This window comes from Mastacembelus armatus, chromosome 21 (assembly GCF_900324485.2).
Source record: "Mastacembelus armatus chromosome 21, fMasArm1.2, whole genome shotgun sequence".
NCBI lineage: Eukaryota > Metazoa > Chordata > Actinopteri > Synbranchiformes > Mastacembelidae > Mastacembelus > Mastacembelus armatus.
This window is the reverse complement of record NC_046653.1, coordinates 27,674,525-27,746,613: the sequence shown is the minus strand read 5'-3', so window position 1 is coordinate 27,746,613 and position 72,089 is coordinate 27,674,525. Positions and strand designations below refer to the sequence as shown.

Sequence of the window (72,089 nt, the reverse complement as noted above, 5' to 3'; positions counted from 1 at the left end):
ATTTCGTAGCTCATGGTTGAAATTGGATAACATGTTGGAGAGGGACGGTGTATAATTAGAACATGAAAGCTTGTTGAGAGCAGCAGTGAAGGAGGGGAGGTCAATGTTCTTTAAGTTATGGAAGGTGATGGTGCGGGAGAGGTGGGTTTTGAAGATAGGTAGTTTGGAGTTAAAGCAGACTAGTTTGTGGTCGGAGAAGGAAGTGTCGAGGGTAGAACATGACTGAGCTGTGACGCCAGAGCAGCAGACTAAGTCGAGGGTGTGGCCTAGAGAATGTGTTGGGGAGGTGATGTATTGTTGGAGCCCAAAGCTGTCCAGACAGGAAATGAAGTCTTTTGTTGTGGTGTTGTTAGGATTGTCGAAGTGGATGTTAAAATCACCAAGAAGAATTATGTTGGCTGACAGAGAGATGAGGTTAGCTAAGAGGTCAGACAGTTCATCCAGGAAGGTCGGGTTAGGTTTTGGTGGGCGGTAGATAGTGGCCAAGAAGGTTGGTGTGTGACTGTGAATACGTGCTATTAGAGCTTCAAAGGACTGAAAGGTGACAGTGGGGTGGATGGATATTTTGTATTTAAGGTTGAACAGTATGGCGAGGCCGCCACCGCGTCCTGAGAGGCGTGGATGGGTGAGATATGTGAAACCAGGAGGAATAGATTGATTAAGTTCAGTGAAGTCGTTGGGCTGCTGCCAGGTTTCAGTTAAACACAGGATGTCGAGATTGTGTTTTAGAATAATGTCAAAGATGAGGAATGCTTTTTGAGAGAGGGAGCGAACGTTAAGTAGCCCAAAATGAGTGTTATGGAAAGGTGTAGAGTCCATGTATCTGGGGATGTTAGCTGGAACAGAGTGGTTGATCAGGCGTATACCTGGTTTCCTCGGCTGAGGTCAGGAGGATGACCAGATGGAGGGGATTGGTAGTATGGAGTCAGATAGTCAGGCTTGTGGGACAGAATGGACAGGTTGTCCAGTGTTAGCGTGTGGGGTACAGTGAACTGCATGTTGAATGTTGGTGGAAAGTATATGGGAGCCCAGGCGGTTAGGATCCAGACCATCTCCTGCAAAGAAGGCAGGTCGGTTCCAGAAGAGGTTGAAGTTGTCGATGAATTGGAGATTGTAGGACAGGGAGACAGACTTGAGCCAGGTGTTGAGGATTCTACTGAAGCGGCCAGAGCCTCTTCCAAACGTGGGGATGGGACCAGACATGAAAATAGTCTTACCACAGTTGCTTAGGAGGTGGAGGAGAGAGAGAAAATCCTTTAGTTAGTTCAGACTGGTGGAGTGACGTGTCACAAGTTCCAATATGAACAATCATTCTAATGATGGAAGACGGAAGTGTTGGCAGTAATCCAGGAAGCATGGCCAAGATGTCTGAGGCCGTAGCTCCAGGGAAACAGTGAGTAGTGGCGTTGAAAAAGCGTACATTCCTTATAATTGAGTCTCCGATGATTAACGTGGTTGGGGGAAAAAGGGGGCGTGGAGAAGACGCCAGTAGTTGGCCGTTTGAGTCGTGTCGTCTTGCTGACTCACGGGGAGGCGGGGCGGTGACATCAGGTGCTGAGGTGGAAGATGGAGGCGGCAGTTCGGTTGGTCCGTAGCTAGGGAGCCCATGAGTGTGCCTGAGCACGGCCTCGCGAAGGATCCTACGGCGCACTGATGTAGTAGCTGAGCGGGAAGGAGACTGTTTTCCGCCGGAGCAACGGGCTCCGCGAGGAGCACTTGGACTAAGGCGGGGGCAGCGGGTGTCGTCAGAGGGGAGCGAGAGCAGGTGACGGCGCCGAACGACATTGGCGGGTGACGGGTGTTGTTGGGATACCAGAGCGGAACGATCCGGTACGTGATTGGCGGATGAGACAGTATGTAGGTCTGGAGTGGCAGAAGACAGAGGTGCAAATCGATTGGAAAGGTCTAGGGAGGGACGCGGAGACCCGTGGTGATATTTTTTCCGCCCACGAACCGCAACCTCGGTCCAGGAGGACCGAAGACATGGTGTAGAACAGGAGGAGGGTCGTGGACAGGTTGACGGGTCCCATGGGGCAGTGTCCTGGAGAGTGAAGGTAAGTGTGGAGATCTTCCTCGACTGCTCCAGGGCAATGTCCCTGAAGCTAGTCAGTATGGAGTCTTTCTGTTGGAGATCGTGAGAGAGGCGGCGTATTTCCTGCTTTAATTCGGTGATTTCATTGTTTGCTTGACGGAGTAGTAGATTGGCATTGTCCGAGTTGGTATTGTCAGGTAGTGTTGGCGTTGTTGTTGTTGTTCTTGGTGTTGGTGGCGTTGTAGGTGCCTCACTTATTGTGTCGGTCGCCATCTTGTCGGTGCTGCATGATCCATCATTTTAAATTCAAAAGTTATTAAAGAATGATCTGACAAAATAGGATTTGGGGGAAAACTATTAGATGTTCAATTTCGATGCCATAGGTCAGAACAAGATCAAGGGTGTGATTGAAACAGTGGGTGGGTTTATTAACATTTTGAATGAAACCAATTGAATCTAATATTGAATTAAATGCAGTGCTGAGACTGTTATTTTCAACATCTACATGAATGTTAAAATCTCCCACTTATAATGACTTTATCTGAACTAAGCACTAAATCAGACAGGAAGTCTGGGAATTCAGTTAAAAACTCTGAGTAAGGGACAGGTGGACAGTACACAATGACAATAAAATTGTTTTTTGCGTTTTCCAGTTTGGATTTGAGAGACTAAGAGTGAGACTCTCAAATGAATTGTAATCGTTCTGAAGATGAAAGTTTAATAATAAGTTTGAGTGGAAGATTACAGCTACTCCACCTCAACCTGTGCTTCGAAGGCCAGCGATCCGCCTACACCCCAGATGAATTACAAATCACAAATCTTGGTCGCACTGCAGGACCTGACCTGGTATGGTATGCTATATACCATGGATCTGTCTTTCTTTTGAATACTGTACTGGCACTTCAGCAGGTACCTGAAGCATGGGTGAGGCATTGATGTTTTGCTCTTCCTAGTACTTTTTCTGATGCTGCTGCTGCTTTACTCTTTTGGAGTATGCCTCTATGAAACTGACAATTTCAGATAGGAGCTGTTTGTTAGGGGTTGGCAATATGGATCTCAGTGACTCATGAGGAGCTGTGCAAGCGACTTGAAGTTATCAACCAGTTTGTTCCTATACTCTTAACAGGCTGAGACAGAGATTGATTTTGCTTGTTTGTTAGAGACAAATTTCTCTGGGATGCCATGTCTTGCAAAGATGACTTTGAGCTTGCTGATGACAGCGGCAGCCGTGGTGGTACTAAATTTGTCCAATTCAAAGAAACAACTTTGGTAGTCTACTGAAATCATGTATTCTTTGTGGTTCCAGGTAAAGTGGAGCATGTCTTTTCTGAGTGAGTTGGGTATGACTATTTTTTTCACCTTTGAGAATGATTCCGTTGGCCAATGAGTTTGTCTCAGAAGTTCACTGATGTCTGCGGGACATTTCTTCCTCTCTCCAGGCCATCCATCCAGAATCACCTGTCTAAGCTGGCTGTTTCAGTCGGTCTCGGCACGGACTTGCAGTTTTATGTCACTGACTGGTAAGCTTTTGTATACCATGTGAACCTGCATGTCCCTTCCTTCGCTGAGATTGTTGTACTCGGTCTCTATGGACTTTCTAGAGGGGGTGTCCCCTACTGCAATCTCCTTATCTGACCAGTGTGTGATGGTGATGTCATATTTCTGGAGTTGAAGAATCATTCTTTGAAGCCACGGTGGAGCTGCAGCTAGAGATTTTTCATTACTGATTTAAGCAGCTAGTGATTTGATTACACTATGACTTTACATACACATACTGGTGAAAGCACTTGCAGAGCTCCTTCTCTATTTGGGTGTAGATAATTGAGGCATTGCTAAGCAGCTTTCTGTCCTGAAAGCTGGACTGTTTGAGTAGCTGACGAAGTGGTGTATTAACGTCCGATAAGCAGGGTGCAAATTTGGACAGGTAATTTATCATTTCCAGGACTGTTTAGAGCTCAACTTTGCTCTTTGGTGGCTCCATGTTTTTGATCGCTGAGACTTTTTCAGGGTCTGGCTTAATTTCTTCAGTGGATAAGCAGTGACCAAAGTAGTAAACTTCAGTGGCATTCACAGTGCTTTTCTCAGGGCTGAGTTTCACACCTTTTTCTCAAGTACCTTTGCAGCATTGCATGCAAGTTGTCATCATGCTCCTTTTCGGTTCGTCCGTAAAACAGAATACCATTGACGATCGCGATTCATATGTCTCACTGATTTTGCGTTGAAATTCATCCTGAGCCGAAATGATACCAAATGGAAGACACCGATATCTGTAACGTCCAAATATGGTGTTAAATGTCGTCAGGTTGGATGATTTCTTTGTTAGTTTTTTTGCCCAGTACCCTGAACGGGCATCTAAAACATTTCGCACCCGTAAGCTTGGGCATTATGTCTTCTATTGCTGGTGAGGGGTAGCGTGGATGCTTGATCACTTTATTGAGGTCGTGTGGATCTAAGCATATTCTGAGTTTGTGGGTTCTCGGTTTTTCCACAACTACCAGTGCATTTACCCAATTCTGTAACCCTTGCTATGATTCCTTGTTTCTCCATATTTTGTAACTCTTCTTTTAGTCTGCCACATGGGGCCAGAGTTTCCCTCCTGTATCATGTACTTTTGACTTCTGATACCCGCCAACCTCTTGCCATAGTACCGTAAACTTGCATCACAAATATTGAGCGCTTACGTGAATATTATGCATGTTAAAGTTATATTATAGTTATTGTAACTATTGGTGATGCATGCTGTGCATATAAATCAGTGTATATTTATGTTTGGTGGTAATGTATGTCCTACAGGTGTAAAACTGATAGGTATTATATTTGTTACAGCACTACACCTACAATTCAGAAAGAAAACTGAGAAAGGAAACCATCTTGTTTGCATTGTAATTGATGGCCAGCAGTGGCCACAAACCACACATGTACTAAGCAACCTATACTACCCCAAAACACTAGCTGAAGAAAAGGCCCTTCTCCTTGGCTAGTTATCTTGTCCTTCAACACCACTTCTGATCTCTCTTTTGTCGTTCCTTTTTATTCATGACAAAGCATCAGCAGTTTCAATTTGCTTTGTTAAGTCGCCGTCAAATTCCAGCTGAATGTGACTTGGTGTATCTGGTTACCAGGTATCAGGTCTGACTAGCTCCATCACCACAATGGTCTGGTATAATGTCCATCACTGCTGATGCTGCACCAATCATTTGTCAGTATCACACTTCAGTCTTCTACCTCTCATTAACAAGAGGCACATCAACTCCCTGTCAACCTGAGGGGAGCAGCTGACTGTTTTTCAGCAGAGAACCATGGTATCAGAACCACATCACATGAAAAACGAAGGGATTCTGAGGGCCCCAATTTGGACACACTACTCTGCACAGTAACACCAGGAAAATCCATTTACCAATGTCAGTGGTTTAACTCAGATGGACTGTTAGACACAGCAGAGTCTGGTGGTACACAAGAGGAACAAACTTCTGGCCAATGAAGAGTTGTTTCAGAGAGCGAGGGAGTTGGTGTCCACCAGAGAGAAAGGCAGGAGAGGAGATAAAGGAGCTGTCAGACAGAGCTGTGGTCAGAAAGCTGTCTGAGCTCTGCAGCTTCTCCTCTGATGATGGAAGAAGCTGAACTCTGCTTCCCAGAGCTCCTCAACACCTCCTGCAGGAGGCCACCACTTCCTCAGTCGGAGGAGGTGTTGGTTTACAGCCTGATGTTCCTCTTCTCTCTGCTCACTGCCGTTCTCAACCTGCTGGTCATTATCTCCATCTCCCACTACAGGCACTGACAAACCTCTGCATTATTTCATGTTGTGATTGATCAGTCAGATCATGGGAAATGATGTTCAGGATTCATTTCAGAGCTTGTGTTGTGTGTGAGCTTTGGTAAAAAATACAGTTGGAAAAGACTTGTAGTAGCTGACAAAGACAAAAGTGATTTTCTAACCATCTGAGAACGAGCTCAGAGCTGTGTGAAACCTTGAAGTTACAAGTATGAATGATGTCCCTGTTTTTACAGCTGAAATCTGGACCAGTATTTGTTTGTGAAGCTTGGATGTGTAACTTCAGTGTCCACACAGTGTGGGAACTAGTTTTCTACTTTGAATCTGTACTTTGATATTCCATTTTTCTCACAGGTGTTTTTGTGGAACCTCCCATTTGTTTAGACACACAGTGTTTTTGTGGAACGACAAAGTGCAGACTTGAATGTCTCCTTTTTTCTCAGGTGAACAGAGGCTGCTCTAACCCACAGGCTTTGAAATAGTTTCTGAACATCATTTCCCAAACTCCCAGCCTGATCTGAGCACACAGCAGTGGCTTCAGTCTCCTTGTATTTTGATAGACTGAGGTTTTGAATGATTCTTCCTGCTCTTGTTGCACAGCAGCTACTGTTTTTGATGATACTGTTGATGATACACAGAGATGATGTCCTCTTGTTGCAGGCAGCTCCACTCCCCCACAAACCTCATCATTCTGTCTTTGGCCGTGTCAGACTTCATCATGGGTTTCCTGGTGATGCCGATTGAAATCCTCATGATGTGGACCTGCTGGGTCCTGGGAGACCTCATGTGCTCTCTGTACTTCTTGCTACCTGACTTTCTTATCTCTGCTTCTGTAGGAAACATTGTGATGATATCAATCGACCGTTATGTGGCAATTTGTGACCCCCTGCATTACCCGACCAGAATCACTGAAAGAACAATCACCATCGGTATTTGTGTGTGTTGGGTCTGTTCCCTTTTTTACACTATATTTACTTTATACGATTCCCTCACACAACCAGGCATTTATAATTCCTGCCATGGGGAGTGTGCGATTAAGCTTATTGCAGTTGTGGAACTTGTTTTGCGCTTCATTATTCCCATATCAGTCATCATAATTCTGTATATGAGAGTGTTTATAGTGGCGGTGTCTCAGGCTCGTGCCATGCGCTCTCACGTTGCAGCCAAACTCCAGCTTTCAGGAACTCGGATGATAAATAAGTCTGAGTTGAAAGCAGCCAGGACTCTGGGTATTGTTGTAGCTGTGTTTGTGCTCTGCTACTCTCCATTTTATTGTGTCTGTATGACAGGAAGCAACATCATGATCGGTTCTGCAATTGAGTCCTTTCTGAGCTTCCTAATATTCAGTAACTCTGGTCTGAACCCTCTGATCTATGCCCTGTTCTACCCCTGGTTTAGAAAAGCTATGAAACACATAGTCACTCTTCAGATACTGAAGCCTGGCTCCCGTGAGGCCAACATGCTGTAGACACTGTGATGTAATTAAAATGAGCCATTTTCCTTTTGGATAATTGAGGCTTTTTGTATCAGTAAGAAGTAGAATGTGTGTTTTCAGGAGAAAAGGAGTGTGAACAGCTGCTGCAGATTCATAACAAGATGTGATATATAATAATAATAATAACGATGTAATGACAACCTGGAACTAATAATACTGTCATATAAGTGTGATATTTTTTATGTGGTACTTTAACACACTAATGAGATTTTGTATTAGCTGGTTTATGGTTTCAAAATGTTTTGGCCTCATTTCAGCCTAATACCTTCACATCTGCGTAATAAACAAAAAACAGAGCTGGAAAATGTAAAACTAGTTGTTATTGCCTAATGTCATGGTAATGTCAGGTTAACCTGAACACCAAGAGCTATAATATGGAACATTATAATATTCAGAAAGGTTTGCTAGGACACTGCAATCACTTTAATACTGTAAGAGATCAGAGATCGAGGATTAAAGTGTGAGCTCAGGAAGTTTGTCCCAGCAGCTTCATACCTGAGAGCAGGCGGACAGGTCTGAGCACCTTCAACACATTATGCTCTCCAACTCTTGAATAAGGATGGGAATACACCTCCATACAAACCAAATTATACACCACACATTTTATGGGGACGTCACTGTGGTTAAAACCATTTGTATGGACGCAGTGAAGCTACTTCAGTGCAGTTGTCCAACTATAGCGCTTATTGCAGTGATTTTTAACCGTCTGCGTTTTTGCGTCCCCAGCAGTGTCCTCATAAGACACCTGCCCAGACGGCCCAGAATCAGGTCCCAGTCCATTCTGGGAGCTAGCAAGCAGTGCGGCTAAAAGGACACCCATTAACGCGCTGGTAAGACCTAATTGATTAACATTCATGGTTGTGTATGATCATCATTTGTTTATATCCATCCACTTTGTGGTCCTGTCCTCAGAGAAAATATTAGCTGTAGCACTGTGGGAAAACTTTCAGCAGTTAGATAATTAAATCAGATTTTATTAACAAACTAGCCCAAGAAAAAGCAGCCAGACAGCTAGCTTCCTTTTTATTTAGCTAAATTATTCATTATTTGCTTAACTAGCTAGGTAAATAAGAGTTTGTGCTGTTTAGCTAACTAGCTAAACACAAATCTGATCTATTTAGCTAGCTAGCTAACTGGTTTTAGTTTAGCTCAGTAATTAAGGAGAACAAACTTTTAGCTAGTAAGACGAAGCTAAAGAAAGAAAAACAGATGTTTATTTAGACTTCCAAAGAAAAACCATGCAGCTACCCATGGCCCTGTTGTTTATTTAGCCAGCTAATTACAGATGCAGTTTATTTAGCTCACTGGCCCGCTGTTCATTTCGCTGAGTAACTTTAAAAAGTTTATTCAGCTACTTAGCTGTTCGTTAGGTAGTTAGCTAAAGAAAAGGCCCACGAAGTGGGCGGAGCTTCTGGGCTGGCTGGCGCACTAGAGGCAGAGTGTTATAGCTCCAGAACGGTGCTAGCTGCAAAAGAGACTGTTGTGTGTCGGGACGCTGCATTTCCTGATTTGTTCCTGTGTTCCACATCTTTACTTGGTTCAGTACGGTGACATCTCAGTAAGTTTACACAGATGTTGTCTGTGCCAGCTGTGTGCAGCGTGAATGTTTATTGATCGTTTAAGCTGTATCGTGTTTCTAGGCTGGGTAGTTAGCTCATTGTGTTGTTATTATTGCTGTCAAAATTAACACGTTAACGCATGCGATTAATTTTTGTAAATTAACGTGTTAATTTTTTTTTACACAATTAACGCAGATTTATTGTTTGCACTTCCTGTGGCGCCTAACGTGAGTTAGATGTGCGCGCGCCCCCCTTGTTTAGCCACGACCGAGTTTCACTCAAGATGGAAACAACAAGTAAGGGAGTTTTAGTGGGGAAATTTCTGTTCAAAACGCTGCCTGATGGATCCACGGACAGAACTAAGGTAATATGTTCATTTTGTAAAGCCGAATTTAATTATCGTAGAAGTAATTCTTCTCTAACATATCATCTAAAAGCAAAACAGCCTCTGGATGCCACTGAACGCCTGCCTGGCCAACGTAAATTACAGGAGTGTGTTTTTCGTGGCCAAATATCTAAACCTGTCAGTGAAAAAGTGACAGAAGCTTTAGTTGTTTGGATAGCTAAAAACTGCCGCCCTGTCAATGCTGTCCAAGATGATGGACTGAGAGGTGTCATTCGGACTGCATCGGGAGACACCTCGTACAATAGGCCCTGGAGAGGAACAATGATGTGAAGATTACACTTGCTGTATGATGGTGAGTGGGCAGGAAGGATGAGAATGCTTGATGAAGCGACCCACATTGCGCTCACGGGCGCCCACTGGACCTCGGTCAATAATGACAACTACTTGGGGGTATTTGTAAGTATTGACTCTGTGTTTTTTCCCATTAATTTACATTTCGCATCTAAATATCCAATCGTGCGAACCCATGTACAATATTTTAAATTAATTGTGATTAATTAGCAGTTTAGATATTGTAATGACTGTGGGTTTTCGCTGGATCTACGCTAGGCTATCTAGTCACTGGCCTAGAGCTACACAGCTAGCAGGAAGCTAGCAGTTACCACCATTATTAATTTTGATGCCTAGAGAGAGAACACCCGTGCCCCATACACCACCTGGCCCCAAGTGTCTCTGAGCTGGAGTAGGTGCTTAGACAAACCAGCAGGAGGCAGCATTGGCTTCCAACAGCTGATTTATTTTACAGTGAACAGACATAAGTCTTCTACTCTACATGCATGCGTTGTCACCAAGCTCCTTCTCCCACACGTCACTCTTAAGTTATGGTGACAGCCACATTTTCAATAAACCCAACCTGAACACAAATCCAATTCCCACAACATACCCCAAGCTAACACAATAACACTGAACGTAACGGAACATAAACACTGTGTCATCCAACACTTAACAACTCCCATAATGCACCTGGCCGTCAACTCCGACTGCCGAGTCATTGCAGTATGTTTGATTAGCACCATAGTTATAATTTTAAATATTCCATGCTCTCTTGTTATTTACAGCATAAACTTGTCCTCTTTAAATGTATTTATTTAAAGGACTAGTTTTATTAAATTCACATCCAGAGATGCTTTGAGACCTAATATAGGCAGTGCTTACGTGCTGACTACATAAAAGTTCATCAGTGTTTCTCTGTTCTTGTATCCGCACGTCAACGCACAAGTCCCTTTTACTGTGAGCATTTGACCACCATATCCTGTTAGACTGTGCCTAGTTGGTGTGAGCCTATACTGAGCTTTTGGTCTATTGAATGTGTGTCATGGAGTGACATTAACCTTTGCTCCAGTGATTATGTTTTCCGCAGTTGCCACACTGTTTGCCTTTAGCAGGGCATTTCTCAGACGGACCATGAGCCTGGTTGCCACAGTAGCCACAACGTCATTGATGCTCTCATTCCCGTGGAGCTCTCATTCCACCCTTCCCTGCTTGTTTTTGCGACTCTTTCTGGGTGGTGACAGTGCCCTGCTTTATCACGGGGGTTGCACGCTCTGTTTGCGAACGTTTTCAGCTGCACTTGTGCAACTTCATGCGATCTGGCTATGTCTATGGCCTTGGCCAGCGCTAACTCAGAGCTGACGCTCAACAGCTTCTCCTGTACTCGCAAAGAGTGAATGCCAAACACAATGCAATCTCTAACCATTTCTCCACTGTCTGTGTAAGCACAGTCTTTCACTAATAGTCTTAGTTCGGTCACAAATAGTTCAAAACTTTTGTTGGCTCCTTGTACTCGCTCATGAAATTTATTTCTGGTGAAGATTATGGTAATTTTGGGCCTCACATATGCTTCCTACTTGTCATAGTATGTTTGCAGTACTTTTGCTTCATCCGTCATCAGCGCCCAGGTGTTGAAGATATCTCTTCCTTTTTCTCCTATCCACAGGGGCAGATAACTGCACTTTTTGTCGTCGCCCTTTTTCTTCGATGGACCCACGAACATGAGCTCAGCATGTTGTCTGAACTTACGCCATGCATCCGGTAAGTTAGACGATTCGCAATTCAGGTGCGGTGATGGTACTCCGGCAAATTCCACTATATTTACTTTTCTTCTGACCCCATGTCTTGTTATTTGTTTGTTGCTTGGATTGCACCAGTGAGTACAAAACAAACTTTCCAAAGAAACAAACTTTCGAGGTTTAATCCACTGCCTGCAGCTACATTACATGTGACCAATGACTTCTGATACCCGCCAACCTCTTGCCATAGTACCGTAAACTAGAGTCACAAATATTGAGCGCTTACGTGAATATTATGCATCTTAAAGTTATATTATAGTTATGGTAACTATTGGTGATGCATGCTGTGCATATAAATCAGTGTATATTTATGTTTGGTGGTAATGTATGTCCTACAGGTGTAAAACTGATTGGTATTATATTTGTTACAGCACTACACCTACAATTCAGAAAGAAAACTGAGAAAGGAAACCATCTTGTTTGCATTGTAATTGATGGCCAGCAGTGGCCACAAACCACACATGTACTAAGCAAAACTCCCAGGAAATGTGTTTGACTGTGCTCGAATATTGATGCAGCTCAGATCACTGTCGTTTTTATATCTGTGCACAGATACTGTGATTTCTTCTTATAGACGTTAACCAGCAGCCATTCCCAAACTGCTGCTGCTGAGACATTCCTGAGTTTATAACCAAGTCAATATACATCATGTTCACACAATCAGGTAAACTGACATGTAAAATAAATAACAGGGACAGTTTGAGGTGACTGAAGTTAGTCTTGTTGGCTTTACTCAGACTGAGCAGCTCCATCTCTGCTTAGTTAACCTCTGTGGACAGAGGTTTGGTAAAGCTGAGTATTGGGCTGCACACAGAACTAAAAGAAGAGGAAAACACATTTACCAATGTCAGTGGTTTAACTCAGATGGACTGTTAGACACAGCAGAGTCTGGTGGTACACAAGAGGAACAAACTTCTGGCCAATGAAGAGTTGTTTCAGAGAGCGAGGGAGTTGGTGTCCACCAGAGAGAAAGGCAGGAGAGGAGATAAAGGAGCTGTCAGACAGAGCTGTGATCAGAAAGCTGTCTGAGCTCTGCAGCTTCTCCTCTGATGATGGAAGAAGCTGAACTCTGCTTCCCAGAGCTCCTCAACACCTCCTGCAGGAGGCCACCACTTCCTCAGTCGGAGGAGGTGTTGGTTTACAGCCTGATGTTCCTCTTCTCTCTGCTCACTGCCGTTCTCAACCTGCTGGTCATTATCTCCATCTCCCACTACAGGCACTGACAAACCTCTGCATTATTTCATGTTGTGATTGATCAGTCAGATCATGGGAAATGATGTTCAGGATTCATTTCAGAGCTTGTGTTGTGTGTGAGCTTTGGTAAAAAATACAGTTGGAAAAGACTTGTAGTAGCTGAGAATGTCAACATTTCTCACAGTCTGTCAAATCTAATTTGTGCACAAATTGTGTTTGACATTCTCAGTTCTTTTTTAGAACTACAAATCTTTTCTCCACATCTGCAAACTTGGATTTCTCCTTGTTTCTCAGGTGAACAGAGGCTGCTCTAACCCACAGGCTTTGAAATAGTTTCTGAACATCATTTCCCAAACTCCCAGCCTGATCTGAGCACACAGCAGTGGCTTCAGTCTCCTTGTATTTTGATAGACTGAGGTTTTGAATGATTCTTCCTGCTCTTGTTGCACAGCAGCTGCTGTTTCTGATGATACTGTTGATGATACACAGAGATGATGTCCTCTTGTTGCAGGCAGCTCCACTCCCCCACAAACCTCATTGTTCTGTCTCTGGCCGTGTCAGACTTCATCATGGGTTTCCTGGTGATGCCGATTGAAATCCTCATGATGTGGACCTGCTGGGTCCTGGGAGACCTCATGTGCTCTCTGTACTTCTTGCTCCCTATGACAGTTATATCTGCTACTGTAGGAAACATCATACTCATATCAATCGACCGTTTTGTGGCGATTTGTGACCCCCTGCATTACCCGACCAGAATCACTGAAAGAACAATCACCATCGCTATTTGTCTGTGTTGGACTTGTTCCCTTTTCTACACTGTTTTTGTTTTATACGATAACCTGAAACAACCAGGCAGGTATAATTCCTGTCATGGGGAGTGTGTGATTAAGTTTGTTGCGGTTGTGGACCTTGTTTTTGCCTTTGTTATTCCCATATCAGTCATCATAATTCTGTATATGAGAGTGTTCATAGTGGCGGTGTCTCAGGCTCGTGCCATGCGCTCTCACGTTGCAGCCAAACTCCAGGTTTCAGGAACTCGGATGATAAATAAGTCTGAGTTGAAAGCAGCCAGGACTCTGGGTATTGTTGTAGCTGTGTTTGTGCTCTGCTACTCTCCATTTTTTTGTGTCTGTCTGTCAGGAAGCAGCATCATGATCGGTTCTGCAATTGAGGCTTTTCTGAGCTTTCTGACCTTTAGTAATTCTGGTCTGAACCCTCTGATCTATGCCCTGTTCTACCCCTGGTTTAGAAAAGCTATGAAACACATAGTCACTCTTCAGATACTGAAGCCTGGCTCCCGTGAGGCCAACATGCTGTAGACACTGTGATGTAATTAAAATGAGCCATTTTCCTTTTGGATAATTGAGGCTTTTTGTATCAGTAAGAAGTAGAATGTGTGTTTACAGGAGAAAAGGAGTGTGAACAGCTGCTGCAGATTCATAACAAGATGTGATATATAATAATAATAATAACAATGTAATGACAACCTGTTACTAATAATACTGTCATATAAGTGTGATATTTTTTATGTGTTACTTTAACACACTAATGAGACTTTGTAGTAGCTTGTTTATGGTTTCAAAATGTTTTGGCCTCTTTTCAGCCTAATACCTTCACATCTGAGTAATAAATAGAAAACAGCTGGAAAATGTAAAACTAGTTGTTTTGCCTAATGTCATGGTAATGTCAGGTTAACCTGAACACCAAGAGCTATAATATGGAACATTATAATATTCAGAAAGGTTTGCTAGGACACTGCAATCACTTTAATACTGTAAGAGATCAGAGATCGAGGATTAAAGTGTGAGCTCAGGAAGTTTGTCCCAGCAGCTTCATACTTGAGAGCAGGTGGACAGGTCTGAGCACCTTCAACACATTTTGCTCTCCAACTCTTGAATAAGGATGGGAATACACCTCCATACAAACCAAATTATACACCACACATTTTATGGGGACGTCACTGTGGTTAACCCTCTGGGGTCTGAGGGGGTTTTTGGGGCCTGGACAAATTCTGACATGTCCTGACATTTGTGCTTTTTTCAGTGTCTTTTAAACATATAAATGTTTAATTCTGATAACACTGTAATCAGCACAAAATTGGCTACAATAATATGTGAGCAGCAAGTTTATACATACTTTTGATTTAATCCGTATGAACGTAAGGAGAAGTCCGTTTTCTCCTGTCTCACCTCATTACAGGTAATGCGGTCCCGCCTTGTCCTCTGTCCACTGTTCACATGTAAATAATCTCAGGTGAATCAGGTAAATATGTGCACACCCTCGAGAAATGACACAAAACGTCAAACTTCATCATAGAATTTGCTCACTTTTTCTGCGCGTTTGGATGATGGCGCGTCACAGACGTGAAGAAGCGCTTCTTGTATTCCACACAGAGACAAATAGTTTAGCTTGTCCTCAGAGTAAAAACACTGATTTTAACTCAAATGAGGATCGTTTGGCTCCTCATTGTGTTGTATTGTACAGCACTAATCCGTCCCATCTACATTGACTGAAAGGCTCATTATGCGCGCCTTTGTCTGGACGTTCAGTGCGTCTTTTGTGTTCTCAGGTAAATCACATGACTATTCATCCTCAGACACACCCTCTTGCATATGGCCTTTCTGGACAAAAAGTGTCTTAGAAAATTTAAATCAGTGTATTGTTTACTGTGAATGTGTGAACAAGATGACATTCACAGCACTCTGAAGTAAACACTTTAGCCTGCAACATGCTGGTCTCCAAAGTCTTGTGAACCAATGTTCTGTTTGTGTTTTATGGTCTTATTTCAGTGAGTAAAAAATTGTAGTTTTTCACTAACCATGCATAAACACTTTTTTCTCAAAAACACAATCATGTATAAACATGCTGCTCACATGTTATTGTAGCCTTTTTTGTGCTGATTACAGTGTTATCAGACTTTAGACATTAATATGTTTAAAAGACACCGAAAAAAGCACAAATGTCAGGACATGTCAAAATTTGTCCAGGCCCCAAAAACCCCCTCAGACCCCAGAGGGTTAAAATCTGCCACTATAATGACTTTATCTGAACTAAGCACTAAATCAGACAGGAAGTCTGGAAATTCAGTTAAAAACTCTGAGTAAGGGACAGGTGGACAGTACACAATGACAAGTAGAACTGTTTTTTTGTGTTTTCCAGTTTGGATATGAGAGACTAAGAGTGAGACTCTCAAATGAATTGTAATTTTTCTGAGGATGAAAGTTTAATAATAAGTTTGAGTGGAAGATTGCAGCTATTCCACCTCGACCTGTGCTTCGAAGGCCAGAAATCCGCCTACACCCCAGATGAATTACAAATCACAAATCTTGGTCGCACTGCAGGACCTGACTTGGTATGGTATGCTATATACCATGGATCTGTCTGTCTTTTGAATACTGTACTGGCACTTCAGCAGGTACCTGAAGCATGGGTGAGGCATTGATGTTTTGCTCTTCCTAGTACTTTTTCTGATGCTGCTGCTGCTTTACTCTTTTGGAGTATGCCTCTATGAAACTGACAATTTCAGATAGGAGCTGTTTGTTAGGGGTTGGCAGTATCGATCTCAGTGACTCATGAGGAGCTGTGCAAGCGACACTTTCTGGGTGGTGACAGTGCACTGCTTGATCACAGGGGTTGCATACTCTGAATGTTTTCAGCTGCACTTGTGCAACTTCATGCGATCTGGCTATGTCTATAGCCTTGTCCAGGGTTAAGTCAGAGCTGACACTCAGCAGCTTCTCCTGTGTTCGTGGAGAGTGAATGCCAAACACGATGCAATTTCTAACCCTTTCCCCTGTCTGCATAGACTATCACAGATAGTCTTAGTTTGGTCACAAATTGCTCCTTGTAAAATGAATAACAGGGACAGTTTGAGGTGACTGAAGTTTGTCTTGTTGGCTTTACCCAGACTGAGCAGCTCCATCTCTGCTTAGTTAACCTCTGTGGACAGAGGTTTGGTAAAGCTGAGTATTGGGCTGCACACAGAACTAAAAGAAGAGGAAAACACATTTACCAATGTCAGTGGTTTAACTCAGATGGACTGTTAGACACTGCAGAGTCTGGTGGTACACAAGAGGAACAAACTTCTGGCCAATGAAGAGTTGTTTCAGAGAGCGAGGGAGTTGGTGTCCACCAGAGAGAAAGGCAGGAGAGGAGATAAAGGAGCTGTCAGACAGAGCTGTGGTCAGAAAGCTGTCTGAGCTCTGCAGCTTCTCCTCTGATGATGGAAGAAGCTGAACTCTGCTTCCCAGAGCTCCTCAACACCTCCTGCAGGAGGCCACCACTTCCTCAGTCGGAGGAGGTGTTTGTTTACAGCCTGATGTTCCTCTTCTCTCTGCTCACTGCCGTTCTCAACCTGCTGGTCATTATCTCCATCTCCCACTACAGGCACTGACAAACCTCTGCATTATTTCATGTTGTGATTGATCAGTCAGATCATGGGAAATGATGTTCAGGATTCATTTCAGAGCTTGTGTTGTGTGTGAGCTTTGGTAAAAAATACAGTTGGAAAAGACTTGTAGTAGCTGAGAATGTCAACATTTCTCACAGTCTGTCAAATCTAATTTGTGCACAAATTGTGTTTGACATTCTCAGTTCTTTTTTAGAACTACAAATCTTTTCTCCACATCTGCAAACTTGGATTTCTCCTTGTTTCTCAGGTGAACAGAGGCTGCTCTAACCCACAGGCTTTGAAATACTGAATTACTGTTGGTTATGTCCAAATGTTTATAGAAATATGTTGATGGTCCAGTTACACAAAGACAAAAGTGATTTTCTAACCATCTGAGAACGAGTTCAGAGCTGTGTGAAACCTTGAAGTTACAAGTATGAATGATGTCCCTGTTTTTACAGCTGAAATCTGGACCAGTATTTGTTTGTGAAGCTTGGATGTGTAACTTCAGTGTCCACACAGTGTGGGAAGTAGTTTTCTACTTTGAATCTGTACTTTGATATTCCATTTTTCTCACAGGTGTTTTTGTGGAACCTCCCATTTGTTTAGACACACAGTGTTTTTGTGGAACGACAAAGTGCAGACTTGAATGTCTCCTTGTTTCTCAGGTGAACAGAGGCTGCTCTAACCCACAGGCTTTGAAATAGTTTCTGAACATCATTTCCCAAACTCCCAGCCTGATCTGAGCACACAGCAGTGGCTTCAGTCTCCTTGTATTTTGATAGACAGGTTTTGAATGATTCTTCCTGCTCTTGTTGCACAGCAGCTGCTGTTTTTGATGATACTGTTGATGATACACAGAGATGATGTCCTCTTGTTGCAGGCAGCTCCACTCCCCCACAAACCTCATCGTTCTGTCTCTGGCCGTGTCAGACTTCGTCATGGGTTTGGTGATGCCAATGGAAATCGTAATGATGTGGACTTGCTGGGTCCTGGGAGACCTCATGTGCTCTCTGTACTTCTTGCTCCCTATGACAATTATATCTGCTACTGTTGGAAACATTGTGCTGATATCAATCGACCGTTATGTGGCAATTTGTGACCCCCTGCATTACCCGACCAGAATCACTGAAAGAACAATCACCATCGGTATTTGTCTGTGTTGGATCTGTTCAGTTTTCTACAGTGTTTTCTACCTATTTGATTCCCTCACACAACCGGGCAGATATATTTCTTGCCGTGGGGAGTGTGTGATTAACATCACAGCATCGGATATGGAACTTGTTTTCACCTTTGTTTTACCCATATCAGTCATCATAGTTCTGTATACGAGAGTGTTTATAGTGGCGGTGTCTCATGCTCGTGCCATGCGCTCTCACGTTGCAGCCAAACTCCAGGTTTCAGGAACTCGGATGATAAATAAGTCTGAGTTGAAAGCAGCCAGGACTCTGGGTATTGTTGTAGCTGTGTTTGTGCTCTGCTACTCTCCATATTTTTGTGTCTGTCTGTCAGGAAGCAGCATCATGATCGGTTCTGCAATTGAGGCCTTTCTGAGCTTCCTAATGTTTAGTAACTCTGGTCTGAACCCTCTGATCTATGCCCTGTTCTACCCCTGGTTTAGAAAAGCTATGAAACACATAGTCACTCTTCAGATACTGAAGCCTGGCTCCCGTGAGGCCAACATGCTGTAGACACTGTGATGTAATTAAAATGAGCCATTTTCCTTTTGGATAATTGAGGCTTTTTGTATCAGTAAGAAGTAGAATGTGTGTTTTCAGGAGAAAAAGAGTGTGAACAGCTGCTGCAGATTCATAACAAGATGTTTCATTGTTACACAATTCAAAGGCTTCAGGATCCACAGTAGAACGTACTCATTAATCTTTATGATGACAGAGCATCGATAACCAAGTCATCCAAAGTTTTCCTGCAGGTGAACTCCATGTGAGCTTTTTAATAAACGTCATAGTTACTTCATACATGAAGTGGTTCCAGTACCATCTGACCAACATCTGAAAGCAGAACATGTGAAGCAGCAGTTTTCATGAGTCCTGCATCAGTTAAGCATCACTTAACAATGTTTTGTACATTTATTATCAAATGTTTCACATTAAATCTCCAAGTCCAAATCCTGAAGCTGATTTCAGTGTAGTATTGACATTGGTATGTGTCAGTGGTATTTTAACATACTAATGAGACTTTGTAATCACAGGTTCATGGTTTCAAAATGTTTTGGCATATTATCAGTCATTAAAACCATTTGCTTAAAGACACTCTCCCATTAATTAACTCATCTTTATTAGACTTAGTAAATTTATCTCCAGTATCAGGCTACGTACCACAGGCCTTTAAGACTGCAGTAATCAAACCCTTACTCAAAAAGCCTAGTCTTGATCCAGTATTCTTGGCTAATTATAGACCAATATGCAACTTTCCATTTTGTCATGATCTTGGAGATGATCAGGAGCACAGTGTCATCCACAAAGACACACAATGTTTAAGAATCAGAGTTCTTTTCTTTATTTAACAAGGGTTAAGAAGTGGTTGACCAGTAGATGGCAATGATAGGCTGGAGAAAGAGGAACTGAGGTGGAGAGGATTGCAGCTGGGCCGAGTCACGGTAACGCCATGCCGTTCACAGGTGATGGTGCTGCTAGGACTGGGTTTGGTTCGCAGGGCAAAATCTGGCGGAATCAGAATATCCTAGGACGCAGGATCCGGCTAGGTCCACTTGGTGGAATCTTGGAGGAACGGGAGAAAGACAGGGTCAAACAAAAATATCCGAACCGCGGGGATTCAGAGACCGTCACTTGGGCTTTGGTGCAGAGTCCCCTTGTTGCCGGAGAATTCCCCAAAGTCTTTAAGAAAAGTTCAAAACTGCAAAACGCGGTCCACGAAAAAACACTCCCGAGCTTCCGGGAAAAACAAAGTCTCTGCCACCGACTTCTGTCAGGAACGTCACAAACAGAAAGAGGATAGTAACAGACAATCTGGCGAACTTCCTGAGCCGGCATGCTCTATTTATCTAGGAACAAATACATGACAGGTGAAGGCAATCAAAGAAATCAAAGTCAAAGCGCCTGATGTGAGGGAAGGTAAGATCCTGTTGGACCTTCAAAATAAGAGTTTTTTTGGATGCAGAGGGCTCAGGTCTTCACACATTTACTTCTAAAATCCTAGAAAAAGTTGTTGCTATCAGACCACTTACACAGGAATGAACTATTTGAAGATTTTCAATCGGGATTTAGAGCACATCATAGTACAGAAACAGCACTGTTTAAAGTTACCAATGATCTTCTCTTAGCCTCTGATAATGGACTTGTTTCTATACTTGTCCTCTTAGACCTTAGTGCTGCATTCGACACTATTGACCACATCTTATTACAGAGACTCGAGCATGTAACTGGTATCACAGGAACAGCATTAAAATGGTTCCAATCCTATTTATGGGACAGATTCCAGTTTGTTCATGTCCATGATGAACCTTCACCACGCACAAAAGTTAGTTATGGAGTTCCACAAGGCTCTGTGCTAGGACCGATTCTGTTCACCCTGTACATGCTTCCTTTAGGCTATGTCATTAGGAAGCACTCTATTAATTACCACTGCTATGCAGATGACACTCAGCTTTGAAAAACCTTGGAGTTATTTTTGACCAGGACATGTCCTTTAACTCACACATAAAACAAATCTCTAGAACTGCATTCTTTCACCTGCGCAACATTACCAAAATTAGGAACATCCTGTCTCAAAATGATGCATTTATTACCTCAAGGCTAGATTACTGTAACTCATTACTATCTGGATGTCCCAGTATCTCCATAAAAAGCCTCCAGTTAATCCAGAATGCTGCAGCCAGAGTCCTGACAGGAACTAGCAAGAGAGATCATATTTCTCCTATATTAGCTTCTCTTCACTGGCTCCCTGTAAAATACACAATAGAATTTAAAATCCTTCTCCTCACATACAAATCCCTTCATGATCAAGCTCTTTCATACCGTAAAGACCTCATAGTACCATATTATCGCAATAGAGCACTTCGCTCTCAGAGTGCAGGTCTACTTGCGGTTCCCAGAGTTTCCAAAAGCAGACTGGGAGGCAGAGTCTTTAGCTATCAAGCTCCTCTCCTGTGGAACCAGCTCCCAGTCTGGGTTCAGGAGGCAGACATTCTCTGTACTTTTAAGGCTAGACTTAAAACCTTCCTCTTTGACAAAGCATATAGTTAGGGCTGGCTTCAGGCAACCCTGAACCATCCCTTAGTTATGCTGCTATAGGCCTTGACTGCCCATCGGACTGGACCATCGGTGTACTGAGCTCTCTTCTCTTCCCCTCTCTTCCTCTCCTCCCCCTCACATGTATATTCCACCATTGAATGTCACTAACCTTGTGCTCCCTCTCTCCCCTAGTTTGTGCTCTCTCCCTCTCTCTCTCTCCCTCTCTCTCTGTTCTCTCTGTACCTTCTGCAGGTGTCCCTGGTCCTGGAGCTGTATATCGCTGATGTGCAGTTACTGGCCCCACCAACCTGCAGTGTCTATTTGTTGTTTATTGTTGCTGTTCTTTTCTCTCTGCTCTATCCACTCACCCCAACCGGTCGAGGCAGATGGCCGCCCAAACTGAGCCCGGTTCTGCTGGAGGTTTTTTCTCCCGTTAAAGGGAGTTTTTCCTCTCCACTGTCACCAAGTGCTGCTCATAAGGGATTTGTTGGGTTTTTGTTTTTGTAAAGAGCCTTGAGATGATTTGTATTGTGATTTGGCGCTATACAAATAAAACTGAATTGAATTGAATTGAATTTGTATGGACGTAGTGAAGCTATTTCAGTACTTTCATCCAACTTTAGCGCTTATTGTAGTAATGTTTAACCATCTTCGTTTCTGCGTGCCCAGCAGTGTTCTCATTAGGATGGCGACACTAGACGATTTTAAAACCTTCACTGATTTTAAAAACATGGGAGACCAGAGTTTGAACTGAGTTTTAACATTACAATACTTTGAATGCTCACACTTAAGGATTCAACAAGACCAGGAGACCACACACCTACCGTTTATAGTAATGATTTTCCATTGGCAATTCCACAGACATGACATCAAACTTGGATTTGACAAGCACGCCTTTTCCTTGGCGGTCCAATGCTGTAACGGTATGTCTTGCACAATACGTTAAAAAGACTCCCATGTTGTTGGGATAATTCTTAAAGTATGTCTTATCAATGCTTCTCTGGGCGCTGGTTTTATTTTGATTGGCTGTCATATTTGTGAGGCATAAAAGTACGCAACATCTGATTGATGTTTTCCCAGCTGCTGGCTTTCATCGGCTATTGTGAGTAGGAATCATAAATCAAACATGTTTGATAATTACGATCTAGTCTCCGACCTGTTCAGGAGCAGTAAAATAATTGTGCGGACATCACACACTTGATTGTTTAGGCAAATTATTTGTGACGACAAACCTTGAATCAGGTCAAGCCCCACGACCACTGGAGAGGGTAAATCGGGCATGAAATGATCTAATGTGTCCCCAGCCTAACCAGCCCAAGAAAAAAGCAGCCAGATAGCTAACTTCCTATTTGTTTATCTAAGTTATTGTTTTCTTAACTAGTAAGGTAAGATCAGCTAGCTAGCTAACCAAGAGGCGGAAAACTAGCCAAATAAAAATCTGATCATTTTAGCTAGCTAACTGATTTTAGTTTAGCATGGTAATGAAGCAGAACATACTTTTTTTCCCTAGTTAGAAGAGAACAACTAGAAGTTAAAAAAAACTATCAAAAAAATTTTTTTATTTAGCTATCCAAACAAAAATGTCTAGGTAGCCAAGGGCCTGCCATTTATTTACCCAGCTTAGTACAAATCCAATTTATCATTTATGTAAAAATTTATTGGAATCTTTGACAAGCAAAGATGATGCTGAGGCATTCTTTCTCGATTTGACAGTCATTTTTGTGAGAGTTCTTGATGCAAATGCAATAGGTTGGTCATCCTGCATAAAACAGCAAACCAGCCCAATATGGCTGGCATCGTTCTGGATTGTGACAGGCTTGATCACATCATAGTAGCGCAGTACTGGCATGGTCGTGGTCAGAAACTTAAGTTCCTGCATTGCTGCTTCATGTTTGGGTAACAAGTGCCAGGTGGTGTCTTTATCCAGCAAGCGTCGCAACGGCTCACAAAGATTTGACAGGCATGGCGTGAGTTTAGCCAGATAGTTGGCGAAGCTTATGAAACGTTGTACACCTTTGACATCTGTCAGATTTGGCATGTCAATTATGGCTTTCACTATCTGGATCGGACTTAGATGTGGTCATGAAACCGGACTTCTCAGCTTTACCTCCCAGCAGCGAGCAACCAGCACCGAGGTTGGTGTGGTGTCATGGTCGGACTCTGCTTCCTCATCAACCCCTTGTGTTCAATTCAGTTAACCCTGTTTCCCTTTGTATTATCTTTAGTGCGCACGATAACCTTGAAAAGTTACCTTCCAGTTGATTGTCCTTTTCCAGTTTAGTGTGTCACTACTGTCCATACTAATTCTGTCACAACCCACAGCTCATAATAGTGTTGTGGGTTGTGATACAGACTGACTGGTAAACTGGAAGCTGTGTTGTCTGACTGTGCTCCTTCATCACCATTATCCACAGAGGCGCCGGTGAGTATGGCAGCAACTTCCAGTAGCGCCATGCGTGTCTTTACTTTTTTTACTCTTTGCACTTTTTTTTTCTCTTAAGACTTTGTCATCACACTGTTTGTGGTGCAAGATTATTTTTATAACATATCTATCTATCTGTCTATCTATCTATCACAGTGGTCTGCTATAATGCCTATCACTGCTGATGCTGCACCAGTCAGTCTCATGCTACAGTTTCATCCTCTCTCATGAACATGAGGCTGAGATACTTGAATTCTTTTTCTTGGTACATCAACTTCCTGTCAACCTGAGGGGAGCAGCTGACTGTCAGCAGAGAACCATGGTATCAGAACCACATCACCTGAAAAAAAGAAGGGATTCTGAGGGCCCCAATTTGGACACACTCCTCAGCACAGTAACACATTGAGGTCCTGTCCATGACAATCAAAAACAGGACCAGAGACTAGGAGCGATCCTGCCAGAAGCAAAACCCACTGGGAATGTGTTTGACTGTGCTTGAATATTGATGCAGCTCAGATCACTGTCGTTTTTATATCTGTGCACAGATACTGTGATTTCATCTTATAGACATGTTAACCAGCAGCCATTCCCAAACTGCTGCTGCTGAGACATTCCTGAGTTTATAACCAAGTCAATATACATCATGTTCACACAATCAGGTAAACTGACATGTAAAATAAATAACAGGGACAGTTTGAGGTGACTGAAGTTTGTCTTGTTGGCTTTACCCAGACTGAGCAGCTCCATCTCTGCTTAGTTAACCTCTGTGGACAGAGGTTTGGTAAAGCTGAGTATTGGGCTGCACACAGGACTAAAAGAAGAGGAAAACACATTTACCAATGTCAGTGGTTTAACTCAGATGGACTGTTAGACACAGCAGAGTCTGGTGGTACACAAGAGGAACAAACTTTTGGCCAATGAAGAGTTGTTTCAGAGAGCGAGGGAGTTGGTGTCCACCAGAGAGAAAGGCAGGAGAGGAGATAAAGGAGCTGTCAGACAGAGCTGTGGTCAGAAAGCTGTCTGAGCTCTGCAGCTTCTCCTCTGATGATGGAAGAAGCTGAACTCTGCTTCCCAGAGCTCCTCAACACCTCCTGCAGGAGGCCACCACTTCCTCAGTCGGAGGAGGCGTTGGTTTACAGCCTGATGTTCCTCTTCTCTCTGCTCACTGCCGTTCTCAACCTGCTGGTCATTATCTCCATCTCCCACTACAGGCACTGACAAACCTCTGCATTATTTCATGTTGTGATTGATCAGTCAGATCATGGGAAATGATGTTCAGGATTCATTTCAGAGCTTGTGTTGTGTGTGAGCTTTGGTAAAAAATACAGTTGGAAAAGACTTGTAGTAGCTGAGAATGTCAACATTTCTCTCAGTCTGTCAAATCTAATTTGTGCACAAATTGTGTTTGACATTCTCAGTTCTTTTTTAGAACTACAAATCTTTTCTCCACATCTGCAAACTTGGATTTCTCCTTGTTTCTCAGGTGAACAGAGGCTGCTCTAACCCACAGGCTTTGAAATACTGAATTACTGTTGGTTATGTCCAAATGTTTATAGAAATATGTTGATGGTCCAGTTACACAAAGACAAAAGTGATTTTCTAACCATCTGAGAACGAGCTCAGAGCTGTGTGAAACCTTGAAGTTACAAGTATGAATGATGTCCCTGTTTTTACAGCTGAAATCTGGACCAGTATTTGTTTGTGAAGCTTGGATGTGTAACTTCAGTGTCCACACAGTGTGGGAAGTAGTTTTCTACTTTGAATCTGTACTTTGATACTCCATTTTTCTCACAGGTGTTTTTGTGGAACCTCCCATTTGTTTAGACACACAGTGTTTTTGTGGAACGACAAAGTGCAGACTTGAATGTCTCCTTTTTTCTCAGGTGAACAGAGGCTGCTCTAACCCACAGGCTTTGAAATAGTTTCTGAACATCATTTCCCAAACTCCCAGCCTGATCTGAGCACACAGCAGTGGCTTCAGTCTCCTTGTATTTTGATAGACTGAGGTTTTGAATGATTCTTCCTGCTCTTGTTGCACAGCAGCTGCTGTTTTTGATGATACTGTTGATGATACACAGAGATGATGTCCTCTTGTTGCAGGCAGCTCCACTCCCCCACAAACCTCATCATTCTGTCTCTGGCCGTGTCAGACTTCATCATGGGTTTGGTGATGCCGATTGAAATCCTCATGATGTGGACCTGCTGGGTCCTGGGAGACCTCATGTGCTCTCTGTACTTTTTGCTTCCTATGACAGTTCTCTGTGCTACTGTAGGAAACATTGTGCTGATATCAATCGACCGTTATGTGGCAATTTGTGACCCCCTGCATTACCCGACCAGAATCACTGAAAGAACAATCACCATCGGTATTTGTGTGTGTTGGGTCTGTTCCCTTTTTTACACCATATTTATTTTATACGATTCCCTCACACAACCAGGTATTTATAATTCCTGTCATGGGGAGTGTGCGATTAAGTTTATTGCAGTTGTGGAACTTGTTTTGCGCTACATTATGCCCATTTCTGTCATTATAATTCTGTATATGAGAGTGTTTATAGTGGCAGTGTCTCAGGCTCGTGCCATGCGCTCTCACGTTGCAGCCAAACTCCAGGTTTCAGGAACTCGGATGATAAATAAGTCTGAGTTGAAAGCAGCCAGGACTCTGGGTATTGTTGTAGTTGTGTTTGTGCTCTGCTACTCTCCATTTTATTGTGTCTGTATGACTGGAAGCAGCATCATGATCGGTTCTGCAATTGAGTCCTTTCTGAGCTTCCTAATATTCAGTAACTCTGGTCTGAACCCTCTGATCTATGCCCTGTTCTACCCCTGGTTTAGAAAAGCTATGAAACACATAGTCACTCTTCAGATACTGAAGCCTGGCTCCCGTGAGGCCAACATGCTGTAGACACTGTGATGTAATTAAAATGAGCCTTTTTCCTTTTGGATAATTGAGGCTTTTTGTATCAGTAAGAAGTAGAATGTGTGTTTTCAGGAGAAAAGGAGTGTGAACAGCTGCTGCAGATTCATAACAAGATGTTTCATTGTTACACAATTCAAAGGCTTCAGGATCCACAGTAGAACGTACTCATTAATCTTTATGATGACAGAGCATTGATAACCAAGTCATCCACCTCACCTTAATCTGAACCTCACCTTCACCCTGACCCTAACCAGACCTGTCTTATGGCACCTAACCTGACTACAGCCCTCACCTGTAACCTGTCTACATCTGAGTCTTGGGATCTAAGAGATGAAATGGCTTTCAGTTTTGGAGAACTGTTGAATGTTAGTGTGTGAACACCCCTCCACATTTGGTTGTAATTAAAGTCACAAGTTTCAGACTTATGGCAGTGATTTGTAACTGGCTCAGGACGAACTTGTGTTTTTGGATTTTTAGTCTGCACCTCGTGGTCCATGAGTCGTAAACCAAAAAACTCTGGTGACTTGGCTAAAGCTAGGCAGACAAACCTTAAAATGAAAATATGCTGGGAAATGCGGAGTAAAAAAAGGATTTGTTCAAAGAGCAGTTAAAAAGCAATAATAAATATGCGTATTCAGTATATTTTTGTTTCAGAGGTTTACTGTGTATGTGGCCTATAATTTGATTAAAAGTTAGGTCTAGCACACCTTCTTCTCGTCTTTGTGCTGAGGCTTTTTTTTTTATTTTTATGAATGACGTTTGTTTTGGGCTTGTGTAATGCTGAAGTCGCTTATTTTGAGCTTGTTTTCATAGGCCTGGTTGCTTGTTTCTCTCATGAGGTCTGGCAACACTGCTTTAGTTTAGCTTGACATCTACAGATGTCCTCTTCAGCTCAGCTGGAATAGGGTGATATAGTCCAGTCTTAAGAGGAGGTCATCTCTTGTGTAGATTCTTTCTCCCACAGTAAAATCCATTAATGATTAAGCAAAATCTATAGGTCATTAAAACGATTAAAACAGTACATACATTCAAAAAAAGAGGGAAAATGTCAGATATGGGCTGAAAAGGAGCCTGGTGTGTGTGTCCCAACATGAGAGCAGGAAAACCTGTGATGTCCGACTGACAGGCAGGAAATGCAGCATTGAGTAAGACTGTGGTTCATATTGTGTTCTGGTCATTCTCATATGTGTTTCATTAGGAACTACTGTTTCTGTGTCACGTACTGTCACGTACTTTCCATTAATACCTGAGTGTTCCCGCATCTCCCTCGACAGGGCCCGTAAGTGCGCCAGAGCTTTAGCAACGGATCCATCTGGAGCTGTTTTGTTAGGGATGAAAGTACAACACTGATTCCCAAACATAGAACACACACCCCCTTTTTCAGCCAATAACATGTCCAACGCCATTCTGTTCTGTACCGTCATTAGGGAAGTGGGACCAATTGCTCTGAGAGGCCCTCAATAGCATCTCTAGTAATGTTAGTCAGTCTTAGCAGGTTGTAATGTACGTAATTGATGCGGTCTACATTTTTGTTGGGGCTGACTGGAAAAAATGCTGAGATTATAGGTACAGTGGGTACGGAAAGTATTCAGACCCCTTTTTCACTCTTTGTGTCATTGCAGCCATTTGCCAAAATCAAAAAAGTTCATTTTATTTCTCATTAATGTACACTCAGCACCCCGTCTTGACAGAAAAAACCAGAAATGTAGAAATTTTGGCAAATTTATTAAAAAAGTAAAACTGAAATATCACACGGTCATCAATGACCATCAATGTATATAGGGCTGCCCTATGTGAGGTCAAAGTTAGGCATACGTCCCCCAGAGAGGAGGACGTAGCGTCGTCTCTGGGTGAGTTTCGCTGGAATTGACTGAGTGAGACCTAGGGGAAACATAGAAGCATAATTAACATGTCCAATCAGTGCTACTGGAACCCCTAAACGAACCATAGCACAGGTGCGCTGCCAAGATGAGGGCAAATGTATGTGTAACCTACCTCCGCCACAGAACCAGTACAGGTCACCTCGGGCCCATGACTCCAGAAATGTAGCATTAACAGTGATGTTCCTCCCACACCATGAGACTGGCAAATGGCCCAATGCAGTTCCTGATTGACTAGAAACAAAGCATGTGTAATTACCTGCTTTTGGAGTGAAAGTTGGTGCTCTGGACCAATCCAACCATACATTTTTATCCCCATACCCGGTTGCCAATTGGACTACATCAGTGGTACTAATTTTACTGTAATCTAAAGCCAAGACTGTACCTGGTACCCCAGTGTTTGTGTCAGGTGCGGGTTTACCTGGTGGAACTGCCGGTGTCGTGGTGTGGGTCTGGTTAAGTGGAGGAGGGTCTACCAGATTAATTTTGATGACGCCCATTGGATCAGTGCCAGAAACGTCCACTCCGAGGACCAAGTAGACATATCTCTGTCCCTGGCCCTCTAAAAAAGGGTAAGCGGACGACTGGCCAATAGTGAGCCCTACTGGATTTTTGCCGTGGCCCCCATTATTGCGGATCTGACCTTACTCTGTCACCGTGGATCCATGCCACAAGGAGTGGAGGGTAACCAATGTGGATCGGTGGAAGCTGCCACATCCCCCCAGGTTGGACACATGCTGGGAGAATGCTGATTACGGAGACACATATCGTTAAAAACATAATAGCCACACAGATACAGTAGAGATCATGCCCTCTCCACGCCGCGGGGTACCTGCCGCAGGAGATGACAGAACACAGGTCAAACCGAAAAGCAGTCGGAGAACTCCTGACATAAGTCAGCTCAATCCCTCCATAATAGAGCAAACAGTAATCGCTGATTTTCACAGATCTCTTACCTCTCGTCTCAGTGGTCTGGTCGCGCTCATATTTCTCCCAACACAATATCCCCAACACTATCATTAGACTAAGACCTACTACTGCAACTACGGTGAATTTCTTATATGGCAGATCCATGCTGCCCTAATTTAAGACTAATAAAAAAACACTAATTCAACTGTAACAAAAGAAAGCAATACAAATATAGCAAAAATGTAAAAGTATAAAGATATAAAAAATATAAAAGCAGAATAAAAAATACTGGTGTTATAGGTTAGCAAACATTCTTTCTGGACCCAAAGTCTTATTTCACTCCGTGTGTCTGTCCGTCGTTGGAACAAAGAACTTCAAACCTTCTCACCTGTTATTTTGAGTCCCCTTCTGTGTTTGCCTCAGCAGCAAGAGCCTCTTTAATATCACTTAACCGTTTACCTGGCTCCTCTGCTGGTGTGCACATGCTCCAGTGATACCATACATCACCTTTCCCTTTTAGTCTCACTGCATGAGATGTCCTCTCCACCACTCTGAATGGTCCCGTCCAGCGCGGTTCCGACCACTTGCGTTTGATGGTCTTCAGCAACACCCACTCGGCCGTATGAGGTCCTGCCCCTGCTCCTCCTGGTCCCTTTGCTGCTTCTGTGATCTGTGTGGAGAAAGCTGAGACAAGAGCCTTTAGTTGATCAAAATACGGGTCATAGCCCCTCCTAGGAGGCTCCTCAAACCTTAGTCCAGCTCCCGGTCCCAGGATGTCATAATAAAGACGGCCGAATTGACGAATGAGACCACACTGTGCATTGTTAAAACGATTATGATGTGTGCAGTTTTTTGGATGACATTTGCCACTCCTGCTGTATGCCTTGTGCATGGTGGATGTCGTTTTCCATATTGTCAAGCAGAATACTGATGTACATAAGTACTTTTCTACTCCCCCTTTGTTTCTGAAAGAGAACACCGTTTACCGTGTGTTCAGCTTCAGAAACATCAAGAAAAAAAACGGCTGAGAGTAGTCTGGAATAGCCAAATCAGCAGCACGTGACAAAGCTCCCTTGAGGTCAATGAAGGAACGTTCGGCAGATTCATCCCAATCAAGGGCTGCTGCCAAGTTTTTAAGCCCCGCTTGTTGGACAAGGGCACGCAATGGAGCCGTGCGTTCACTGTACGCCGGGACAAAATGATGGCTGAATCCCGTGAGGCCCAGAAAAGATAACATTTGTTTAACTGTGGTGGGCTTAGGGTGATGAAGAATGGAAGCTCGATGCTGGGGCGACAACCCTGAGCCAGCCGCAGATATCAGGCGGCCCAGAAAAGAAACCTGTCGGCGGCACAGCTGCAACTTAGATTTACTGACTTTAAAGCCAATGTCATGGAGCTTAAGCCGCACGCAACGCGTGCCTTCATGGCAATCCTCAGAGTGGCAGCAGCCAAAAGCAAGTCATCTACACATTGAACCAAAACAACATTAGGCGGAAGCTGCAGATCTTCCATGAGCTGACGCAATGCATGGTTGAAAAGGCCAGGTGACAAGAGAAAACCCCTGTGGGACGTCTGCGATACCCTGTGTATCGCAGACGTTCGCCACGGAACGTAAATGAGAAGATGTCACGCCATTCTTCTGCCAGTGGTAAACAGAAGAAGGCATTTGCCAAGTCAATACAAGAGAACCACTAATACTCGGGGGAGAGTGATGCCCATGCAGTATAAGGATTTGGAACGGGGACAGTTGGCGTCATCACTATCGCATTAATTCTCCGCAAATCATGTGCCATCCGAAACTTACCTGTCCCCTGTTTTTCCACCGGAATTATTGGGGTGTTCCAGGCCGCAGTGGAAGGCTCCAATACTCCATGCTCTAAACCGTCGATGGTTTCAGCTATGCCTTCTTCAGCAACAGGTTTGTGTGGATACTGAGGTTGCCAGATGGGAAATGTGTCTTTAATCGAGAAGGCAGAAACCCACATCCGTGGGACCAGTTGACCACAATGAGATGGGCAGTCCCTGTAACATATGAGGGGCGGCCTCATGGTCAGATTTTTCTCTGCCATGATGTCGAGTGATTGTTTGATGTTCCAATAGGACCTGATCTCTTGCTTCACGATTAATTTTGTAAGCGTTGTGGGATGGAGAGAACAACATTTCAGGCAACTGAGTGGGAGTCCAGTCCATGGCCGACAGCAGGGTTTTAGTCATTGGGCCCAAATCTTTAGCCTGATGTTCGGGATGCAGCAAGAGAGACACATGTGGGCAGGTTTCACGCCCCATTTCATACCATACCTTTTTGGTCCTCAGTGAGCTGCACCATTCCAACCACACCCTCTGTTCCCACCAAAATTTTGGTGGTTTTAATATCCCAAATTTTACCCTCCAACTTGAAGTCAAAAGTGTACTGATACCAATCCGTCTGATTTCGATCATAGAGTGACATGCAGGGGATCTGCTGGAGGAGCGTAGGGCGCGATTAGAGAGATCCAGGGCTTCCATGACGAGGACAGGGAGAATAGTCCACCCCCTTTGCGGGTTTCAGGTCGTAGTAAACCTCAATATATATCCGCCCCAGGGTGGGGTGCCCGTGTGGCCCTGTCTTCTGCTAGTAGCCACTGTCTACTACTCACCAGTCCGTTCACAGAGCAGTTATGCAAATCACCATTGGGAAAAGTCACGACCACTCCCTCCGGGGAGCACAGAACTGATGCCCCCATCTTAATAAGTAAGTCTCTTCCCAGCAGATTAGTAGGGGAGTGTTCAGAACAGACGAACTGATGTGTGTGAGTCTGTGTCTCCACTGAGACACGAAGTGGAACGGAAAGTGGCAGTTTTGTTGTTACCCCAGAGAAACCTACTAGCTCAACAGCTTGTGATGACATATCCGTAACCTCCACCTTGGTGGTTAAGGTGGAGTATGTGGCCCCTGTGTCCACCAAAAACGGCAGTTGTTTGTCTTCGACCTGGATTGTGATCATTGGGTCTGCCCTCCCAATGTCAGGTCTTCTCTGTGGGCCTCGTCAATACAAGTACAAGTATTGTCCTGCTGGACTAGGGGGTGCCATAGTCGGGTTAGGAGCCTGATGTGGAGCTCTGGGTGGGCCTCCACGCCCACGACCCCTGTTTCCTCTCTGAGGGCCGCCTGGAGGACGTTGGTAATACATAGGACACTCTCTAATCATGTGTCCTGGTTGGCCACAGCCGTAGCAGACCAGCCCACTGCCTCGTCCTGTTCCACCCATGAACCATCCTCCTCGCGCGCCCCCATATCCTCCCCTGCATCTCCCACGTGGTGTGTACCCATAATTCACTGGATAATTCACTGGTGGAGGGTGGTGGTGTAGTGAGGGAACCCAAGGAGGTACTGGGAACAGGTCAGGATTATCACTGGCCATAGGAGCAGGTTGTTGCACTAACCGCTTGGCCTTTTTGTCTTTCTGTTTCTCCCGATTAACCTCCTGCCTGGCTTTTTCTATCTGTAGCTTTAAAAGTTGCTTTTCCAGGTCCTCTACCTCCAAATTCGTTTGCTCCTCTTTATCCTGCACCCTTTGCAGGTGATGGAATAGGTGCCTCTCCCATACAGCTGAATTACTCCCCATTATATCAGGATTACCAGCCATGCTGTCTCTCACGGACTTAGGGACCCCTCCCATTACAGCCCTCCGGAAGAGTTCCTCCTGCATCTTATCTGAGTGGGGATGGACTCCGGTGGCATTAGCCCATTCCCCCTTACACCGACTGAGATACAGTGGGTACGGAAAGTATTCAGACCCCTTTAAATTTTTCACTCTGTGTCATTGCAGCCATTTGCCAAAATCAAAAAAGTTCATTTTATTTCTCATTAATGTACACTCAGCACCCCATCTTGACAGAAAAAAACAGAAATGTAGAAATTTTTGCAAATTTATTAAAAAAGAAAAACTGAAATATCACATGGTCATAAGTATTCAGACGCTTTGCAGTGACACTCATATTTCACATGCTGTCCATTTCTTCTGATCCTCCTTGAGATCGTTCTGCTCCTTCATTGGAGTCCAGCTGTGTTTAATTAAACTGATTGGACTTGATTAGGAAAGGCACACACCTGTCTATATAAGACCTTACAGCTCACAGTGCATGTCAGAGCAAATGAGAATCATGAGGTCAAAGGAACTGCCCAAGGAGCTCAGAGACAGAACTGTGGCAAGGCACAGATCTGGCCAAGGTTACAAAAGAATTTCTGCAGCACTCAAGGTTCCTAAGAGCACAGTGGCCTCCATAATCCTCAAATGGAAAACGTTTGGGACGACCAGAACTCTTCCTAGACCTGGCCGTCCAGCCAAACTGAGCAATCGTGGGAGAAGAGCCTTGGGGAGAGAGGTAAAGAAGAACCCAAAGATCACTGTGGCTGAGTTCCAGAGATGCAGTAGGGTAGATGGGAGAAAGTTCCACAAAGTCAACTATCACTGCAGCCCTCCACCAGTTGGGGCATTATGGCAGAGTGGCCCGACGGAAGCCTCTCCTCAGTGCAAGACACATGAAAGCCCGCATAGAGTTTGCCAAAAAACACATGAAGGACTCCCAGACTATGAGAAATAAGATTCTCTGGTCTGATGAGACCAAGATTGAACTTTTTGGCGTTAATTCTAAGCGGTATGTGTGGAGAAAACCAGGCACTGCTCATCACCTGCCCAATACAATCCCTACAGTGAAACATGGTGGTGGGAGCATCATGTTGTGGGGGTGTTTTTCAGCTGCAGGGACAGGACGACTGGTTGCAATTGAAGGAAAAATGATTGCGGCCAAGTACAGAGATATCCTGGAAGAAAACCTCTTCCAGAGTGCTCAGGACCTCAGACTGGGCCGAAGGTTCACCTTTCAACAGGACAATGACCCTAAGCACACAGCTAAAATAACAAAGCAGTGGCTTCGGAACAACTCTGTGACCGTTCTTGACCATCCAACCTGACAGAACTGGAGAGGATCTGCAAGGAAGAATGGCAGAGGATCCCCAAATCCAGGTGTGAAAAACTTGTTGCATCATTCCCAAGAAGACTCATGGCTGTACTAGCTCAAAAGGGTGCTTCTACTCAATACTGAGCACAGGGTCTGAATACTTATGACCATGTGATATTTCAGTTTTTCTTTTTTAATAAATTTGCAAAAATTTCTACATTTCAGTTTTTTGCTGTCAAGATGGGGTGCTGAGTGTACATTAATGAGAAATAAAATGACCTTTTTTGATTTTGGCAAATGGCTGCAATGACACAAAGAGTGAAAAATATAAAGGGGTCTGAATACTTTCCGTACCCACTGTATTTGTCTGGCCTCTCTCCGGCCTTAGGGGCAAATGTTAAGAGGTGTGCGGCCCCCGTCGGGGCCGGGAACTTTGTGCGTATTGCTTTCCCAATCGGAGTGGTCAACTCAATGAATGGGGTGTGGTCTGGTAGCTGTGTACATCTGGCACTTTCTTCAATTTGACTGACGTCCCAAACTCAGAGTACCTGTCCCATCAGAGCTCTCCAGTCACCTAAGGCCACCTTTTGTCCCTGTGTGAGCTGCTCAATCTTATTTAACCACTTACCTCCTCCCTCTGCAGGGTGTGGGAGTTTTTCCACTATTCCATTCATGTCCGCAAATGACCATGGTTTCTACTGGTATCTGCCCCCTTTCACCAAGAGGGGTGCTTGTATGGCTGGGGCTGGAGCATGGCTTCTCAACAGATATCTGGGAGCTTGCTGTGGCTCATGCACCTGCAGTTGACCTGTCAGCGTGACCCCCACACCACCTTTCTCATTCTCACTCTCCACTACCTCTTTCTGATCTATCCCTAGGTCAGTCAACGTTAATTCCCTCTTTATTCCATTGGTCCTGTATCTCCTTACGTTCCCTGTTCTGTCTCACCTGAAATGGCTCCAAATTCTTCTGACTTACTTTTTCCTCGTCCCTTACACTAAACTTACTCTCACTCCCTCTTCGTCGCCCTTCTGCCCCTAGCGGTGTGGATGTCTGCTTCCCTGCATCTACCTTCCACTGGTCTAAGTCTCTCAATAGGTCCCCAGTGTCTTCCTTTTCTTCCTCCACATCTAACTCTCCTCCCTTTATCCACCACACTGGGGCCTGCACATGAGACGGTGGAGGGGGCGCGTTGGGCAGGGGTAGATATAGGTGAGCCTCCATTTTCTCTTTGTCCTTCTCACACTTACCTGCATCCTTCTTATCATGTAGTGCTGTCCGAGCATGCATCGCTCTCACAGCAAGTGCCATGTTATGCACCATCAGTCTGTGAGCTTCTTTTTCCTCCACTTCCTTCTTCCACATCCTCTTCGCCATCATTCCACTAACGGGTCTCTTCTTCAGTTCCTCCACTTCCCTCAATGCTTTCTGATCCTCCTGCATCAGGAGAGCAGCCAAATCCTCCATATCCTCGTCGTGCAATCCATACTTACTAATCACTTCCTCGTATTTCTGCTGATACTTACCTTTCTGCTTTTTCCGTTCCTGTTCAGGAATACCACTCATTAACTGATTACGTGCCTTTACCCATTGCCACCTAAGAGTGACATACCAGCCTCCTTCTCCTCCACATTCTCTAATCCTTTCATCATCCATTACATACAGCAGTGACAGCCAACCGGTTTGTATGGAGTACACCCGAGCAACCGGTCCAACTGAGTACTACTTCTCTCAACCACGAGACCACTGCTTCGTTAGCACCATTAAGTTTCCACAAATGATCTCAGGCGGCTATTCGTACTCAGGACACTGTCACTGTACACAACACAAGCTGTACATATTCATATACACCAGAAAACAAAACAACTTATTTATACTTACCAAAAAGTAAAAGTAAACCTGCTTTTTATCTTTATATTCTCTTATACCTTTACCTTACCTCACCACTTACTGGCTCTTATGGAGCCGTAGGTACTATGCTTTTAGCGTGTTCAATGAGGGTCTTTAGGGGGCGAACCAATATTCCCTAGAGGCACCCCTCCTCGAGACTTTATCCTGTTCGTCTACAGGAATGGACTCCACCCTTACGGTCCTGTAACTGAATTTTAGGCGGATCCCATCCCCGCTGGGGATTTTAACCCAGTGTTTTCCTTCTCCCGTCGAATTAGGCGGCAACCACGCCGAGGATACGACACTATACTCAAATTATTAATTCAACCAATTGTCTTATCTCTGTAATTTAGTCTCCCTTTTTTTTTTAAATAAACGTCACTTTTTTTCTTATATTTCACTTTTAGTTTTGTATACTTTTACTTTTATTTTTTTATTTATCTCTTTACGTACTTATTCACGCAGGTTTTTACTAATTTATTCAGTGTTTTAAAATTTAGACGTGTGATTTGCCTTCGACACCGTTCAATTTAGATTGTTCAATAGCAGACTTTTGAAAGAAAACAGGCGTCTGCTTACCTTTGAGAACGACCCGGGTCCGGTGTCAAAAGCAGTCGTCCGTCTGTTTAACCGACCAGTCCTCCGTCAGCAATCACGTCGGGGTCACCAAATTGTTGTATCTGGAATGTCCTCCCTCAGTTCCGCGTGTTCATTTGATTGATAAAACGGAGGAGATAAATGTGGTCTCAAATTAGCCGTTTATTAAAACACACTGAATAAAGCAGTTACAGAGCTCTGGGTCAAACTTTCCCTAACCAATAACAGTCTTTGTGAGGGCACGAAGTCTGACTGACTATTCTTCCCTCGACCCAGTGATAATATTACAGAATGAAATGTGCAATCTTTAGGATGCTGGCGTGTTCTTCTCCCATAGGTTCAGATCGATGGGATGTCCTGAGATATCACTGTTGCTATGCCTCCAGGCAGAGGTCAACCTGCCCTGTAAGACAGAGTACAACAACAAAAGCAACAGGCACATCCTATCTGATGTTATGTCTAGTCCACTTCTTGCCCTGTAAGAAACCTTGCAATTACTGAAAAACAAGTTCATGTCTAAACTGCTACTGTTTCACACGTACCAAAATGCTTCATGAGTATACTGTAATAATGCATTAAAGTTTAATCTATATTATGATAAAAGTAATATAATACTGCCTTATACCTTAAGCTGTAATGTAATAAAAGTAATAATTCCCACACAGGTTAACTCACCTGTGGACCTGGTTTGCTGTGGACACCCATGGTCTGATCCTGGTCTGCACCAGAGGAGGAGGAGGGTCCACCTAGGAGACAGAGGTGGTGTTAGACAATCACATGTGACCAATCATCACATTTATCACACAGACAGTTTATGCTGCAGTAAATTTATATTTTAATATGTGACATATTTGGGACATGGGGGTCCTGTGGAAGGTTTAATCCCAAAATCCACCTCCTGGTTTTTCTCTCTACTTTAGCTCAGGCTTCACATCTACACTGTAAAAGTGTCCATGTAGTCCAGGAAACTACATCCATACACGTATTTATTATTTTAAAACAGATGTGGACTGATTCAGGCCCAAGAGCTTCCTTCCAGCTGAGAGTGGGCTCACCCTGATCATTAAGATCCTAAACTGGTGAAATGCTAATAAAAAGCCAAGTGTAACACCTGTGGCTGTAAATGAGTCTTTGACAAAAAGGAGAAAGTGTGTGTGGATGTGCTGAAAAGATCTGCAGGTGTAAAAGTCTATTTCCTGTCAGCAGCTTTGTGAGGGTGAAGCTGAACATGCTGCTGCTTCACAGGTTCACCTGCACATTAACATGCTGACAACATGTTTTCAGTGCTGACATGTGAGAAGGCAGGAAGCTAAGCATGTCATGTGACTGATGACGTTAAACTGAGCGACTAGAGAGTTTTCAGAGTTTTCCAGCTAAACTGCAGCTCAATGTAAAATAAAGAGAAAATCAGAAGACATACAAAGACACAACCACAGAGATCCAGTCACATCACAGACCTGCTGTATGGGACCCCTGGTACTTCACTGATGTTTTGCTCTACTGTGGCTCTAGGTTTACTTTAATTATGGACTCACCTGAATGACTCTAAGATCCTTTCAGGTGAATATCTCCTTTAATTTATCTAATTTAAGTTATGTAATTTGTGTAATAATTTAAGTAAATGTAAGTTCCTTTTACTTCAGCTGCAATTAACCGTAAATTAAATTTCATTTTAAAACACATTAATCTTTAGATTTTGTTACTGTACCTATGTTCTAGGTTTACTTAGATACTAAGGTAAAGTTATCTCTATTTGAGATCAGGGGACTTTCCACACTGTGCACAAACTATATTGAATCCTAAGGTTGGCCCTTAGCGAGAAGTATCCTGCTATTGAGCACAAACCACAAGCTTCTTGCAGCCTGTTTACACCATAGCTGTACTTCCTGTGCCCTCTGACCCCCCTCTGCCTCCATCAGCTGATTGTAAAGGCAGCGTGAAGAACCTGTGTTCCCCTGTGAGGTCTGGGTCCCATGACGACGTCTGACGGATCAGTGCAATCAGAGGTGTGAACAAAACAAAGTGTGACCAAGACACACTGTAATGGTTCAGTGGAAATGGGGGGACATGGAATGGGGGACATGACCCATCAGGAAGGATTATGGCTGAATAAGGGTTAATGATGGAGCTCCACCAGCCTCATAACAGGACCAGAGCCAGGAGCTCAGTGAGACTGTGCTCAGACTGCCAGTGTCAACACGCTAATGTTTAGCAGGTACGATGTTACCATGCTCACAGTCTTCGGTTCTGGTATTAGGGTTCTACTGGGTACCGGTTAGGACTAACCACAGAGGACAGCTGCTCATGATGATGTCACCAGTCACTAGTTTTACAGGCTCCCTGGGGCAGCTCACACCAGACAGTCTTTGGCCTCAGCTAGACCATCTTCCTCTGAGTTTCTGAATCCTGCTGGAACAGGTTGTTGCTGCTGAGCAGGAAACTGATTCAACAGAACGAGTCCACTGAGAGAATCAGTCCGACAGTCAGAGTTACAGACCACCCAAAGACAGATTATGGTGAGAAGACATACAACACTCCGACTCTGTTTTTACCAAGCCAATATCACAACATCACATTTGTCTCACGGCGCTTGTTGGATTTAGCTGCTGTTTGATTTCCTGACGTCTGTGTGTTAATGAGAAGATCACAGTCCTGTTTTATTTTGGACACACTGTGTCTGAAGGTCACTGTGATGAGGACTGTGGTCCAACATCCTGTGAAAATGCAGTTTTTAGTCAGGAAGCAGCAGATGTTCTAATTATTTTCGTGTGCTCCACCCAAACAGCCAGTGGGGACAAGCCACCAAGGAGAGTCACCAACCAACGGGCTGAGAGCCTCCTGGGTTTACATCTGACCTGTGGCTGAACAGGGGAGGGGACAATGGTGGATTTATGGTTTGTCTGACAGAGTCTGAGTCAGAAGCTGCCAGGGCTGCAGCTCCTCCTCCTCCTCTCTGATGATGGAGACCCAGGACGCAGCAGAGCTCTGCTTTCCACAGCTCCTCAACTCGTCCTGCAGGAAGCCAAAGCTCGGCCAGTCTGGATCTGTCCTCCTGCATTCCCTGTTCTTCATCTCCGTGCTGACCGTGGCTCTGAACCTGCTCGTCATCATCTCAGTCTCCCACTTCAGGCACAGACAAACTTCAGTCTCATGTTTAGAGTCTTTGCTGATGCTGCTGTGAACAGATGCTGTGTTGTTCCATTAACGCTGTTGTTTCCCTGCAGGCAGCTCCACACACCCACCAACCTCCTCCTCCTCTCTCTGGCCGTGTCAGATTTCCTCCTGGGCCTTGTGGTGACGCCTCTGGAAGTTCTCCGACACACGTCCTGCTGGTTCCAGGGTGATCTCATGTGTTCTCTGTATAACTACGTGTCCTGCGTCATCGACCTGGCCTCAGTGCTGAACCTGGTGCTCATATCGGTCGACCGTTATGTGGCTATTTGTTGCCCCCTGCATTACCCCACCAGGGTCACTCTGAGAAGGACTCTGATCTGTGTCTGTCTGTGTTGGCTCTGGTCTGGTTTCTACAGCAGCCTCCTCTTAAAGGAGGATCTGACCTGACCGGGCAGGTATCATTCCTGCTCCGGAGAGTGTCTCGTCATCATCGACGTGGTTTCAGGAGCAGCTGACACAGTTTTGACCTTAATTATTCCCATTCTGATCATCCTGGTCCTGTATGTGAGAGTGTTTGTGGTGGCGGTGTCTCAGGTGCGTGCCATGCGCTCTCACGTTACAGCCGTCACGCTGCAGCGCTCAGGGACCGTCAAGACAAAGAAATCGGAGCTGAAAGCAGCCAGGACTCTGGGCGTTGTTGTAGCTGTGTTCTTACTGTGTTACTGCCCGTACCACTGTCTCTTCTTTGTCAAAGATTCCCCTGTTTCTGCTTTGCCTTCAGCCCTCGCAGTCTTCATGTTGTGTCTTAAGCCCTTCCTGAACCCGCTGATCTACGCCTTGTTCTACCCCTGGTTCAGAAAAGCTGCGAGACTCATTGTCACAGTGCAGCTGCTGCAGCCTGGCTCCTGTCACACCAACATGCTGTAGACAGACACTGTGACTGACCCGAGACCTGCTCTGTGCACTAACACACTGATTTCTCCAGGTTGTTCAGTGAGTGAAGAAGTCTGAGCTTCCAGTCACGTTGCATTTCCACACACTCTCTGCTGCACGTATCTAAAGTGTGTGTGGACTTTGTTGTGGTTTGTCTTTGTCAGGCTGTTTCCACAGGCCCCACACAGACACGTCACTTTCTACACTGAACGTTTCTGCAGGATGAAGCACAAACGTCAGTGTCTGCCCAGTGTTCTGATGCTGTTTGACAGTACGTGACACAGAAACAGTAGTTCCTAATCAAACACATATGAGAATGCGATGACTTGTGATGCCTGTTTTGTTCTGTCACATGGAGGCTGAGTGTAACTGAGCATCATCCAACTGAAGACAAACAGGAACTGACAGAAAAACGTGTGATTTCCTTCGTTTGCTGTGACAGATGATGAATATTATGTGAGTGATGTTAGACACAGCCTGGGTCACTGAACGTGGCAGCAAGAAAAGGTCACGTGTCCATATGAACAGCAGACTGTGTTTGCACTGATCCTTCCTCCTGAACGTTACGCTCAGCACAAATGGATTGTGGGAAAAATCCTCTTGATGAGACGTTTGGGTCCAAACGAGGACTGTGCGGTTTGGACCCGTCATTTAGACTGAAAGCGTTTTAGGACGAGTCTGTAACGTCCAGGAGGAAGAATCACAGCAAAGTGTGTGTCAGTGCTCACAGGGAGCCCTGGGTAACCCCTGGAAACTCTCCTTCCAGCCTGAACAACACACACATGAGGAATCCTTCAGGATCAGGGCCCTGTTTTACAGAACCAGCCAGCGTTTCTCTGGTTCCTGAGCCATAATGTGGACAACATGCAGTTTGTTCCTACGGCCTCATGGTGTCAGTGGAACCTTCCTGTAAAACTGCCTGTGACCACAGTCTGTCCACTGTAATGGAAAAATGAGTTTTAATGATCGATTATTCTCACTGATTATGACTGTTATTGTTTCTTACTGTATTCTTGGTTTTTTAGGTTTCACAGGTTTTCATTTACAGGTTGATTCACTAAGGCTCATGTGTGAGAAAGGTTCCTTAGGACAGCAGGTGTGAGGAAGGGACCAGTATAACAGAGCAGGCCCAGGATGGAGGGTCAACTGTCCAATGAGAATGTAGAGTTTTATAATACAGCCTTATTAGGGAATCACTTTGTAGAACAATAGGGAAGAACAGACTTAATTATCTGATTATGTCAATGATCATTAGCATTTACTTTGCATGTCTGTATAAGTAGAGGCCTCAGCCTGATAGGAGCTGATCAACTGGGGAACAACTGGGGAGACTGATCAATTGTGTTCTATTCTGGTTTGCTCCTTTCTTGTAAGAAATATATTCTGAAAAGACAGTTGGTCTGCACTCTCTTTATTGCTCATCCAACGGTTGTTTTGCCACAACACCACTCAGAACAGAAACTGATGATGTTCTGGTGTCGCCTTTATCAACTTCATCTGCTCAATTTATGAATAATAACAATAAAACTCAATAATGCTCCAGACTTTAACGTCTTCTCACTACTACTGGGCTGAGGAGGGAAAGAGAGGAAGAGAGGAGGAGAAAATATTCCAGGTGGTGTTTCACAGCATCACCAAATACAACAAAAACAACAGACAAGGAAAATGTGTTTATGGTATTTGGTCTGTGAGGAACCAAATACACTATTAAAGATAAATAGGACCATTTGTTGTGTTGTACCAGAGGTGATCAGATATGATGAGGTTTCCATAACATCAATAACTCGAGTGTTTCCATGAAGGAAACAAACTAAATCAGGAAAATGAGCAAAAGCCAGTAGAAATAAAAATATTCCAGGTGGTGACATTGGCAGGAAAGTGACACATTTTATTCCAACACATTTTAACTGAGACACTGAGCTACATGATCCATAGATTTATTCTAATGAGGAATATGGTGAACATGGAAACAAGCACTAACTCACTGATCTGGTTACACTTTATTCTCAACCTGTTGAAGACACAGCTCCTGTCTCTCACAGCTCTGACTAACTAACTCACTACACAAGACCCAGATTCCCTCTCTGTCTGTCTGCTTCTGTCTTTCAGGACTTCCTGTAGTTGACGGACAGCCTCCTTGTTGTGTGCACACTGCAGTAATCCTGGCACAGTCTCATGGTAGAGAACATGAACAGCTGAGATGATGTTTGGAAACCTGTCAGTCCATATCATCCCACAGGTGGAGTAGTCTGGGTCTCTGGTGTGATGCATCAGCACCAGAATGACTTTATCATCAGCTGTTGACAACAGGACAAAGCAGAGGAAGGTGAGTCAGAGCAAAGTGAGGAACACAGAGAACGACGACACTGTTCCTTAGAAAAGTCTTTAAAGAGACAGAGTCAGTTTGTGTTTCCCAGTGAACGACTAGTTCTGTCTGTACTGGAGGAAACGACTGCACATTATCATCTAAGGTTGTGTCTGATGAGACCCAGCTCTGAGGCTGCTCAGGGTCAGAGTCTCACAGCTGGGACCCTGAGCCAGCAGCTTCCAGCATCGCTCAGTAACACACACTGACACAGGTACAGTGTGGACACACCTGTGCTCCTTCATACGTCCTCACTCAGACCTACACAGAGACGGGACGTCACTGTCCCTGAAGGTCAAAGGCCAAGAAAATGTAACAGTGAACAATGTGAGTGTGTCTGTGTGTTACCTGGAACCTCAGTCATGGCTGCTTCCACATCTGAACCAGCACGAGAGACGATTGGACAGAAAAGAATAATGACGTCACATCCAGGCTGGTTTGTCTCCTCCACCTGAAGCTTCTTACTGTGTTTCACTTGGTCCATCAGAACTTTATGAGAACCAAAGGTTTCCCCTGTACAGACTGTGTGGACCTTAACTGGACCTTATTCATCCAATAAAACAGAAAACAGGTCAAACAGGAAGATGGAATCACTGTGGCAGATTTACATCAGAAGACACTCACTCACCCACATTAAGGAAATAAGGCCTCTTGGGTCGTCCTAATACCTTAATATCATGATTCACAGCTGTTCATAAATATATGCTGATAATAAATAATAAACAAAACAAGGCTTTTATCAAAGGTGTAATGTGTAAGGGAACAGGTTTAACAGACTTCAGGTGACATTCCAGTGTCATGTATTTCACAGACACACAGTAAATTCCTTACAACAGTGATAATAAAGATAAAAGTGAAAGAAAAACTAAAACGTCTCTATAAAGGAGCCGCTTGGTCAATTTTGTGTGTGTGTGTGTGTGAAATACATGACACTGGAATGTCACCTGAAGTCTGTTAAACCTGTTCCCTTACAAATCACCGCTGTGATCGAAGTGAAAGAAAAACTAAAACGTCTCTAAAAAGGAGCCACTTGGTCTGTTCCAGCCCCAGAAGCTGAAGCTGGTCTCTGCTGCAGCGTCTCTACACTAAAGGTAGGAACTCTGTGTCCTGTCTGCTCTCAGCTTTATCCTCAGATGGAACATGATGCTGTGTGTGTAGATGGCTACAGGTCAATAACCACTGTGATCATATTGATCATCATATTGATTAGATGTGATTGGTTTGTGTTGAGGCTCAGTCATTGTAGCTGCTGTAACAGGACAGTTGACTTTTCTCTGGAAAAAGGCTCCACGATCCAAACTACAGGCTTGTTCCACGATAATGTAATAAAGAGACTGCAGATGGAACTGAATGACACATCAGTCTTCACTACAGGAAGTGGCTGATGGACAAATGTCCTGTTTCCTGTAGAGATGAGCTTTGATGGCGTTAACATTCAGACAGAAGTTAAAGCTGGTTTCATTTCCACTGTTTCAGAAGAAAAGCCACAGAAAATGGATTTGATCTCCACACTTGTGCAGTGTGTCCTGCTGTTTGTGTATATGTCTCTGTTGGTTTTCATGCTGATTCATGGCTGATTCCTACAAACACTGTCTGTTCTGTCTGTCCTGATCACATGGTGCAGCACCTGGACCTGTGAACCACCTGCCCAGGCAAAGTAAGTCTTTGTTTTTCTGGTTCTCTCACATAAATGAAGGCGTCACGTGTGTCCACATGTTCTCTGTGTGTTCTATCTTACAGATATGGGAGGAGGAGAATCTAAACCTGGTAAGATCCTGATCATTGTTCCTGTCTTCAATGTTCCACATGTGGTAGTGACAGAGTGAAACAGAGAAATTTGGGTCATAACTCAGACATGAAACATGTTTGGATCCAGTGGGATCCACTGTAGAGCAGAAGATCATTTCTTCTGTCCACTGCAAATAAACATCCATCAGTCTGCTCAGAAATCACACATTTCTCTGCTCAGACCTCCTGAGGTTGACCAGGTTTAGAGTTTCTGCAGAGGCTGCAGGATCCAGCTCAGTGAAGGAACACACTGTCCTGTCAGTCCCTGGGTTGTCTTTATGTTGCAGCCAGTAGAGAACGTCTGTCTGCCTGAGTTAGCTCACAGGCTTCACTGCTGGTTTCACCTGTTTACTGACAAAACAGTTCAGACTCACTGATGTTCTGATTTGGCTGCAGATGCCCATCATGGACGTCCAACACGACCAGCTTCTCCCAGTAAGTTTTAAAACATCTTGACAACATTAATCTTTTACATTTTATTCAGACACTGACACAAACTTGAATGATGATGATTTGACCCTTTATTTCTTGTCAGCTCTTAGAAATCCCTGGAGAAACATTTGTTGGGGGTGAGTAAATGTCTAATAAGTTGCAATAACTATATAACTGAAGTGGATCTCAGTCACTTCCTGTCAGTTCTATTGAAAAACATTTTAGGAATAATGTCACAGTTTCTTTGACACTTCATGTTGTTTTTTTTAAAGAAACAAATGGAAGGATCTGCAGTACGTGAAGAATTACCAGCCTCAAACCAAAGCAGTCAGCCATGTCAGAGTTCTGCTCTATGGACCAGTTGGTGCTGGAAAGTCCAGTTTCATCAGTTCTGTCACCAGTGTCTTACGAGGGAGGATGGCCAATGTAGCTTTGGTTGGCGCAAACAATGCTGACCAAAGCATCACAAAACATGTACGTGAACTTCACTGAAACAGATCTAATGTGTGTAAGGAGATGACTCGTCTTGTTATTCTTGGTTTTGGTAACATATCACAAAACCCAAATTCAGTTTTGAATCGACTCATTGAAACCACATCCTCTAAAGAGTTGAAAGTAGTTTGGAGAGAAATTAAAGCTGGTTGAGAAACAAAACATTCACAGCTTTTACATATGAAAAACATGTAACTGAGCAGACAGTCTGACTCTGAGCTGAAGGGTTTGTCATGACCCCTGTCCTCTCTCATCCTGTTCTTCATGCATTAGATGAATGTTGGCTGAACATTGGCTGAAACTGAGCTGGTTATTGCACAAAGTGACACACACAGGATTCTTATCATGGGGCTCCTATTGTACATGATTATACACTATTGGTCACAGGTTTGGTCACCTCCAGGTTTCAGCTGTGACTGACATGTGAAGAGCTCAGTAAAAGACTGGGGTCCATTATTTGGGCCTTGCAGCCCAGCAAGAAGCAGGACTGGGTCTGGCTGGTCCAGTGAACAAAGGCAGTCAGGATAATGAGGCTGTGGAAGGAAAGAACAAGACGCTCGGCTTCAAATGATGGAACGACAGCTCAGTCTCCAGACTCTGCAGGTGAAGAGGGAAAGCAAAGACACCTAAAGGTGCAACACCAACAGGTACTGTCTGTGCCAACAGTATGAGATTCAGCCACAGCGTGTGAGGCTGCTGGGGGATCCAACATTCACATCACATTTACTGAGACCTGGAGAGTTTTCACCTGCACGTTTGTTCTGCTTCAGGAAAGGAGAAACAATTCAAAACAGCTGGAATCTGAGCTGAGCCCAAACCTTTGCCCAGCAGTGTTCATCAGATCACTTTGGACTTTCTACAGGACAGTGTCAGAAGAGTCTATGAAATCTGTCCATACACACTGGTCAGCACCACCCTTGCTGAAGACCGATGTAACTGAAAATAACTGAAATAACACCAGTGTCATGGATCCTGCCTGTTTAATCTGTGTGTTTCAGTATAAAACCCATAAGATCAAGAAAGAAGTCAGAGGGAACTTTTACCCTTTTGTCTTCAATGACATCATGGGTCTGGAGGAGAAGACTGGACAAGGCGTCAGTGTGGAAGACATCAAACTGGCCCTGAAGGGACACGTGAAGGATGGTTACAAGGTAAAACAGTCCCAGTGAGAAGTGTTTTCAGTGACCAGGTCTGTTTCTGATCTGTTTCATTTCAGACTGAAGCTGGAACTTTAGTAAAGACACTGGTGGATTCATTTATTCAGCATCTCATCTTCAAACTGTTTTGTTCTCAGTTCAGACTGTTGACGTTCATGTGTCTTCACTTTGTGGATTTTTACATTATTTTCCAGTTCAATCCTGTGTCTTCATTGACCCCTGAGGATCCAGGCTACAACTCCTCACCTAGTCCAGACGACAGAGTCCATGTTCTGGTTTGGGTCTGTTCTGCAAACACGCCAAATGTAACACCTGCAATTTTACAGAAGATGAGGGACGTCAGAGAGGCAGCCAGTGACATGAGTAAGTGTCACAATAATGATTATTCTTTGAACCAAGAAAACATCTGGAAATGTATTTTTATGTTCTACGCACGTATTCTCAGCGAATACTTGCCTCATAAAAATAAAAATTACATGGCTAGAAAGCTTGAAATGTTTTCTTTTGAGTGAAACAATTCAAGTCGAAAACAAATCATCACTTTTGATTTAATCCGTATGAACGTAAGGAGAAGTCCGTTTTTTCCTGTCTCACCTCATTACAGGTAATGCGGTCCCGCCTTGTACACTGTCCACTGTTCACATGTAAATAATCTCAGGTGAACCAGGTAAATATGTGCACGCCCCCGAGAAATGACACAAAATATCAAACTTCATCATAGAATTTACTCACTTTTTCGGCCCGTTTGGATGATGGCGCGTTACGCACGTGAAGCGGCGCTCCTTACATTCCACACAGAGACAAATAGTTTAGCTTGTCCTCAGAGTAAAAACACTGATTTTAACTCAAATGAGGATCGTTTGCTCCTCATTGTGTTGTATTGTGCTGCACTAATCCGTCCCATCTACATTGACTGAAAGGCTCATTATGCGCGCCTTTGTCTGGACGTTCAGTGCGTCTTTTGTGTTCTCAGGTAAATCACATGACTATTCATCCTCAGACACACCTTCTTGCATATGGCCTTTCTGGACAAAAAGTGTCTTAGAAAATTTAAATCAGTGTATTGTTTTCTGTGAATGTGTGAACAAGATGACATTCACAGCACTCTGAAGTAAACACTTTAGCCTACAACATGCAGGTCTCCAAAGTCTTGTGAACCAATGTTCTGTTTGTGTTTTATGGTCTTATTTCAGTGAGTAAAAAATTGTAGTTTTTCACTAACCATGCATAAACACTTTTTTCTCAAAAACACAATCATGTATAAACTTGCTGCTCACATGTTATTGTAGCCAATTTTGTGCTGATTACACAGAGAAAAGTAGAGCTGAGTATCAGACAGTGACTCTGTATTTGCAGATATTCCTCAACTGGTTCTTGTCACCAAAGTGGACGAGGCCTGTGCTGAAACTGAAAAGGATCTGAAGAACATCTACAAGAGCAAGCATCTGAAGAAAAAGGTGAGTTTGTGTCAGTCGACTGACGTGAGTTAGTTCCATGAATGTACAATAAGATCAGGAGGAAAATAACTGTATGAGCGTCGTATATCAACACTGACTGAAATATTATTTCTCTGAAACTTAGATGTCAGACATCAGCTCAGCTCTGGGTGTTCCACTGAACTGCTTCTTCCCAGTGAAGAACTACAGTAAAGAAATCAGCCTGAATGATGATGTTGACTCTCTGATCCTGAGCGCTCTGAGAGTGATGATTGACTTTGGAGACGACTTCATTGAAACCATGTGAACCTTCATTCTGCTGATGGACAGTGGCCCCTTCTCACTGTTTGTTATTTATTATAAACTGCCTGTCAATCAAATCCAAACTGCCTGTCAATCAAATCCAAACTGTCTTTGTTAGTTTTAAAATCATCATATTGAGGGAACATGTGATTCAGTGAAATCTGCTAAAAAACAATCCTCAGTCACTGACAGAGGCTGAAAACAAACTGAAGGATAAAATACATGAGTACACAGTGTACAAGTACTACTAGGAATGAAAATACTGCAGGAGAGAAACAGAAAATGTATCTTGTTGTTCTAATGATCCTCAGCCAACAATGTGTCAGTGGAGGAGAGGGGAGGGGATATCAGCGCACCAATGCCTCATGCAGTACAGGCCAATTTTAATTATTTAATTAATTATTTTAATTTCTAACTTCACCAAAGGGATTTTCCCAATTATTTCCAAATAATTTGTGGGATGGGATGGACAATGGAGAGTCTGCAGTCCATTGATTGTTGGAAATACAAACAAATAAGCTTTTGAAAATGCTCTGTCGGTGGTTTTAGTTCTGAAAACTGATTACGCCAGAGTTGAGAGGAGCGAAATTTAAAAGTATTTTAAATTGAAAAAATTCACCAGGATATTTGTTTATACCTCATTTATCATTTATCACTTAGACATGTTGGTGAAATCAGGAATCAAAATGGTGCTCCTTACCCCTAACTTTCCAGAGGCCACTGAATTCGTCTCCCCAGAAAACACTACCCCCTTTGCCACCCAGGAGCACGACCTCTGTCACTCAATCAACTAAAACCATACTCACACTCCTTCCTCAGAACACCCCTGTCTATATTTTATTTTAATTTAATTTTATTTTTATGGGAGTGATTTTATTTTGGGGTGATTTTTACATTTTATTTGTGATTTACGACGTTTCGGTGTTCTGTCTTAAGTTAACACTACAATTGTGACTATGTTAATTTCTGTCTGGCTAGAATGATGATGGGCAGCATGATTGTATTTATTCTTATTTATCTGTTTTACCTGTTTAAACAGATTTTTTTAAAGAAATAAATGAAGCTCCCCCGAGCAGAAATGTTATATTCAGTAATGTTCACGTGGAAAAGGTCTGTGACAGAAATGCCAAAGAACTTTCTGCTGTTCTTGAAACCTATGGCCTTAGTCAGCATGTCAGTGATTTGCTTCTCCTCTCCCAACATAATCACCTACACGTTTAGGACACAAAATCATTTCACAGCAGGCTCTTCAGATCACTATTATTTTCTCAATTCAATTATATTTGTCATCTCAGATGAGTCAAGTGCAAATGCTCTGGTACACTCTGTTTATTGACCTGTGTCAGCAGGATGGCCACACTCATTATAAACTGCTCCAAGCAAAAACACATTTAACATTAATTCAAAGTGCATATGGTATTACCATAACACTGAATACAAGTTTTAAAGATAAGGTAAATGTTCTTAGCTCTTTTCTACACTCAACTCCACTCACAGCACTCATACACCACTGGCAACTTGGCGTTCAGTGTCTTGTGCGAGGACACTTCAACCTGTGGACCATTGCAGCCAAGTATTGAACTACCAACCCTCTGGTTGACGATCAACCTGCTCTACCTCCTGAGCCTCCCAAATGAACGTAGACAAACATTTGTAGAGACCAAATGCAGACGTCTCACTTTCTGTTCTCTCTGAGGCTCCGTGTTAAAAATGTCAGCAAGATAGAACGACATACAGGTTTTCCCCTCACACATCTAAACTGTGTTAAAATACAAACATTTATCTGCTGAAAAAAATACTCAAGCTGATTCCAGACAAGCGGTTTCATGCATCCACCCACACACAGCCTTTGTTTCTTTGTCTGAAGGTGATGTCCATCTGAGATATAAACACACACATTTGTGTCTGTGGAAACCAAACCCATTTTATCTCACAAATCCAGTTATCAGCAGCCCGACCTTTATCTGATCTGTCAGTCTGTGCATGGGTTAGATGTGTTTATGTTTAATAGCTGTGATTACAATCTGAACTCCAGACTCTTTCCAGAGTCCTCCTCTTCATAACTGGAAACAAACTTCAGCACATTTATTGACTCACTCATTTATAAACCTGGAAAAAATGGTAAAAAAACAGGCAACACCTGGTGATGCAACTGTTGTTTGTTTGACAGAATTACTGTTGTACAATTTAGTTTTTATGAGTTTGATTCAAATCGGTGGGTTTGAAAAGGAGAAGGCAAATAGCAGCAAAATAAAAGATACTAAACCACAAAACCAGGAGCATGAAATGGTATCAGCAGGTTAAAGGAATAAAGTATATACAAGTACATTTATGTAGTATTTTGCCACTAGGGCCAAACAACCGCAGTGTGTGTGTGTGTGTGTGTGTGTGAGAGAGAGAGAGAGATAAAGCTTTTTTATTTATTTTATTGGGTGGTTGTCCACTGGCAGTAGACACCTCTGGTCCAGGTGTTAATGTGCTGCTGCCAAGTGCTGGGTTTCTATGTCAAATGCCTTGAGATGATTTTATTGTGATTCAGCACTATACAAATAGAATAGAATTAACTGGGGACCTGTCCAGGGTGGACCCCTGCCTTTCACCTAAAGAGAGCTGTGATAGGCTCCAGCAGATCCCTGGGACCCTGGTTAGGACTAAGGGGGTACAGATGATGGATAGATTGAATTATTGGCATTTTTTAAAGTGATGTATCTATCAAGAGTTCTTGGACCACTGACATCTGTTCTTGATAGTAAATATTATGATTCTTGGCTGATATTTTTTAAAGTTATGTGCACTTAAAAAATGAATCTATGATATAATAAAAAAATATTCTGTCCAAAAACATACTTCTATTGTTTAATATGTAAATCAGTTTAAACACAATAAGGCTTTCATTTCAGCATCAAGATATGACAAGAACAATATTACATTTAACTGCCATACTGGGTTATACTGGGTTTTCCAGGTGTTAAAACTGGTTATTGTGTTGGTGCATGGCTGATAATCTTTCAAATATTTCCCACAAGAATGCAATAATGTAACTCTGTGGCAGACAGTATCAACATATTGGCTGTAATCACTTCTTGGTAACTGCATTTTACTGGTTGTACTGGATCCTTGGAGGTAGTTAAACTGGTAGAATAGACTGGTTGGTTTAGAGTCCACATGGAGTCAATGATTTTATAGGATTCCTTGAATGTAGTTCATGTTGCCCACATCAACAACATTACAGTGGTTCTAGAGTCTAAAATATAAAGGCTATATAGAGAAGGATCTGCAATGGATAAACACAAGCGGCATTTACATGAATAATTCACTGTAAATGTGGTTAAATGTTTGTTTGCTGTTTGATTCATAACTGAGTAAAACTCCACAGCAGCAGTACAGACTGTTTCTGATCCACATCCAGGAACTGCAACTGAACAATGTGGGGTTTTGGTTCAGCAGACTTGTTGCTGAAACACAGTTTTACCCACAGGCCTTTTATCTCACACAACCACTGCTACGTGCTATGGATGAATAATTAGACAAGAGGCCTGTTATGGCTAACTCAAGCAGCAAACACCACAAGAATGAAGTCATACCACATTAAAGTTTGTTGAAGACCAATGAAGTGATGAATGAAAACCAGATACCTAGAACCACCCAGGAGGGAGAGAGGGGGCAAGGTGAACACAGATGCAGCCTCTATAGACCAGGTCTACAGCAAACACAGGTGCCTTCTAATCAGATCAGTCTCACAACAGGCAGCTGGTCTGAACATCCAAGTAACACAAAGCCCCGTTCCTTTGGTTCTGTCCAAGGCTGGAGTTAAAAAAAGGCAATGTTGAATGTTCACTTCTTCAGAATCTGTCACTGGTGAAATTTACGTCTTCATGTCTTCTGATTTTCTCTTTCTTTTACATTGAGCTGCAGTTTAGCTGGAAAACTCTGAAAACTCTCTAGTCGCTCAGTTTAACGTCATCAGTCACATGACATGCTTAGCTTCCTGCCTTCTCACATGTCAGCACTGAAAACATGTTAATGTGCAGGTGAACCTGTGAAGCAGCAGCATGTTCAGCTTCACCCTCACAAAGCTGCTGACAGGAAATAGACTTTTACACCTGCAGATCTTTTCAGCACATCCACACACACTTTCTCCTTTTGTCAAAGACTCATTTACAGCCACAGGTGTTACACTTGGCTTTTTATTAGCATTTCACCAGTTTAGGATCTTAATGATCAGGGTGAGCCCACTCTCAGCTGGAAGGAGGGTCTTGGGCCTGAATCAGTCCACATCTGTTTTCAGCTGGAACCATGAATCAAACCTGGTCTAATCTAAACAGACCAGATCCACGTTTTGTTTCAGACACAGAACCAAAGGACCTGGTGCCCTTCCATTCCAGCCAGTCCTGAGTTCCCCTTCAGTGAGTGGCCCAGTTACATACATACAATAGTGTATTTTCAGTAAACTGAGGCAGAGCAAACCTTTTCTGATCTGGCCTGTTGCAGTTTCATGTGTTTCCATCAGTGTTCAATGAAAACCACTTACAGGACTGTACTGTTTGCTATCTGAAGGGTCTGTGGGCAGCTCCTTCAGGTCCTGTCATTGTTTTACTGTGGGTTTAGTTTCCAGTCAGAGATTCTCAACAACCGACTGAAGTGTTGTCTTGTGGTCACTGTGTCATCAGTAACAGGTTATTAAGGTGCTGCTGTGTGGACACTGATGGAAACATGGGACATGGCAGAGATGACCGGTGTGTGTGTGTGTGTGTGTGTGTGTGTATGTGTGTTTTCTACTGTTTAACTCTGTGTGTTGCTGTAAGTCATTTTTCTATCTTAATGTTTACCCTGCTTCTGTGTACATTGACTCATGATTATATTTGTCCATTTTTGTTTTTTGTTGTCTTTCTTGTTTATTGTTTCCACAAACATATGTGAAGCTCATTGTGCTGATCCTGACACTGTCAGACAACGTCTGCATGAAAAGCTAAAGGCTGAGCTCCCATATCACAGCTGGCTTAGATGTTGACATCTGGACTATTTATTGGAAAGGTTTTCAGGTCTGTAGAAGATCACTCAACAACCTGCAGCCTCCAACATCCATTTAGCCTGTCTGGGTCCATGAGCAAACTAAGTGTGTCCATGACCAGCAGGTGGAAACACTGAGGAAGGTGGGCTGTGAAATGCAGCTGCAGTAAAATCGGCAGATTTCAGTCGAGCAGCTGCTACAGAAAGGATCCAGCTATGTTTACAGAGACGGTGCAGGTTTTTGTAGCTGCTCAGGAAGTTTAGAAAGAGAAGACGTGAACTGAGTCAGTTAAATATTTATTCATATTCAGAGCAGTAACCAGACATTCAGACTTTTTCTGTTTCTCTCCTGCAGTATTTTCATTCCTAGTAGTACTTGTACACTGTGTACTCATGTATTTTATCCTTCTGTTTGTTTTCAGCCTCTGTCAGTGACTGAGGTTTGTCTTTAAGCAGATTTCACTGAATCACATGTTGCCTCAATATGATGATTTTAAAACTAACAAAGAAGAATTGGATTTGATTGACAGACAGTTTGGATTGAAAACTGAACTTTCCGTTTTTAGGTTGAAACGTTTCGCCACCCATCCAGGTGGCTTCATCAGTCTGAGAAAAAAGCTTTTTAAACCCTTCGGGTTGGTTTCACTCCACCCCTAGACCCACAGGCTCATTTGGTGAGCTAACCAACTCAGTTGGTTTCACTTCACACCTGGCCTGAATAGGCTTGTTAGGTTAACAATAGGAGTGAGCTCAGGTGAGGGTCATTAGAATCTGACAGTGGACTCATTTGATCCCTCTGATTCACCAACTGTCTGCAGAGTGTGTCCTCCCTGGAAAACATTTTATTTGTTCCTTAATTTCCTGGGAACAATTGAAAGAGCAGCCTGGTGGATTGAAGACTGTGTCTGAGCCCTCCATCCCTGTTAAAGGAGGGTTTTTCCACTTGGACATAGATAGCTTCCCTGACCCCTCTCTCAAACCACCTATCTCTTCTGTCCAACATGTGTACATCACTGTCTTCAAATGAGTGTCCCGTCTCCTTTAAATAGAGGTGCACAGCTGACTGTGGTCCTGAGGAGCAAATCCTCCTGTGCTGGGTCATCGTCCTGTTAAGTGGTTGTTTGGTTTATCCAATGTACAGATATTTTTGGGAAACACCAGATACCAGTTCACTTTAAACCCACCAACACACTGAGGCAGAGACTGGTTCACCCTCAAGACCAGACAGATTCTGGACTGGAGCTTTGTAGACATGTTTTAGTTTTACTTTTATCAACTGTGATTTATTAGGAATTCAATTTTGTGTGTGTGTGTGAAATACATGACACTGGAATGTCACCTGTTAAACCTGTTCCCTTACAAATCACCGCTGTGATCGAAGTGAAAGAAAAACTAAAGTGTCTCTATAAAGGAGCCACTTGGTCTGTTCCAGCCCCAGAAGCTGAAGCTGGTCTCTGCTGCAGCGTCTCTACACTAAAGGTAGGAACTCTGTGTCCTGTCTGCTCTCAGCTTTATCCTCAGATGGAACATGATGCTGTGTGTGTAGATGGCTACAGATCAATAACCACTGTGATCATATTGATCATCATATTGATTAGATGTGATTGGTTTGTGTTGAGGCTCAGTCATTGTAGCTGCTGTAACAGGACAGTTGACTTTTCTCTGGAAAAAGGCTCCACGATCCAAACTACAGGCTTGTTCCACGATAATGTAATAAAGAGACTGCAGATGGAACTGAATGACACATCAGTCTTCACTACAGGAAGTGGCTGATGGACAAATGTCCTGTTTCCTGTAGAGATGAGCTTTGATGGCGTTAACATTCAGACAGAAGTTAAAGCTGGTTTCATTTCCACTGTTTCAGAAGAAAAGCCACAGAAAATGGATTTGATCTCCACACTTGTGCAGTGTGTCCTGCTGTTTGTGTAAATGTCTCTGTTGGTTTTCATGCTGATTCATGGCTGATTCCTACAAACACTGTCTGTTCTGTCTGTCCTGATCACATGGTGCAGCACCTGGACCTGTGAACCACCTGCCCTGGCAAAGTAAGTCTTTGTTTTTCTGGTTCTCTCACATAAATGAAGGCGTCACATGTGTCCACATGTTCTCTGTGTGTTCTATCTTACAGATATGGGAGGACTGCTTTCTAAACTCAGTAAGATGCTGATCATTGTTCCTTTCTTCAGTGTTCCACATGTGGTAGTGACAGTTCAGACTCACTGATGTTCTGATTTACCTGCAGATGCCTGTGTTAAATGTCCACCTCCAAGACCTTCCCTCTGTAAGTTCTTGACAACATTAATCTTTTGCATATTATTCAGACACTGACACAAATTTGAATTTTAATGATTTTTCCATTTATATACAGCTTAAATGTAAATGAAATAAAATGTATCATAATTTCACTTCATAATCCGACTGAATAATTTGTAACTCCATAAAGGAAACATGAAGACAAAATGAATCCTATCCCAGATGAATGTTTGTCCCATTGTTTGTTTTTGCCACTGCAGTAGAGCTGGGTCTTTAATGTTCTTTCTCATTGGTGTACAGTCCTCTGGGCTATCACTCTTAGTCCTCTCCCATTCTCGCAGTACCCACCTAGGGTAGCCCCCCTCCATCCCTCCGTGTGACCTCCTTATGTCTGTAATGCCCAGATATAAGCAGTGGATGTGATTTTGCATTCCTTTTCTTCAACTATTGCCCTGAGTTTAGCTTTTTTCCTGTATAAAGTGTAATTATTCTCTCCAGAGTGCTTTCCTCCTTGATGAGGGCTTTGCATGATGTCCATGGTGCCAGGATTTACAGTATGTGGATCAAGCTACTTCTTTGGTGATTACCCGCATCTCCATTACGTGAGGTGCATGGGTCCAAAGCATACTGTCATTGAGCATTATAGGCAGATAAATTTGCATATCATCAGCATAGCCATTGAAACTAAGATTGTGTTTGGCAATAATAGAGCCAAGAGGGAGGAAATACAGTGAAAAGAGAATGGGACCAAGAATGGAGACCTGTGGTACCCCAAATGTGAGAGGGGCTTGAGAAGAAGAGAGGTCACCAGTCATAACAGAGAAATTCCTGTTGGTCAGACATAACTGAAACCATTTAGGACAGTGCCCTATAGACCTTCATACAGGGATAAACGTGAGATGATGATTGAATGGTCCACAAAATTGAAGGCTGCTAGATTCTTGGAATTAAAACAAAAGAAGGTTGTTGTTGTGCACCTTTGATGCTATGACCTAAAACCATGTTGTCCTTTCAAGGACAACATGTTTAAATCATCTGGAAGAGATCCTGGGCAAGAGGGGGCAAGGCAAAAGTTGAAGAAAGGGAGGAGACAAGGCCCAACAGTGACAAAGGCCTCTTTTAACACTTTAACAGGGATTATTTCAGAGGGGGCTTCAGTAAACTTTATTTGCTGCACCACCACAGTGATCTGTTTCGATTTGGTGCTCAGAGGAGCAATCATGCCAGGATAGCAATGCAGGTAGAGTGGAAAGAGGAGGTGAAGATGACTGAGCTAAAAGGGGACAGACAGTCTGTGTTGAAAAACTGGTTATTGGCAAAGGCTACTCCAAATTCCTGGGCTGTGAAGGAGGTGAAAGCGTGATGATGACAGGGAAGACTGGACGTTTCAGTCACAGGTGAATGCACTGTTAATTTTAAAATGATGGGGAAATGATCTGAGATGGGAGTGGCCAATATTACAATACAAGTGGAGATACAGAGATACATGAATGAAATCAAGTTTACCATGATTAAGTCGAATAGCTGGACAACAGGCATGGATATTATAATAACCACAGATCAAGATTTTATCATAAATAGGTATAAAATCAGCTAGAAATTCAGAAAACCTAGGAATAAAATAATTGTCATGTTTTGGAGGGTTGTAAACAACGGTGCACAGGATGGAGAAGATGGTGTCGAGTACAACCACCTGCAATTCAAGGGTATTATAACTGCCCACTTGTATTAGTCTGCAGCTGAAATTGTCTTTGAATACAGTGGGCAGGGGAGGACACCATTGATAAAAATAGCCATTCTGCATTTCTTTAAAATATTAAAAATGTCAAGAAGGGCCCCTTTGGTTCACTGTAAGTGTTGGCATGTCATGTAATTGCAGCCCATATGAACAATCACACGGACTATGGAGAGCAGGGAGACAGTGCAGAAGTCCAGGAGGTTTGTGCAGAATGTTGTGTGCAGTGGCTCTAGGAAAGTACTACTGTGCTGTAAGCTACACAAGTCAGACACACAGTCCTGTGCCCTCACATACTGTGGAGGTGAGGTAATCCAGAATCCAGTCTGATAGACAGAAGTCCACCCATATGTGCTCCAGCTTGTCCCTGAGAAGCCTCGGCTGTATGGTGTCAAAGGCACTAGAGAAATCAAAGAACATGATCCTCGCAGGCGTCTCCAGGTGAGAAAGAATTCTGTATAGGACGAAGATGACACTATCATCCCCAATGCCAGGCTGGTAGGCAAACTGAAGCGGGTCCATAGATGAGTTCACTAGAGGGTGGAGATGGACAAGGACCAACCTCTCCAGTGTCTTCATCTGTGAGATTAGTGCCACTGGCCTGTAGCCAATGAGGTCCTTTGGGTGCTGTGTATTTGGTGCCAATGCCATAGTTGTTTTCCTCATTACAAGGCCCAAGTTGTTCAAGCTGTTCCACATAGCCGGTCTGACTTGAGGAGCCTGGACCTGATGCCTTCTGGACCTGCAGCTTCCTTCACTTGGATCATCCTGAGCTAATTTCTCACCTGGTCTACTGTAAGAGATAGACTGTGTCAGGGGTCAGAGTGGTGGATTGTGGGGGTGGGCTGTTAGCAGCTGTTGAGGAGTGGCTGTGAGCTGAGAGTCCTGCAGATGGGGGTAGATGATGGGGTAGGCAGCAGGGATGGTGTGTGTGGCAGGTCACATACTGTGAGAAGGTGGACAGAGTGGGGGACAGACAGAGACACATTGTTGAAATCCCCAGAAATATTGCTAACAGCTAGCAGGTCAATGCTTCTACAGCAGATTTGCTCCTTAACAGTGGTGTGCCCAGAGTTTCACCATCCATGATTCACAAATAGTCCCAGCCCTCCTACTTTTCTCTTACCGCTCTCCAGTGTCCTGTCTGGAATTCATTGTCTGTCTGTTTGAGTTGGTGGTGTTAGCCATGTGTCCATGAACAGCAGGAGGCTGCATTGCCAGTACACAGTTTGATGTCTGGTCAGCTTCATCAGCTCATCAACCTTATTATGGAGAGGTCTTAATCCCCATGTTAATGGAGGGAAGAACAGGTCTGTACCGTCTCCTCCTGGCATAACGTATGTCAATGCACTGGCATGACATCCCGTCTCTAGCTTCTCAGCTTTGGCGGACGTCAGAAAAAGTAAAAAATATAACATTAAAAATTAAACAAAAGCATTTGAAAGGAGAAGCGCAAAAACCATAAAACTTGGAAAAAAGAGAAAAAAGCTCAGCGGCAGGCCACAGCTTTTGTAACATGCTGCAGGAAGTAATCACAAAGAAGCACTGTTGTGATTGATCATATAAAGCTGTATTTAATATGAAAAAATGGAATAAATATGCAGCCATATATTGAAAATATAAATGCTGACAGTGTTGTATTTATTTAATAGGTGAAGTCATTCTGCTGAAAAATATCATTATGAAAAAAGGACACTGGGGAAAAAGTATTGTGAAACAGAATCCTACAAATGAAACACTGCAAAAAGGACATTCTTTAAAGAGGCTTTGAAAAACAAAATAATATTTCATAATAATAAGCAGATTTGCCATGATAAGCACATTTTACTTAATGAAATGAATGTTGAGTGGAATTGCGTAGATGTGATGCCTTATTTAACTGCTGCTTTAACTAAGTATATTTAATTAAGAAATTACTCATTTAAAATTATCCTATGTATTTAATTTTGAAAAATTTGGGTCTTCACTCAGTCAGAATAACAGAACAGAAAGAAATTCAGGAGATGAAGTTTGGGTCAAAGTCCATCCCCCAAATATTTCACACATGAGCTTCCTGCAGCACAAACTGTCTGTGTGATAAATGTGATGATTGGTCACATGTGATTGTCTAACACCACCTCTGTCTCCCAGGTGGACCCTCCTCCTCCTCTGGTGCAGACCAGGAACAGACCATGGGTGTCCACAGAAAACGAGGCCCACAGGTGAGTTAACCTGCTGTAACGTGTGTCAGAGCTGCCCCTGACCTCATAGGACTGAGGTTCCAAGTCCCAGCATGTGGTTTTTAGATGAACAGCACAATGAGAAGCCCTGTGGACTGTGGGGACTCATTTAAAGGGAAATGCTGCAACGTGAGCAGACACAACTAAATCCATCAACTGTGACAGAACACAAAGGAGACCAGCTCCAACATTCACTTCATGGACACTGTAACACTGTGGACCATTTCAACTGGTCTGAACATCTGATGTGAGAATCTCCAAGTGTCTTTAACCAGTTTCAGTGGGGCTGAGAGGAGCTGCTGTGATTGGTCAGAGCTGCCACCCACTGATGATGTTCGACAACAGATTCTTCCCAAATGCACAGCTGCACATTTCATTTACTGCTGTCACCAACATGTGTCCAACATCTGGAGTCACTGTCCAATATACAGTGTGTGACATCACAAATCAGAGGGATTTAATGACGCTGCACAAATGACTGGAGTGTGTGTGTGTGTGTGTGTGTGTGTGTGTGTGTGTTTTATATTTCAGATGTCAGAAATGGACAAACACCTGCAGAGACTGAAGGCCTTTAATGCTGTTCATGAGCTTGACTCTGGTATATACAAATACTCCAGTGATTATTTTGAGTTTTAATACACATTTGGTTCTAAAGAGAACATGTCAGAGAACTGTGAACTGTTTTCACCAGAAGGTCACATGTTTTGGTTCTTTCTCTGCAGACCATCGTCACTGCTCCAGTGAGAACATCAAGACAAAAGTCCTGACAAAGTCTGGTGCAGGTATGTTCACTGCTGATGAAACACATGACTCTTCATCTCTATTGAGTCACTTTAAAGGGTTTTTGGTCAGTAAATCTGTAAAAGTGAGTCTATCTTGTTTCACAAAATGCATTAACAATCCTAGCGTGAGAAGAATGTGATGTGGTGTGGCCTTGTCTACAATAAATGGCAGTTAAAATCTCTCCCATAAGCCTCATGCAAAGACTGATAATTTTAGAGAAAACAGTAGTCAAGAGATCTGTTGGATAGCTAGGTGGGTTGTAAACATTCAGTATTGCACAAATAAAATTTGTCCTTTATACAGTCCAAAGGTTTGAATGGCACATTCTTCTCATTCTATTAAAATAGCCTGGACACCCAGGCAATATAGGGCAAAATACAGCACAAACAGCTATTACTAAAAAGTGTGTACTCAGAATACACCTTGCCTAACATTGGCACAAAACATAAACACTGTCCTCTTAATCCCAGAGATGTTCAGGTGAAAGGGATCTCTAACGGAAAAGAGATATCAGTCTGGGCTGCAGGGAGGCCTTGTTTGTATGTGTCCCTATTAAAAGTCATTTTAGACTCCAGTTTAAGTACCGTTCACATCCATTAATGCACTCACACTTTGATGAGTGTCCGCTGCTCAAGCTGCTTCTCCTGTGAATCAGCACAACGTTCTGGCTCAGTGGGATCTTTAATAACCTTGGTTGATCTGCAATGGTTGCCTTTAATAAAGCAGGATATATTTACCTGTACTCAGTCCCAAGTGGTTTAAGCTGTCTTTTCTCAGTGTCATAACTCAACATTCATTACGCGTTGTTTATGAAACTGCACAAGCACCAGTCTTGGGGGGCTTTGAAAGCAGTGGTTGATGTACCCTTTCCAATTTTATTTTTCCTGTCTTTGTTTCAATGTTTAGTATTTCAGGGTGCTTCCTCGATTGCTCAAGGGCAACGTCCCTGAAGCTAGTCAGTATGGAGTCTTTCTGTTGTAGATCGTGACAGAGGCGGCGTATTTCTTGCTTTAATTTAGTGATTTCATTGTTTGCTAGACGGAGTAGTAGATTGGCATTGTCCAAGTTGGTATTGTCAGGTAGTGTTGACGTTCTTGGTGTTGGTGGCATTGTAGGTGCCTCGCTGGTTGTGTTGATCGCCATCTTGTGTCGTCATAATATGGTACTATGAGGTCTTTAAGGTATGAAGGAGCTTGATCATGAAGGGATTTGTATGTGAGAAGAAGGATTTTAAATTCTATTCTATATTTTACAGGGAGCCAGTGAAGAGAAGCTAATACAGGAGAAATATGATCTCTCTTGCTGATTAATTGGAGGCTTTTTATGGAGATATTGGGACATCCAGATAGTAATGAGTTACAGTAATCTAGCTTTGAGGTAACAAATGCATGGACTAGTTTTTCTGCATCATTTTGAGACAGGATGTTCCTAATTTTGGAAATGTTGCGCAGGTGAAAGAATGCAGTTCTAGAGATTTGTTTTATGTGAGTTAAAGGACATGTCCTGGTCAAAAATAACTCCAAGGTTTTTTACAGTAGTGCTAGAGGCCAGGGCTATGCCATCTAGAGTAGCTATAATTTTAGAAAAGAGATTTTTTGGCCCAAATACAATAACTTCAATAACTTCTGTTTTCTCTGTTTTAAAAGTAGAAAGTTACTGGTCATCCAGGTCTTTATGTCAGTTAGACAGGCTTGAAGTCTGGTTAACTGGTTTGTGTTAACAGGTTTAATAGATAGATATAACTGAGTGTCATCTGCATAGCAGTGGTAATTAATAGAGTGCTTCCTAATGACATATCCTAAAGGAAGCATGTACAGGGTGAACAGAATCGGTCCTAGCACAGAGCCTTGTGGAACTCCATAACTAACTTTTGTTCGTGTGGAAGGTTCATCATGGACATGAACAAACTGGAATCTGTCCGATAAATAAGACTGGAACCATTTTAATGCTGTTCCTCTGATACCAATCACATGCTCCAGTCTCTGTAATAAGATGTTGTGGTCAATGGTGTCGAATGCTGCACTAAGGTCTAGGAGGACAAGTATAAAAACAAGTCCATTATCTGAGGCTAAGAGAAGATCGTTGGTAACCTTCAACAGTGCTGTTTCTGTACTATGATGTGCTCTAAATCCTGATTGAAAATCTTCAAATAGTTCATTCCTGTGTAAGTGGTCTGATAGCTGCTTAGCAACAGCTTTTTCTAGGATTTTAGAAATAAATGGCAGGTTGGATATTGGTCTATAATTAGCCAAGACTCCTGGATAAAGACTAGGCTTTTTGAATAAAGGTTTGATTACTGCAGTCTTAAAGGCCTGTGGTACGTAGCCTGATACTAGAGATAAATTTACCAAGTCTAACAAAGATGAGTTAATTAATGGCAGGGTGTCTTTAAGCAGCCTAGTTGGGATGGGGTCTAAGAGAGACATTGATGATTTCGATGAAGCAACTACTGATGTAAATTCAGAGAGATCTATGGGAGAGAAGCAGTCTAAACATAACTGAGGTCTTACAGATGATTCAAGAAATATGTGTAAGCTTGTGTGATTCAAGCGCCAACTCAACCAAACGTAGGTCACGTAGGTCATCCTCATGCCGCTTGAGATATTCTGTATGGATGTAGGTTATTGTAGCAGATATCTAACACTGTTATCTGTTTTATATCAGGGCACAAGAGGCCTCATGTTGATCATGTGGGTGAGTAAGTGTCTTCTGATGTAAATCTGCCACAGTGATTCCATCTTCCTGTTTGACCTGTTTTCTGTTTTATTGGATGAATAATGTCCAGTTAAGGTCCACACAGTCTGTACAGGGGAAACCTTTGGTTCTCATAAAGTTCTGATGGACCAAGTGAAACAGAATAAGAAGCTTCAGGTGGAGGAGACAAACCAGCCTGGATGTGACGTCATTATGCTTTTCTGTCCAATCGTCTCTCGTGCTGGTTCAGATGTGGAAGCAGCCATGACTGAGGTTCCAGGTAACACACAGACACACTCACATTGTTCACTGTTACATTTTCTTGGCCTTTGACCTTCAGGGACAGTGACGTCCCGTCTATGTGTAGGTCTGAGTGAGGACGTATGAAGGAGCACAGGTGTGTCCACACTGTACCTGTGTCAGTGTGTGTTACTGAGCGATGCTGGAAGCTGCTGGCTCAGGGTCCCAGCTGTGAGACTCTGACCCTGAGCAGCCTCAGAGCTGGGTCTCATCAGACACAACCTTAGATGATAATGTGCAGTCGTTTCCTCCAGTACAGACAGAACCAGTCGTTCACTGGGAAACACAAACTGACTCTGTCTCTTTAAAGACTTTTCTAAGGAACAGTGTCGTCGTTCTCTGTGTTCCTCACTTTGCTCTGACTCACCTTCCTCTGCTTTGTCCTGTTGTCAACAGCTGATGGAAAAGTCATTCTGGTGCTGATGCATCACACCAGAGACCCAGACTACTCCACCTGTGGGATGATATGGACTGACAGGTTTCCAAACATCATCTCAGCTGTTCATGTTCTCTACCATGAGACTGTGCCAGGATTACTGCAGTGTGCACACAACAAGGAGGCTGTCCGTCATCTACAGAAGGTCCTGAAAGACAGAAGCAGACAGAGAGGGAATCTGGGTCTTGTGTAGTGAGTTAGTCAATTATTCAGAGCTAGGTGGTAGGTGGTCTTTCCTCTGACTAGTTAGTTCAGTTTCAGTGAGTTAGTTAGTCAGAGCTGTGAGAGACAGGAGCTGTGTCTTCAACAGGTTGAGAATAAAGTGTAACCAGATCAGTGCTTGTTTCCATGTTCACCATATTCCTCATTAGAATAAATCTATGGATCATGTAGCTCAGTGTCTCAGTTAAAATGTGTTGGAATAAAATGTGTCACTTTCCTGCCAATGTCACCACCTGGAATATTTTTATTTCTACTGGATTTTGCTCATTTTCCTGATTTAGTTTGTTTCCTTCATGGAAACACTCGAGTTATTGATGTTATGGAAACCTCATCATATCTGATCACCTCTTGTACAACTCTTGTTTCCCCTTGTCTGTTGTGTCTGTGTCAGTCTTCACCCACACACACTATCCATCTTTGTATTTTATCCAAATAAATTGTCAGTCAAATCCACAGAACTTTATTTCAAAATAAAGCAGAGATGTGCAGTTTCCAAAGGTCAGTATGTGTCTAAATATAAATGATCAGACTGACAGATTGGACAATGTGATGGCTGCACCTGCTGCCAGACATAGTTGGAGCCACAGTGTAGCCTCATAGACAATTGGGCCACTTTCTGAGGAAAACCCGGTCTGGTAGTGAGCAACGGCATCCATCCCACTTAAGATGGTGCAGCTCTCATCTCTAGAAATTTGGCCGAGTTTATTAGACAACCTAAAATTGAACAATCCAGAGTGGAGATCGGGATGCAGAGACTCAGTCTAAAACGCCTCTCTGCAGTTTCCTTAGAGCTGCCGCCCCCCTCAAACCACATAGAGATTGTGTCTGCCCCTCGAACATATCTTCTTTCTTCTTCTCCTTTCGGCTGCTCCCTTCAGGGGTCTCCACAGCCAATCATCTGCCTCCATTTAACCCTATCCTCTGTATCCTCCTCACCCACACCAACTATCCTCATGTCCTCCGTCACTATGAAGGATGTCCTCATTCCTGATCCTATCCATCCTCGTCACTCCCAGAGAGAACCTCAACATCTTCAGCTCTGCTACCTCCAGCTCTGCCTCCTGTCTTTGTCTCAATGCCACTGTCTCTAAACCAGACAACATTGCTGGTCTCACCACTGTCTTGTCCACCTTTCCTTTCATTCTTGCTGACACTCTTTTGTCACACATCATACCTGACACTTTCCTCCACCCGTTCCAACCTGCTTGCACACGTCTCTTCACTTCTTTTCCACACTCTCCGTTGCTCTGGACTGTTGACCCAAGATCCTTAAAATCCTCCACCTTCTTCACCTCTGCTCCCCTGTAACCTCACCGTTCTACCTGACCTTCATTCCTCGCCTTTCCAGAGCAAACCTCCACCTGTCTAGATTTTCCTCAACCTGCTCCCTGCTCTCACTACAGATGACAATGTCATCTGCAAACATCATGGTCCACGGAGATTCCTGTCTTAACCTCATCTGTCAGCCTGTCCATCACCACAGCAAACAAGAAGGGGCTCAAAGCCGATCTTCCATTCCTCTTACCTCAAGGCTAGATTACTGTAACTCACTACTCTCTGGATGTCCCAGTATCTCCATAAAAAGCCTCCGGTTAATCCAGAATGCTGCAGCCAGAGTCCTGACAGGAACTAGCAAGAGAGATATTTCTCCTATATTAGCTTCTTTCACTGGCTCCCTATAAAATACAGAATAGAATTTAAATCCTTCCTCTCACATACAAATTCCTTCATGATCAAGCTCCTTCATACCTTAAAGACCTCATAGTACCATATTGTCCCAATAGACCACTTCTCTCTCAGAGTGCAGGTCTACTTGTGGTTCCCAGAGTTTCCAAAAGTAGAATGGGAGGCAGAGCCTTTAGTTATCAAGCTCCTCTCCTATGGAACCAGCTCCCAGTCTGGGTTCAGGAGGCAGACACTCTCTGTACTTTTAAGGCTAGACTTAAAACCTTCCTCTTTGACAAAGCATATAGTTAGGGCTGGCTTCAGGCAACCCTGAACCATCCCTTAGTTATGCTGCTCTTAGCTTGAGGCTCAGATTGAAGACATGCTCCATAACTCCACATTTAGCTGCTCACCACTGGACAGGACACAGCCTTTACCATCTCCTTATAAATCATCGTTTATAAAACTCTCATAGAGCAAACTCCATTGTACAGTCATTTTTGAATATTCACAACACATATCCCACTCTGCGTTCTTGTGGTTACATCAATCTCCTCATACCCAGAGTCTGCACCTCTTTTGGTTGCTCCTCTTTTCAGTTTTCTGCTGCAGATTTGAGGCAGACCCTTCAGCTAAACTCATTCATCCCATCTTCTTCTTTTAAAGATTCTATACAATCAATAGTACAAGACCATTGCACTTGCTTTTTGCCACTCATTCATTAATGCTTGTCACTGTAAATATTGTATTCTTTTATTGATCTTTTAACCCTTGTGTACTGTCCTTTATGATTGTTTGGCATGTTGTAAAATTGTCTTATTTGTGTTTTGTAACTTTGTGCCTTTTATGCTGCCTCTTGAGCATGTCGTCATTGCAAATGAGAACTGGTTTTCATTGACCCACATGGTTAAATAAAGATTAAATTAAAAAAAAAATACTGTGCTGCAGACTACAATGAAGAAAAAATACTCAAGCTGATTCCAGACAAGCGGTTTCATGCATCCACCCACACACAGCCTTTGTTTCTTTGTCTGAAGGTGATGTCCATCTGAGATATAAACACACACATTTGTGTCTGTGGAAACCAAACCCATTTTATCTCACAAATCCAGTTATCAGCAGCCTGACCTTTATCTGATCTGTCAATCTGTGAATGTGGTAGATCTGGTTATGTTGAACAGCTGTGATTACAATCTGAACTCCAGACTCTTTCCAGAGTCCTCCTCTTCATAACTGGAAACAAACTTCAGCACATTTATTGACTCACTCATTTATAAACCTGGAAAAAATGGTAAAAAAACAGGCAACACCTGGTGATGCAACTGTTGTTTGTTTGACAGAATTACTGTTGTACAATTTAGTTTTTATGAGTTTGATTCAAATCGGTGGGTTTGAAAAGGAGAAGGCAAACAGCCGCAAAATAAAAGCTACAAAACCACAAAACCAGGAGCATGAAATGGTATCAGCAGGTTAAAGGAATAAAGTATATACAAGTACATTTATGTAGTATTTTGCCACTAGGGCCAAACAACCGCAGTGTGTGTGTGTGTGTGTGTGTGAGAGAGAGAGAGAGATAAAGCTTTTTTATTTATTTTATTGGGTGGTTGTCCACTGGCAGTAGACACCTCTGGTCCAGGTGTTAATGTGCTGCTGCCAAGTGCTGGGTTTCTATGTCAAATGCCTTGAGATGATTTTATTGTGATTCAGCACTATACAAATAGAATAGAATTAACTGGTGACCTGTCCAGGGTGGACCCCTGCCTTTCACCTAAAGAGAGCTGTGATAGGCTCCAGCAGATCCCGGGGACCCTGCTTAGGACTAAGGGGGTACAGATGATGGATAGATTGAATTATTGGCATTTACATATGTTTACATGAATAATTCACTCTAAATGTGGTTAAATGTTTGGCTTGTGAAACTGCTGTTTGATTGCACGTCACTGCTGTTTTGGTTCAGCGGACCTGTTGCTGAAACACAGTTTTACCCACAGGCCTTTTATCTCACACAACCACTGCTACGTGCTATGGATGAATAATTAGACAAGAGGCCTGTTATGGCTAACTCAAGCAGCAAACACCACAAGAATGAAGTCATACCACATTAAAGTTTGTTGAAGACCAATGAAGTGATGAATGAAAACCAGATACCTAGAACCACCCAGGAGGGAGAGAGGGGGCAAGGTGAACACAGATGCAGCCTCTATAGACCAGGTCTACAGCAAACACAGGTGCCTGCTAATCAGATCAGTCTCACAACAGGCAGCTGGTCTGAACATCCAAGTAACACAAAGCCCCGTTCCTTTGGTTCTGACAGAGAAGGCGTTATCTCCTCTGAGCTTCCTCCTTGATTTCTCTACGTAAAGCAGCAGCTGATCTGTAGATCTGGCACATTTTTCCAAGTGCCTTAAATGAAAGAAATTGGACTTCACCATAGCACAAATTTGGCTATCCAGTTTAAAATCAGCATCCAGTGATTGTTAAAATGTTAAAATGCAAGAGGGAAATGCAAGAGGTTCACTGCCATCCAAGATTTGATGTCATCAAAATATAGAAGGAGATGTGTAGTAGTGAAGCCCTTGTTTCTTTTCAAAAAGAAATAAAAAGAAATCAGAAAAGTAATTCATAGGATCTTTATTTTATCTCGGAGGCCAATAAATGATGGCACACAGCACAGGGTTAGACTGGCCAATATCAAATAAGGTCAGTTTAAAACTAAAAAAACAAGACGAGAAGGAAGACTGCTTACAGAAGCACTGCTGCTTCTGACAGTCAGCCATGTGTGAAGTATGAAGGTTTTCTTGGCTAATGATCTGGCGTTTAACAAGCCAAACCTGGTGGGAGATGGGTTCAGAGCCTGAGCACCAGCAGCTTGCGGGGCATGGGGCAGCAGCTTCAGATGTCTGAGATTTGCTCTGCTAGGGTGGAGTCGGGGAGTGACCGGACAGTGGGACGAGAGCGTTAATGTCCCCAACCTCCCTTGGGATCTGGTTGAAGCTCTCTCAGAGGTGGGAGTTGAAGACTCCTTTGACTGAGGGTTCGGCCAAACAGCCCCTGACCAGCTTCCTCCTCCAGCAGCAGAGCATTGAAGCCCCTCAGCAGAATGATAGAATGATGGAGCACCTTTCAGCACTCTTCCCAGAGACTCCAAGAAGGCCAGGTACTGTGTACTGCTGTTCAGCCCATAGGCCAAAACAACAGTAGGAGACATGTCACCGACCTGAAGGCACAGGGAAGCAACCATCTCATTCAATGGGAAAAACTCCAACACGTGGCAGCCGAGCTATAAGTAAGCCCCCACCAGCCTGCCGCCTCTCATCGTGGGCAACACCAGAGTGGAAGAGAATCCAATCCTCTCAAGGAATTGAGTTCCAGAGCCCAGGCTGTCTGTGGAGGTGAGTCTGACTATCTCTCAACCTCCCGCACATGTTCAGGCTCCTTCCCCCCCAGCAAGGCGACATTGAAACTTGGCCATTGTTAGAGATAAGACCTGCACCATTTAAAGTGGGATGGATGTCGTTCCTCGCTACCAGACCAGGTTTTCCCCAGAAAGGGCCCAATTGTCTATGAAGCCCACATTGTTTGCTGGACACCACCTAGACAGCCAGCGACGGAACGACGACATGCGGCTAAACATGTCATCGCTGGTCAGATTGGGGAGGGGTCCAGAGAAAACTACGGAGTCCGACATTAATTTAGCAAAGTTACACACCGACTCAACATTAATTTTAGTGACCTCCAATTGGCGTAATCGGGTGTCATTGCTGCCGACGTGAATAACAATTTTTCCATATTTACGATTAGCCAGCGGCTTCAGATTTGACTCGATGTCGCCTGCTCTGGCCCCAGGAAATATTTGTCTATAGTTGCTGGTGTCTCTAGTTTCACGTTCCTGACTATGGAATCGCCAGTTATCAGAGTTGGTTTCTCAGTGGGTGTGTCACTGAGCGGGGAAAATCTATTAGAAACGTGAACAGGCAGGTGATGAGCCATGGTTTTTCTGCTTAGGAATATGTTTTATCCTTACACAATGATTGTTACGTCCCTGCCCAAGTGGAACTTAACATAAAGTTAGAAGGGAAGGGAAAATGGAAAGGAGAAGGCGAAAACAGCTAAAGTAATGCTTGACTACGTTTAGTGTTTATTTTAACAGTGACAATTAAGTGACTAATGACTACTTACAAATGTACAAACAGTTGAACAACAAGACTAACACGACAAAGTGTAAGACAATAACAAAACGAACCAACACTCAATCAACATTTGCACACACGAGTACACCAAATGGATCGGCAACCCAGTTCAGCGTACTCTGACCAACAGATCTAGAATTCACTACGAAGTCTACAACAAGGCAAGTGCTATCAAAGGTTTGCGAATGGCGAACTGTTCACTTTAAATCCCAGTCCACGCCTGAGTAAGGCTTTTCCGGTCCTTATAAGCAGGACACAATGATTGGCTGAAGCATCTCAGCTGGTGCACATCCTTCCTGGCCACTATCTACCGCCCAGCTAAACCTAACTCGACCTTCCTGGACGAACTGTCTGACCTCTTAGCTAACCTCATCTCTCTGTCAGCCAACATAATTCTTCTTGGTGATTTTAACAATCCCAACAACACCACAACAAAAGACTTCATTTCCTGTCTGGACAGCTTTGGGCTCCAACAATACATCACCTCCCCAACACATTCTCTGGGCCACACCCTCGACTCAGTCTGCTGCTCTGGCATCACAGCTCAGTCATGTTCTACCCTCGACACTTCCTTCTCCGACCACAAACTAGTCTGCTTTAACTCCAAACTACCTCTCTTCAAAACCCACCTTTCCCGCACCATCACCTTCCATAACTTAAAGAACATCGACCTCCCCTCCTTCACTGCTGCTCTCAATAACCTTTCATGTACTAATTATACACCATCCCTCTCCAACATGTTATCCAATTTCAACCGTGAGCTACGAAATCTACTCGACACCTTCGCCCCACTCAAAATTAGATCTGTCTCCTTTTCGCACTCTGCACCATTGTACACACCCGAACTCCGCCTCCTCAAAACCCAAGCCCGCCGCCTTAAACGTCTCTTCAAAAAAACCGGTTCATCCACCCACAAGGATTTATACCTAAACCACATACTGAAGTACAAGCAAACCATTACTCAAACAAAATCTGACTTCTATGGCTCTCTTATTGCATCCGCCTCTGGCTCCACGCGTTCCCTCTTCTCCACTGTCAAAAATTTATTGGGCCCTCCCGATACTCCTCTCTTCCCCTCACTCTCCACCACCTTGTGCAATAACTTCCTGGATTTCTTCTCATCAAAAATCGTAAATATACACCAGCAATTTCCCCCCATCTGTGATACTGCGAACTGTCTCCACTGTACTCTACCCTGTCCATCAGTATCCTCCCTGCTTTCGAGTTTTATCATTCCACCCACCACGGTTATCTCTTCTCTGATCCTCAAATCCAAACCCGCAACCTGCAAACTTGACCCCCTACCAACAAACCTCGTGAAGCTCTATCTCCCCACTCTCCTTCCTCATCTTACCCACATTATTCACACTTCCCTCAATTCTGGCATCGTACCCCCATCACTCAAGACAGCCATCATCACACCAATTCTAAAAAAACCTGGTCTCGATCCTGCCGACCTTAACAACTTCCGCCCTATCTCCAATTTCCCGTTCCTCTCCAAAATCCTGGAAAAAGTTGTTCACCACCAGGTCCATACCCACCTTTCCGCCAATAGCCTATACGAACACTTTCAATCTGGTTTCCGCCAACTTCACAGCACTGAAACTGCCCTGGTCAAAATCACCAATGACCTCCTATTAGCCGCAGACTCTGGCCTTGTCTCCATCCTTATGCTCCATCTTCTACCCTCCCTCCTTACATAATATCAAATCCTGGTTCACCCATAACTTTTTTTTTAAAACTGAAATTCTCCTCGTGGGTACCAGATCCATCCTTTCTAAAACCAGCGCCTTCTCCATTCAACTTGACAACAATACTGTCCTCCCCTTCCCCCAAGTTAAAAGCCTGGGTGTCATCCTAGACAGTACTCTCTCC

General features: G+C 43.4%; 2 protein-coding genes, 1 long non-coding RNA gene and 1 pseudogene across 3 annotated transcripts; 3 read left to right on the top strand and 1 right to left on the bottom strand.

Moving 5' to 3' along the window:
• Positions 1 to 12,385: 12,385 nt before the first annotated feature.
• On the top strand, positions 12,386 to 13,846 carry LOC113123232 (trace amine-associated receptor 13c-like). The gene is made up of 2 exons (XM_026295050.1): positions 12,386 to 12,549; positions 13,039 to 13,846. The coding sequence occupies exons 1-2, from the start codon at positions 12,386 to 12,388 to the stop codon at positions 13,844 to 13,846; spliced, it is 972 nt and encodes a 323-aa protein (XP_026150835.1).
• A 14,666-nt stretch (positions 13,847 to 28,512) lies between these two features.
• Positions 28,513 to 29,044, bottom strand: LOC113123991 (uncharacterized). The gene is made up of 3 exons (XR_003294993.1): positions 28,994 to 29,044; positions 28,772 to 28,912; positions 28,513 to 28,584 (listed from the first exon to the last, which is right to left on the bottom strand). It is a non-coding gene; the product is annotated as an uncharacterized LOC113123991 (long non-coding RNA).
• Positions 29,045 to 39,646: 10,602 nt separating this feature from the next.
• On the top strand, positions 39,647 to 41,037 carry LOC113123231 (trace amine-associated receptor 13c-like; annotated as a pseudogene).
• Positions 41,038 to 44,841: 3,804 nt separating this feature from the next.
• LOC113123230 (interferon-induced protein 44-like) lies at positions 44,842 to 48,750 on the top strand. Its single transcript, XM_026295049.1, has 6 exons — positions 44,842 to 44,921; positions 45,592 to 45,793; positions 46,810 to 46,962; positions 47,163 to 47,331; positions 48,325 to 48,425; positions 48,550 to 48,750. The coding sequence occupies exons 1-6, from the start codon at positions 44,842 to 44,844 to the stop codon at positions 48,709 to 48,711; spliced, it is 867 nt and encodes a 288-aa protein (XP_026150834.1). The 3' UTR covers positions 48,712 to 48,750.
• Positions 48,751 to 72,089: the final 23,339 nt, after the last annotated feature.

Bases quoted from the DNA above. Each gene is read 5' to 3' on its own strand.
- LOC113123232 (XM_026295050.1), top strand. From the start codon at position 12,386: ATGGAAGAAGCTGAACTCTGCTTCCCAGAGCTCCTCAACACCTCCTGC. The intron at 12,550-13,038 runs GCACTGACAAAC...CTCTTGTTGCAG, and splicing joins ATCTCCATCTCCCACTACAG to GCAGCTCCACTCCCCCACAA.
- LOC113123230 (XM_026295049.1), top strand. From the start codon at position 44,842: ATGGGAGGAGGAGAATCTAAACCTGGTAAGATCCTGATCATTGTTCCT. The intron at 44,922-45,591 runs GTGAAACAGAGA...TTTTTTTTAAAG, and splicing joins CCACATGTGGTAGTGACAGA to AAACAAATGGAAGGATCTGC. The intron at 47,332-48,324 runs GTAAGTGTCACA...CTGTATTTGCAG, and splicing joins AGAGGCAGCCAGTGACATGA to ATATTCCTCAACTGGTTCTT.